Source organism: Pseudoliparis swirei, chromosome 3, assembly GCF_029220125.1.
Source record: "Pseudoliparis swirei isolate HS2019 ecotype Mariana Trench chromosome 3, NWPU_hadal_v1, whole genome shotgun sequence".
Lineage (NCBI taxonomy): Eukaryota > Metazoa > Chordata > Actinopteri > Perciformes > Liparidae > Pseudoliparis > Pseudoliparis swirei.
Window position 1 is genome coordinate 5101854 of NC_079390.1, and position 72089 is coordinate 5173942.

Here is a 72089-nt window from a genome sequence, read left to right on the forward strand (position 1 = left end):
GAAAAGGTCAAAATCTTTCTGAATCGCATGACATTTGGTGGGATGATTGGTTATTATCCGGGGACCATTTGATTAGATTTTGGGATCGATCGGGTCAAAGGTCAAGGCCATGAAAAGGTCAAAATCTTCTTTTTACCATAGCGCGGTCAATTTATATCCAATTGGCATGCAACTAATGCCAACATGTTCATAATTCAATGCCCAATCTTGTGATAAGCGACGGTATGCGCTCTACCGAGTGCCCGTTCTAGTTTGTTATTCTATTGTCCAAAGAAGTGATATGTGTGTGACCGGTATAAAACCTGATGTTGTACATGTAGCCTCCAGGCTATACAGCTGTCCTCCACTGCATAACCAAACACCTTATTTTGACTTGATTGAATGAAGACTTGCGCCTATAGCCAGAGTAGTGGTCATCTATTTCGAAATATATTGAATCGAGTAATTATTTTTCTTTCTCTATATTTCCCAGCCCAAAATAGGTATCTTCTTTATTTGATAGATTAGTTGTTTACACTGAATGTAGCCGTAATCTAATTCTGGTCATCTCTGCATATAGTTTGGTTGCATTCAGTCGGGATTAAGGAGCAGCTGGATTGGCAGCGGCTCTCTCTCCACCGGTCCTGATGAGAGGAGAATAATCTTCAGGTTACAGGACAGATGCCAGATTACATCTCAATGCAGACAAGCGAAGGGTCACTGGACGCCTTCAAAACTCAAATAACCACAACAGGACATGGACATGTATTTTAAATAAAAGAAGTCACCTGATGTGCTTTAACATCCAACTTTAGTGAACACATTTAATCATCTTTAGAGACATGCTTAAATACTATATTGTATTCGTCTCTTTTGTTATTGGAGTAGCATAACACACACACACACACACATTTCTGTGGCTATACAACATCAATTCCCTGGTGGATTTCTGAAGTCTGTTGTGTGATATTGTGACATTTAAAAAGAAAGAGGCAAAGATTCCAGGTGCACCTCGCAATCGTACTCTCTCCTCAAATAAATTCTGCATTAAGTCAGAACTGACATTTTGTTTATTACAATGTTTGTGAACTCTCAAAAGGTGGCAGCCAATGTTGGGTGCAAAAAAAAAAAAAAGAATGGCCGACTTCAACTTGACAAACAGCCCGTATAGACAAACTTAATTAACTCAGAAAATGACCATCAAGTCTCTCCAGAAGGAGCCACTGGGCCAACAGCCCTAAAGGACCATTTGCCTGGTATGAATACTGAGTGTCTCTCTGTAGAGCGGCGGGTAAATAGCCTGCATGTAATATCGGCTAGAGCTGCAGAAAGAGGAATATTGTCCATTGAATTCAATAATTATTGTAATTGCAGGGGCATTATTAGTCCATTATTGTTAGCAGAATTACATTTTTTAAGAAATCTTTTACTGTATATAATGCAGCAGCTTTACTAAATCAAACCTCTACTTCCTGCCTCTACTTTCCAAATATTCCGTTATCCATCACAACTGATTTGATGCATTGCAATACCTGGAATCCAACCAAATACAATTTAAGATGTATTGAATCTGCCAAATCTGGCATCCCTCATTTCTTCAACTGAATGTGATCTTCCAATAACCTCTGAGGCCGATTATATATATATATATAAAAGATAAATTGAGTTAACTTTGCAACAGTGTGGCAGAAGAGGGGAAAGCTTTCCCTTTGACTTCACTCGCGTGTAAAATGAAAAAATAATTAGCACCGTCACACAACTAAATTTAGAAAATTTATTTTTAAACAAAGATGATAATACTCCACAATTGTATGTACGAACACAGTTTTTTTAAAGTACAAAGGGGAGGAGTCAAGGGGGTTCTCACAGGATTTGCCTCCAAGGCCAGGTGATTGTGTCTCACGGTCTGAGCGTCCATCTTCACCCAGAAAGCTAAACGTCTAAGAAACCAGCATCATAATAAAAACACAACAATAACAACATCCAGAGTGTATTATTTCCCTCCGATGACGTCACACACACTGGATCAAAGTATCTCTGAAGATTCCCGCCCTCACAGTTGGGTATTAAGTGCATGTTCAATACATCCATTATGGTGTGCATGAGGTGTTGAGCTCTGCAACAGGGTGCTGCTGTGATGACAGGGAAACAGCGCCGCCTGGCGGACAAAGGGAAGCAACGCAGGAGGGAGAAAGAGGAATTATAGTAAGGGTTGACGTCAAACGTCATGGATGTAAAGTCTCAGCTTGTTTGTGGTTGTGATGCTTCTTCACATGACAAAGGAGCTGGAGAGAGAGAGAAGATGATGTCGGAAGTTGTTGCCGCCATGTTAGAGTTACCAACATGGCTCTATTGAATACCTTTAAAACAACAAAGGAGAGTCGAGTAAAACGGGATCGTTGGAGGGATTTAGCCATTTCCAGGTTTAAAGGCATGTTCATGAATATGGGGCATTGTGAGAGAACGGATGCGGTATATTAAATGACGTTGATGAAATCCATTAGGTACCAAAATTTAAAAAATGGCGTTTTATTTGGAGGAACAACATTAGAGATGGGATCTTGACGTGAAGGGCACAAGCGATGGATCCCTGGAGTCTGTTCCTGGCACCAAACACACAAAAGGTGGTTTTGTAACACTGGGCAGCCGAGTGTGGCATAAACATTACAAATGACAGTAAAAAGGCGATCGTTAAATAAAGAATTGGTGGACTATACTTTGTGAAAGAATATCCGAGAAAACTAAAAGTGAGCGTCAAAATATTTCATCGGAGAGGTAACGGCACTCCCTTGTACTGACGATACACCAATGTGCAGCTGATATTTAAGTTAACAATAAAAAGCACAATAAATCTTGTTATACCGTCTCACCGTCGTCGCACACAGCCAGACGCCCCTGAAGAGAAGCTCGGTAACGGACGGCCCTTGAGTGTTAAAATACAAACACAGTTTCTGAGTCAGAAAAATAGAACACCCACAATCCTGTGTTGAAAAATAGACATTTAAGCCACAAGGTTCAGTGACGACGTCTCTTCAGTTCAACGTGTGCACAGGGGCCATCTATAGCGTCCGTGTTCTTGTGTACTTTGTGCACTTACAGTATACACACACACACACACAATTACTTGTGTACTTGCGTGCACATGCAGTGTTGTTGTGTTCATATGTTCACATACAATTCCACAGGTGTGTGTGTTGCCCGGGGTGCGTGTCATAAACGGTGAGGACCATGTATTCTTTCGGCTTCCCGTCGAAGCATTTCAGGATGAGAATATTGTTACTTCCCCGTACTTTAGGATGGTCAGTACCACGGAGGTGCAGGTGAGGTGGGAAGAGGAGGCTGAGGCTGAATACCTTCTCTACACGAATACCTCTACATTCTACATCTTTAAAGCGTGTAACTAATCGTTCCAACTGTCTCGCCCGCCTCCTTTATGTAAAAAGTGGAAGCAGCCGCCCTTCGTCATCCCCCTTTTTCTGCGATTTCCAATCAGAAGACGTCGCTGTTCCCAAAGTCGTCCCGCCGCACCCAGATGACGTCACGGTCGTTATTCGCGGCGCCCTCCGCGGCGCATTGCGTCGAGGGGGCGAGCTTTAGAGCCGGGGCGGCACGGCGAGACAAAGAGGCGAAGGAGTCCACCAAGCCCGAGTCGTCGTCGCCGTCATGGCGCTTCATCCGGTCGACCTCCTCCGGCGTGACGCTCAGCATGATCTCGCTTCCGGACTCCGCTCGTCCGTTCGGGTCGCGGCTCCTCGCCTCAGCGGCCCGAAGGTCGAGTCCCTCCGTCCTCCCCTCGGCGTCGGCCGGTTCTGCCGAAGCGGCTCGGACCGACTTGCAGTACTCGTCGTCGTCGCTCAAAATGTCCGTCTCCTTCACCTGGCCCGCGTCGAGGCCCTCGCCCTGGTCTTCGTAGCAGCCCAGGTCAAACTGCTCCTCCACCCAGCGGTCCGTGTCCTCTCCTTGAGGTTTGTTGGCTTGAGGGAGAGCATGCTGGGAGAGCGGCGGGTAGGACGACGGGTGGGCGGCGTCGGCGTTGTTGTTGTTGTTGCCGTGGAAGACCAGGTCGGTGTCGATGGTGAAGCGCTTCCTCGCCAGTTTCCTGCGGGGCAGTGTTCGCGACGGAGCCGACGCTAAACCAGCAGGAAGAAACACATCGTCTGGTTAGTGCCACGGACAAACGGCGTCGGCCCCGTGAACTAGAAGCTGTGCCCGAGCGTCGTCACCTGCTCGGTTCATGGCGGGCCGCGCCCCTTTGAGGGCGCAGAGACGTTTGCCCCCGAACGGGACGTACTGCTTGTTGGGGGGCAGAGACTCCGTGTTCAGGAGCTGGCGCCGCTGCTTCTCCCGAAGAATGGAGTGGACCGCTTTCAGGAAGTCCTTCTTACTTTCTGGAGAGCTGCAGGTCAGACAAATGAGGCGTTAGTTCACATGGTTTGAATACGCAGCACATGACGCGACATTTTGCTGACGCTTTTATCCAAAGTGTTTTACAATAAGTGCATCAACCACGAATACAAAGTCAGGACAACAAGAATCAAGAAAGTAACATTTCTTCAAGAAAGCCGACAAGAAAACTTCTTAAATTTACTTCAAATTACTTTATACCATAAGTAATGCTATAAGTAATACAAGTAATAACATAACTAATATCATAGTAATACCATAAGTAATACCATAAGTAATATCATAAGTAATACCATAAGTAATACCATAAGTAATATCATAAGTAATACCCAAGTAATACCATAACTAATATCATAAGTAATACCATAAGTCATATCATAGTAATATCATAGTAATACCATAAGTAATATAGTAATACCATAAGTAATACCATAAGTAATACCATAAGTAATACCATAAGTAAGTGTAATTGAAGTGCTAATCTGTTTTTATTCAAGGTATAGTCTGAAAAGATGTTTCAAGTTTCCGGCGCAGGATGTGGAGACTTCCTGCTGCACGTGTACAGTCTTTATTAATATAATAATACCTGCAGCACAACTGGAAGTTCCTCTCTGGTCTTCCTTCAGATTCCGATCGTGTGTGAACGATCTCACACACCGATGTTCCCTCGGAGTCTGAGAGGAGAAGAGGGAGCAGTCGGTTATTTTACATCATCAATTTAGCAGATGAAAACACACTTATTTAAGATTTAATGCAGACATATTTTGCTTAAAAAGGTTCTCATTTATTTCGTGGGAGAGAGAACCAGCAACACTAAGTGGACTCCAGAGCTTCTGAAGCCACCGTCAGAAAATGTAACCCGAAACAACCTCTGTGGTTTGGACGACAACTCCCTCGCATGCAAATTATATTTGACTGCGGCCTCAGCATAGAAATGTGACCAAATGTCTCCCTTGTGAGATGTGTAATACATTCATATATTTATTAGACGCACCGTCTGTAGCACATGCAAAACAGACTTATTATGGATGAATGACAAGATCACTTACGAGATCTATGCTTCCCCGGCAAGGCAAATGAATGTCTCCATATGGCGCCACAAAGAGTAAACATTTTAATAATCATCCAAGACATATTGTTAACTAAAGACCAGATCACTAAAATGTTTGGATGATGGGATTTGATCGTACAAGTCATGAAATCTTATTATGCTGAAGCTTTTTAAGTCACAAGAAAAACATCCATCAGTGGAGTTAACTCTTTATCTATGTGAATATATTTTCTTTTGTTCAAGTCTACTTGGTCGGGGAAAAAAAAAATACAAATCATTCCACAATGTGCTAATAGTAGGCTACTTGGAGAAATGGCGATGCAAGATTAGAAAATGACATTTTTCTGCACGTTACCGTTTTTAAATAGACCTACTTGCGAGAGCACGGACTTGGAGAGAGTCCGTTGCGATCATGTGACGGAAACGGAAAGGATCCTTGTCATCGTTCATAGATGCTCGGTGAGATACGCTCTAAGAAAAGAGAGACTGGTTGACATCCTATACATAACCACTGCAATACACCAAGACGACAGCAGAGGGCGCCAGAGCGAAATCACAGACGCAACCATCCAGTACTTGATTGTAGTCTACAAGGGGAATAGTAGAAGTGTGCACATCGAGTATATTCAGTCTATTCAATTAACAATAAATACCCTCATTCTATTGCCCCGTGATTAAAGACATTACATTTAATTTCTTTGTATCCTTAATGTGCCCAAAACAAACAAACAAAGCAATTTAAAAAGAGAACCACTTAAGAGAAAGCCCTGAGCCCCAAATCCACTCAATAAATCCAACAACAAAGTGTTTTTCTGACTGGATTCATCAACAGAAAATAGGAAATAAATACTACTTACGATTTTCTTCCTGTGCTTGGAGCTGTCTTTGTACACAAACACAACTGCTGTTTTGAACACTAAATGAGGGCAAAGGAAAGATGGGAACCATAAGGAGGCGCAACACGGATATCGAAATAGACTTTTCTTTCCTCGATGCAGCGGATGCTTTTAGCGCCATCTTTCGAGGAAAAACAGCCTCAAAATACTGGCATGCGATACTAGCAGCTGAAAATATGAATATGGACCAAAGTCCCGACATTGCATGCACAAAGCAACTTCTGCAACTCACTATCGGCGTGCCAGGAAAATCCCTTATATAATGTACATGAAATATTCAAGAGTGTCCGTGCTGACACTTTTAAGGAACAGGACATTTGTGGGTGTGCGGGGGAATTTTATGTAATCCCACTATCAAAAGATAACATGCTGCATTTCACGTGATAAGTCAAACTAGATACATGTTATATGTTCTATGGCCGACTGGGGTTCCCTTTTAACAAGTCTATTTCCTCACCTTGTGAAATAGCACCCAGCCTCACGCATGGCAGTATTATGTGGGATACAGTAAAGTATTAAGATACAGTCTGCCGTGTTTCTGCAGGGCAGAGAACAATAGACAGCTGCATATCTATTGTATATGGAAATGTTTGTTTTCTCATCACGAAGTGTTTCAGTATTTAATACACAGTGATGAGCGCTTTGCAGATCATGCAATAAAGTCTACTTTTATGAAGCTTATCGTATGTCTTTGATACATTGTTATGATATATGAGGATTTATTACAAGGCTGTTGAATTTAAATTGCATTGATAAAGTGAGACGGATCGAAGAAGAGCCGGTAAATGCATGAACAATTAAAAGGTTTATATTCCTGTTAAAGAGACACACATTTTAAAATTTAAAATATATTTCAAAAAATATTTAAATCCACCCAAAACGTTTTTTTTTTTAAAAGAAAGAGTAGTTGGGCATAATGACTCCTACAATATAATTTAAAAAAATCCACATTAAGTCTTACCAAAGGCAGCCATATCCGGGTCCTTTTTGCCCTTGACCAAAAAGCCTGGCGGGTTGATCCACACCACAGTGGCGTGGAGCAACAGATCTCCCATCGAGAGGTCCGCCACCTGGAGTAAACCGATCAGAAAAGATTACTTTAAAATGATTGGGTAATCTATTAGTAACACGATTGATCCAGCCGTGAATAAAACGGTACCTCTTTTTTATCCGCAGTCTGGTCATTGATGAGCTGATCGAAAACCGCTCCGTACTCCTCGTGGAGCTTTTGCATCTCATTGATGTGGCTCGCAACTTTATTCATGGCCTTCATTGCAACTGAAATAGGACAAACGGCAAATTCAGTCATCTGCAAATCACAATTGCCATGATTTAAGGTGTCTTTATGAATGACTTCAGTTCCATGGGTCTGGAGCTGACAAACGATTCAGCTTTACAACAGTTTAAGTGTTAAAAAGTGAACGGGAGTAATATGCGTTACCGTCCAGGTGGTAGTGTTCATCGCTGTCCGGGTCGGTGAGAGAGTGGAGCTCCCTGAGCAGCAGTGGGTACTTCAGGACCCTCTGGATGGGTTTGATCAAGTAAGACTCCAAAGTGGAGGAATGCTGCTGTCTGGGGTTCCTCTCGGCCAGGAAAGCCTTGAAATCTGGGTCGGTTTTCGCTGAGTGAGCAGAAATATGAGCGCTTGTTCATTTTGTTCAGAGGGCAAGGGAACACAAACAGATACAAGCTGCCGCCTCGAAAAGACCCCGAGTCATAAAGAGGTGGCCACTAAAGTGTCCGTCAGGGCAGCAACCAAAGCAGTAAATGCAGAACTCAACTGTCCTTTCAAATGCTTCCAGGGTTCTCACACATGTTGACCAATGGATTTCCAGGACTTTTCCATGACTTTTCACCAAATTTCCATGACCAAACTGAAATCTCGGTAAAAACATGAACAATTTAGAAAATGTTGTGTATCGAGAGCGTACGCCGGCTTACTTTTTGAGCGTCTTTCTTTAAAAAAACATATTAATTATTTCAAACTCGGCGTAAATGAACTTGTGATAACAAATTTCCATGACTTTTCCAAAACTTTTATGATTGAAAGTTTTTTTCCATGACTTTTCCAGGCCTGGAAATGACCATTTTCCAGGTTTTCCATGACACACACACACTTGGACTCGAGTGTATGCCTCACTGTAGCCGACACGAGTTGCAGCCTGCCCTCTGCACTGCAGGGACATGTGAATAAAACAGCGTGCTTCCTGTACTACAAAAGCCCCTCGGCCATCACGTGACACCGACGGTAGATGGCGGGAAACTCCTGGGCAACTTTAAGAGGCCCGTGAGGCCGAGTCAACGCGCGCATCTCGTTACCTTTAGCCAGCACCTTGGGGACCTTGGTGTGGCTGGCGCAGAAGGCGCTGTAGAGCTTGAAGCGATCGGCGTAATACAGGAACGAACCTCCCAAGGAGAACAGCACCTTCTGTGGAAACACACGAGCATTGCATAACACCTCGAGAGAAATGTCTTTGCTCATAAAGTCCAGGCTGCGCTCGAGGAAATGAGAAGTACTTTCTTTCTTTTTTTGAAGTAAATGTTTGGCTGAAGTTAAAAGTGTTTGGTTTGGCCCCCAGCAGTTAGAGGACATGTCCGCCGTGGCAAACATGTCTACAGAACTGCATAAACACCACATCAGTAATTATCCAAGTAAAAGCCAGGTTTAAATCAACAGTAAAAGCACGACACATTATTAGATCACAAATACCATGAACAGATTGAAGGAATGGACCGTGCCCTCACCTTAAACTGCTCCACCCTTTCCAGTCTGTCCAGGTCGGGCACCAGTCGGATCCCATCTTCCAGTGTCCGGAGAAACTCCACCTGGAACTCCACCATCTCCCCGAGGTTACCGAACAAGACGTCCAGCTGCAACACACCAAAGCATTGTTGGGATTTCGCTTTTCGGCCTCAAGAACATTGTCAGCGTTTCGGAGTTATGTTAATCTGCAACGATTCATATGACGTTTTTTTTGTTATTCTTGGATTATATAGATCAGTAGAAGGTACCTCATCCTGTGACAGGAAGCGCTCCTTCTGCAAAGGTGTCAAGTAGCACTCGATGAGGCAGCTCAGGTCCTGAAACAGACGGGGGGGGGGGTAGGAACAAGATCAGCCTGGGATCCGATGTTGATGGAAGAATAAGGACGAGCTCGTGAGGGGCGTCTATTGAAGTCTGTTTAATTTCTTTCTTGAGGATTTTAAATAGAAGAAATCAGCTCTCGTAGGTATGAACAGAACCCTCTATGACACGAATAGCATGTTCACAATCTGCATGCTCATTATAATGATGATGCCTCAAACAAAAAAATGTTGAATATAGTTTTTCCACATCAATATGGTGATTATGTCCATTAACATCAAACCGATACAAATATGACTTCACTGGGTATCCGTCTGTGTTTTAAAGATAGTCTCATCTCTACTCACTTTGACGTAGGTCCTCTCCGTCTCCACGAGTTCATTGATGACCTTGCGTAGCTTGTCCGCGTGGGAGAGCTGTCTCTGGGCGGCGACGCCGGCTGCGGGCGTGAGAGCCGACACGGGGCTTGGGGGGAGGGATGACGAGGACGACGATGACGAGGATGACATGGGGCACTCCGGGGGATTCATGTCATGGAGACCGCGGCAGAAAGCAGCGACCGGCTCTGAGCTCTGTGCAGAAAGAGAAACAGAATTGTCAGAGAAGGCTGCCATTCGACGATTTTTTTCTTTTCTTCTGAGAGCTCCTGGAAGCGGAAAGGGAATCATTTCACGGGTGCAGAGCAAACTAAAATGAATACGCGCCACCAACAAAACATACAATATCCAAGCTTTGCAAAACCTGCCATAACACCGCCCGCGGTTTCAAAAACGTCAAGCCTGTGCAGACCTGTGCAAACTGGTATTGTAGAGGTTCCCAATGTTAGAAAAAACAAGAAAAAGAAAAAACATAAGCTCTCTCCCCCCCCCCCCCCCCTCTGCTTCTACACACCAATAGCAGTTGACGTCGCTGCTCCTCTTAACAACTACAGATTCATACATTTCTTTTTCAGTATACAATCCTTTGAAAATTGAGGGTCAAAAAAAGCTTTGTTGGATCATCTTCCATACCAATGTGCTGCAGCAGTTTGAGGAGAACAAACCCACACAGGGACACACGTAGTTAGGATCAAGAGGCTGCGTCTCCTTTCATGAGTTTCAAGGCTGCGAAGGTGACGCAACAGTGCGCAGGCGAAGAGTGACATTATGAAAAGTGAGGCTGCAAATCTGAAATGCACTGCGAGCAATACGTCGAACAATTCATTACATTTTTTACATCACATGTCATTTAGCTGACGCTATTATCCAGAGCGACCTACAATCATGTTGCATTCTTCTCCCTGTAGATGTAGCTGCAGGGAGCAACTCAGGGTTAAGTGTCTTGCTCAAGGAGACATCGACTAGGGCGGGGATCGAACCTCCAACCCCCTGATTGAAAGACGGACCTGCTACCCACTGACCCACAGTCGCCCAATTCAAAAACAATTTATCTTTCCAGTGTCTGTGAATAAAACCCATTTTCCTAGTATCTTCTTATTAAAACCTTGGCGATCCTGTGGTTTCATGGTTTGTCCAGGCCGGTCTCACCACTCAGTCAGGACTCGTGCATTAAAATGACAACTAAGAAAAAGAATCTTCTTGAAATGTGGGGCAATGAATGACTCTGAACACTAAATGTACAAGCTTCATACTCGATGTCTCATTTTATGTGACTCATGCCTAAAACCACTACACGCCTAATTCTTGCCTTAATCAAACCCCTCCCTCCCCCAGAGGTGTGACTGTCGGTCATCAAACACATCTTGAAAGAGATTGACAGCTTAGATCTGATAAAACAGGATAATTATGAAGAACCCTCGTTCTTGTGAGATATTTAAGACTCATACAGACGAGCACAATCAAACCGTCACAAAAAGACGTGAGCCATTGCAGTGGAACTCTGATGAATCCTGCAAACCACATCGTTATCAGCCGTCGCCGAGCTCAGTGGTTCCAATTCAAAGTGTTCTTCATAAAAGTACTGGGACAAACGCATGTCACACAAACGTCCCACATCTGTGTGGAGTCGGCGGAGGCGTTTACTAATCGTAATCCGTGACTCTGCGCCGCTCGTGTTCCTCCTGACCGGCTTACAGACAGCCGGTCAGCTGGAAGACACGGCTTGTCCGTGCCGATGACACGGCTCGTCTCCGGTTGAGCTGCAGCGGTGACAAACACAATTTTCCATTCTGGTATTCAAACCAGTTTCTCAGCACTGCTGTGTCCACACACACACACACACTTTAAAAAACATGCTGATACTGAAATTCCTCCCATCGAGTTGACTAGAATGATACCAACAGCCACACAAGAAACCAAAAGTATGTAATACGGGTAAAATATTAGCCAATATCATAAAGTCGGTCCAAATTATTCATGCTGCAAGAACAGTGTTGCAGACAATTGAAAAACTCATGCGTAAAACACAATGAATTATACATGTTGAGGCTAATATTTATCCAGTCACAACAACAACAAAAAAGACTATTAGACTCATTTAAAATTAACTTTAAGATACACAATGCCAACTTTTTAAAATTGCATTATATGAACAACTGAAAATACATAAGTATAGTTAGATCAGTGGCACAGTGATGCTTTACTCGTTCCATTGAACTATGAAGCGATGAGAGGATTAGGTCTGAACCCTGAAGTTCACGTCATCACAATGTGTGTGGAGTCAAAAATATTCCATGTGTTAAAAGGGTATCTGATGGGAATTGAACCTCTGACCTTGGCACAATCACAAAACCACTGACCTCTGCAGGATCACATCCACAACACGAGGGATCAAACACACACACACACACACCAGCTGTAACATATCATAGATGGAATTGGCCGAGCGTCTGGCGCTCCTGCTCCTCCTAAAAGCCGACATGCTGGCAGGTCAAACAAAGGTCAAGGAGGAGTCAGGTGTCCGCTTTCTGTTCTGCTTTCCCAGTCCAGGTAGCTCCATTCCCCCTTTAACGCCTCTCAGAGCTAGGAGGAATAATTTGTACAGTATCTTCTGAAAACCTGCAATTCAGCTCACATTGCTGGTTCAAGCCATTTCCTTTTCAGCTGAACAATTAGGTCAAAACACATTGAATAGAAGATATTGGAATAAACATCCCCCCTCATGCCACTCCACCCGACAGAGTCCACCCCATCAGCCTCCCGGTCACGTTTCCCGGTCATCTACCCGTTTCCTGCTCCCTGGTCTTCCCGTCTCTGTCCTCATTGCCATGTCCCTTCTGTCCAGGTGTTCCAGAGCAGCATCAACAGAGAATACAAAATCACATCCTCACGAGAGATGGAAGAAAAGAGGGGAGGAGGAGAGGAGGGGGTGAGGAAGCAGTGGGTGGTGCGAGCCATACACAGGTATAAGACAACAGCCGTCCCTCTCTTTTATCGCAACTCGGAGACATTTATATATATATAAAAAATAAATATATATATTTATTTATATATAAATAAATATTATTTATATATATATAATATTATATACACACGCATCACCACTTTTAAGAAACCACAGCAGCTATATTAAACAAATAACGCAAATTGCTTTGTATGAGCTCCATCTCATGTGTAAAAATGTAATGAAAACATACCCAGCTAAATAAGAAATTCCCTGATGTACAAAACATATCTTCCTGGTAGTCAAAGCAGCCCAAAGTTTATTCAGCGGATGATATTTTAATCCAGATCCGACTGGAACTTCAAGTTCTCGTGCCACGATTGCTTCAATCTAAAACCTGAAAGTCACTTCTCAGCTCCATTGTGAATCAAGCCTCGGCTCACCGTACCACACCTGCTGCTGAGAAACGAGAGTTACACAACCCATGACGGAGCGAGACCGTTTGTTACAGAGCCGAGAGCCGTAATAAGGAAAACATTTTAAATGATGGGAAGGTCTATGAAGCCGGAAAACCAGTTTTCACAAGTTTGCGATCAGCCTTAGTAAATAGTTGCCGTCAAAACGTAAATAAATACACGCAACCTTTTGACAAGTGCAGGTTTAAAAAAAAAAAGATGTATACCATGATGTACATCGGTTAAAATGGACACGGATCAAATCAGCATATGTGTGTTTGGAGTTCTACACACGCAATACACAACACGTTGACCTCAGACATGTGAGAGAGACAACGTCCTCCCAGAATATATGAACACAACAATTAAGAGGCACGCAGCAATTAAAACAAATGAACCCCGGGGGGCAGCTTTACCTCGTCTCTCGGCAGTCCAACGCATCGTTTCCCACAGATGGAAAAAAAAGAAGTATTTTCACCCTTTTACAAAATGTACTAGATCCCGGACTCGCCCTTCATCCCAGAGAGAGAGAGGCAGAAGAACAGCGTGAGGGAGGAGCGTGGAGGCAAGCACAAACCTGTTCTCACTGTCGTCCACTGAAACCACAAACAGCGAGAACCAGGATAAACAGAGATTACACATGTCCACAAAACCTGGTTTACACAAACACATGACACACACACACACACTTGGGGTATTGAATCATGACGTGTAGTATTAAACACATGTATAAGTAAATATACATTTGGTTGGCATGTACTTGTACTCAAGAGCAGGCATGCACTCGTCAATGTCAGAGAACATAGAAAGTGGGGAGGGGGAAAATGCAAATCCATAAATCCCTAAGAGGAATGATGGGCTGTATGTCATGACAGAGAGAGAGAGAGAGGGACTGTAATCATTTAATCTGAGTTATGACACAAGTCTTCACGAAAGCATGAACATGGAGACTTGAGGCCGTCCTTGAAGCTTCCTCTCACAACTAGAAGAGTGAGGAAAGGTTCAAGTTCAAGGCATTTTCCTTGAAACCGTATTCACCATTGGGCTTCAATAACGGAACATAAGAAGATGCAGTTTTGAATCCAATCTAAATTGGAGATCATATTGCACACACAATTCTACAGATGGCTGAATACTGAAATAATCCAATCAATATTGTTAATCATACTCGATTCATTTTGAACAAGATCTGTTCTCGGTATGCTTATTGTTAGAAGCCTTAGTGTTGTCTTGGTAGTCTTCATGAATCAGCACAGAGCTCCCTCTAGTGGACGTCTCGGAGATGACACCAACAACTTGATTAGAGGGCAGTAGGACGAAGCAGATTGAGGCACGATTTAAAATTGATATATGATTTTAAAGCTAAAGATGGAGAAAAATGTATGTATTATTAGTAGTCAGTTCCTCCATTAAACAAATGCAATGTCTGCAAGGAGCTAATTAATCGGAATTATTCCATCAGGGGTTAATCAAAAAATCAAAACTGTCCCCGCCACCCTTCATACAATGAATTATGCATTTTCAATTTCAAATACCCCCCCCGAGACAAACTGATAGAGGTTTGTAAATTATAACCAGCACTTGTCAGTGAGGATGACTACACCTTGGAGAAAACACTATAATCACCGTCATCTCTATCATCGCAAGCAATCACCATTTTATTCTCTGGTTGGTTTTCCCACATTGAGGAAATGGTTCTGTGCTTCGTCTAAAATAATGAACCTCCCTGTTTCCTCCGGCTAGCCAGACACTCATTTATCTCCACTAAATGATGTGAAACACTGGAGAATGAAGTAATTAGAGTGTGGGAATAATTAAAATTTTTCCCATTTTGCCTCCTTTCCCTCAATCTTGCCACCGCGTGTCTGCAGGCGGTGGGTGAAATGAAGCGAGAGGCAATCTTCAGCACGTTGGAAGCGTTCCAAAAAGCAGAGTGTGGAAATAAAAACCAGGGCAAAAAAGGGGCAACCCAAATATAAAAAAAAAAAGATTAACAACATGGTTTTTTTTCCAGTTCCCAGGGAGTCTGTGGCAAGGTTGTTTTTAAGAGTTAGCATCCAAGTACGTCAGGGCCTACAGTCTGGAGCTGTGCAGTTTGAGAGCCAGCAGCAGCCTTGTACTGGAGCAGCACGGTGTAAGTGAGGAGGAGGAGGAGGAGGAGGGTCAACAAGAACAGGAAGTCACAAGGACACTAGGAGAAGAGAACATTCAAAGCAAAAGATAATGAGACGCGATACTCAGAAGGTACAAAACACTGAGCTGTCATGTCTGATAAAAGGACACGGTCACGTTGGTGTCCTCAATTATAGGGATAAAAAATAAAAAAAATGACAAAAAGCTCAAGTAGCCAAGAAGGGTGGAGAGAGAGAAAGGAGGATCAAATGAATGACAGCAGAAACACATTCGGAGAGATACAAGCCAGCACATGCGAGGACACTGAGAAGGTGAATATCGTAGATTCCCAGAGCTCAGTTAATACTATTGCGCTGCTTTGATGGACCGTTGTTCCCCTCCCAATGTGGAACAGCGTCTGATAATCAACCAAAAAGCACACGACTCAGCATTAAACACAAAGGGACAACATATTATAGACATGGGAACACTGTATCCAAGTCTAAAGCCTTATTGAGTCTCCAAAAGAGACATTGTTTCACACAAGGGATCTACTCGTGTCATCGTGAGCGGACCCATTGGCTGATGAACTCCAGGTTGTGCTCATTGTGCGCCGACTAATGACTTGAATGTTTTTTGCACACGTTCGCATAACCAAATGCGTCCTTGTTTAAATGGTAATAAGATGCTCCATGAGTTTCATTTCCTAAATTACGCGCTGCATTTCGTGTCTTTGACTCGTCAGAATAGATTTCTTCGTGCATGAAACACTGAGAATAGCAAAATCCTTTAAATGTTCATTAGAAGCTGTGCGGAGTTTCAGAAACGTTGTAAAGTTGAGAGTCACTGGATGTTTTCCTCGCATTGAGAGCACCGGATGAGACTCAAAGCCTCTCGTCCTTGTCCCGCCATGCCTGGCGACCTTATCCGACGGCATTTCTCTCATCTTTGCAAACTTGGCTTTAAACGAATAATGGCACATTGGAGTCACAGAACCACCACCGTCCACCGGCCCTGACCTCACCCATTAGGCCGCCCTCAAGACTGAAGCTCACTGACACAGAACCAAAGACAGAACACAGCGCTGGGTCTCTTCCCTCGCCTCTTTTGTCCACGTCTGGGCGAACGTCAAAAAGTAAAAGAAAATGTTTGTTACTGGTTTAATGGAAGTGACAACCGTATCCAAGGGAGACCGTCTGGCACACGCTTGTCCCAGCAATCACTGAGCCGACCCTGATCAGACCCGACATGATCTTAATTAGACAGTGATGCCACACACACACACACACACACACACACACACACACACACACACACACACACACACACACACACACACACACGCACACGCACACGCACACGCACCTTCAAAGCCGTTACGAGTGTGTGAACTGTGGCCGTGCGTGAGTGTTTCAGACATCTTACACACACTTGCGTTTCTTGTGTCAGATCTTTCAGTTGAAAAACAGTCTTTGTGTAAAAGGTCACAATATCACATAAAAAAAGCCTCTGAACATCTTCCAGTATTCTCGCTTCATGATACACACAAACAAAACCCATCTGACACAGATGAAGAAATATTTGTTGTGTAATCACGAGCACATGCACGCTCAGCATTTGTTCAAGCGCACATCCAGAATGTGTTGGATTGTCGGTCAGTGTGATCTTGTTGTGATGACCAGAAAACGGAAAGAAATTAACCAGACTGCTGCTGAGGTCAGCACGCTGAAAGATGGCAGCACAATGCAGCTGCTAGGTCGGCCACTTCAAACACCAGCATTGATGCACAGGTCACACACACACACACACACACACACACTCACACTGACACTCACACAAAACTGTTGCTCTTTGTCTTCAACACATGATTCTGACACGTTGTGTTTGACACCGTGTCAAACTACTCCGTTAATCCTCTGCTCCCGTTGGCGGCTGTAGCTCAGTGGGGTGAGGGGGTCGTCCTGCAACCCCAAGGTTGCCGGTTCGATCCCCGCTCTCCCCATTAGTTGCAAGTCGAAGTGTCCTTGAGCAAGGCACTGAACCCCCAGTTGCATCACTGCAGCCAACTGCTCCTTAATAACTAAGGATGGGTTAAATGCAGAGAACACAATTTGTTGCAATGACACTAGATTGAATCCAATCCAATGTGTGCGTCTGTTTGTCGTGGTGTGTGTAGACGTATCAAAGTTGTGTCTTTGCATTCCATAATTCTACCTTTTGTCCAGTCGCCGTGCACGTTTGCTCTTCCTGGTGACCTCTCGGGCTCTGCAGGGTCAGGCGAGACCCGTCCTCTGGGCTCTCCACCGTCAACCCCGACACCTCGTCCAGGATGTCCTCTGCAGATGAAAAGGGAAGTCGTACATATATGCTACGTGTGCCCAAATATCAGACCCTTCTCCCTATTGTTATAGCCTCTTTTGTACAATTAACCTGTAATTCATTTAATTGGCTACACTTCCTTTCATGGAGAAATCTGAGTTTTGGGGTATCCTTATAGATATGATATGATATTCCTTTATTCATCCCACAGTGGGGAAATTTCAAAAATCATATATAATATATCAAAAGATATATGCACACCGCACTTTTTTTTGGTTTCCCTAAGTTACAATGATATTGATGGCGGTAAAAAGATCCCCATAACTCTTATTACCTTCGCATTGAAAATGCGGAAGGTTATGTTTTGATCGCCGTGTATTTATTTCTTTATTTGTATGCGTGTTACTCGCATAACTCAAAAAGTATGAAACCGAATCGCATGAAATTTGGTGGGATGATTGGTTATTATCCGGGGACCATTTGATTCGATTTTGGGATCGATCGGGTCACAGGTCAAGGTCATGAAAAGGTCAACATCTTCTTTTTACCATAGCGCGGTCAATTTCTATCCAATTGGCATGCAACTAATGTCAATTGGATAGAAATAATTCAATGCCCAATATTGTGATATGCAAAGGTATGCGCTCTACCGAGTGTCCGTTCTAGTTGTTCCATGTCATGATATGACCATATCGTCTATTATTACATCCGTGAGAACTGAAAAATGTTCTTGGAGTTGAATGCCTGTGAAGCATGAGGTCATCGATAACCTCCATCTGGCTGCTGAAGTGTTTTCTCTCTCCGTCTGACCCTCTGCGTGTGGCGTATCCGACACAGTGACAGCTCCACACTGCTGAAGGTTTCATATTAATATTCATAGTGCTCCGAGTCCCCCTTATAAACAACGCCAGTTTGTCAGCCTGTGCGCTGGAAGCCCTCCGATTCATAAAAGGAATACAAATGGTGCCCTTCCACGGATGAAAAGAGCAAGGCAGAGGGAAGCTGGCGGCTGCCTGCAGGTTGGTTATCAGACAGCATAATTAGTAGACCGTCCTATTTACCCTCTGCTTAAAAAAACAAAGAAAAAAAACCCACCATCTGCTTACTTTACAACACAAAGTCAGGGGTTTAGAGAGTTAGAATGGTAAAAGAGCCGGAATTGGAAGGAAAAAAAAGGAAAGTAAATTGAGCACTGCAAGTTAAAATTCCATTATCTGAAAGAGGGGTTTTTTTGTCTTTTTTTAAACATGCTGTCAAGCAACAGATATAATAAGCATTCATTTAACCCTCCTGTTACCTTTCGGGTCAATTTGACCCCATTCAATGTTTAATGTCGGTGTTCTTTGTGGTCAATTTGACCCCAGGCTGTTTTTCACTGTGTCAAACATATAAGAAATATCAACTTTTTATATATTTAAAGGGCTATTTAGGTAGTCAACAAACAAACATAAAGTACCTCACACTTAAACTTGGGAAACAATATTAATTCTAATAATTTTCTGGAGGTTTTAATTGCTGGGGTCAAATTGACCCCGAGGGTAAAATATGTTAGTAAATGTAAAGGTAACAGGAGGGTTAAAGAACCCTGATCCGAGTTGAACTCAAAGCAGAAACACCCGTTCTAGAGCAAGATGAACAAGTCAGCGCCTGTGTCAAAGCTGCATGTCAAGTTTACTCTTTGGACCCATTCCACTTTTACCCGATTTGAAGGCCCTCAATAAATGCAAGTTATCATAAAAAAGAAGCCCCCATGTTGGTCACTAGAGGACACTGTTGATGCCGTGTACATCTAATAAAAATAAAAAAACACAAATAATGAAAGGAACTCAACCCACGCCTCCACCACCGTGACTCTCACCTTGGCTCTGGGAGAAGATGTCCGTGGCCGGGTCCTGATCCCCGTCGGAGCGTCGCGGTGGAAGCGGGCACAGCACCCGAGGGTCCAGCTGCGGCAGGGTGCTGACGCTCAAGTTCAGCGCTTGCTTTACAAACGCGGCCCTCATGTCGTCCATTTGGAGGGCGGAGGCCGGTTTACCGTTCAGCAGCAGAATCTCGTCGCCCGCTTTCAAACCTGGCGGAGAACGAAAGAACACAGACTAAGCGAGAGAATCGAAAGTCACACAAAACCCAACGATGTCATCCTTCAGCGTGGCTTACATTGGGAGGCGTTACACAACATCAACAGCAGGATGACAGGCTGCCAGGAATAAAGGAAACACTCAGCGAGTGGATTGCAAATGATCCACACGAGCAAAACTTCAGGGCCATAACTCCTCAACGGCAGCTCTGTGGCTAATCAGACATGGTGGGGACTCTGAATGTCTTCCCATACATAAAAAAAATGCATCCCTCTCGTATTCGCCTCAGGCAAAATCTGACCTATCGACACCGGATGGCTTTAAGAAGGAGGATGCACTGCCTGTCTATTTCTGTCCTGCCCATCATATAAATCATCTATGGGGGCACTATAGGTGAAAAAAGACTCTATGCGTCTCAGTTTGAGGCTTTCTCTCTCCTGCCACGCCCCTCAACCACCTGTGCCCGGCGCTGCTAATTGAGAATTAGCACTCAATCAGCCGACCAGTTAGCAGACCCCCCTCCCCCAATAAAGCTGATTGGTTGTGACAGCTGTTTAGTGGATCTGACAGCAATCTCCCCTGCCCTCACTTAAGTAAGACAAAGGTTGTTGTTTTTTGCTACTGTCGACACAGTCACACATGTTCGCTTGCTATCTTTTCTTAAGTCTCCTTTTTTGTATCGTCTACTGTTAAAGAAACAGCAGGCATTCTGGTGAAATATGGCTTTCGTGATGCAGGCGCACGCACGCACAAACGCACACACACAATTACATATATAGACGCACAAAGCACACATTTAGCCCTAAGTTATGACCTAGTTGTCTGGGATGTGAAATGTCAGCTGGAGCAGAGTCTGTATTGGACAGAGAGAGAGAGAGAGAGATAACCCCTCTGGCCAAAAACTGCTGAGTGTGTACATGTACTTGGCTGTGTGTGTGTGTGTTGCATGGATGTGCGTCTGTAGGAGGAGGGGAAGAGAGAGAGCGAGAGAGAGAGAATAGTCCATCAAGAGAGAGGGGGAAGAAAAAGGAAAAGGGGGAGAAGGGTGAGAGAGAGGGAAGACCCTGGAGATGGCCTGGTTTCTGCGTATGCCCTGCAGAAATTGAAGCGTGATTTTGTTCACTCCCCATTCATTCTCCTCACTCTTCATACAATGCACGCACACACACAGGCTAATTTCCAGCATACACATGGATCTACTAATGTTGCGCCTCACATACTTTATTCTGTGATTCAGCACAAATATAGTGTAATCTTACAGAAAAAGATTGTGTTGTCTGGATGCCACAAGCTTTCTTTCTCTCGCTCTGCTCGTCTTCAGAGGTGGAGAGTCAGTCCAGCTGGATCCTCTGGCTGCTAAGCTAGCAGCTTTTCAGATTGGTAATACACTGGAGGACACAATCTCCCACTTGAGTAACCTTGGCCTGACCCTGGGGCACAATAGTGGGGTGTGTGATTCTCTATACATTAGTGTTGTATCTGCAGAGCGGCCGTGTGTTTCTCAAACCTCTTCAGTCTCTCTGGCTCTGTCAAAAAAATGGGGATTTTCAGATGGGGGTTGAACTCGAGATGCGGTTGTTCACACGGCAGACAAAGGAATGCTGATTTTCATATTTGCTCTCAGGAAGGAGGAGAAAGCCACAGATACATCGCTCCTATGCAATCTGGGCTTTTCTTATTTCATCAATCAAGATTTTGGCACATCGAGCCTTTTTCAGGATGAAAGTCAGTACAGACTGACAAATCCAGTGGATGGGAAAGGTGATTCAACTCTTTCTAGGTTGATGCACACGGATGTTTATCTTTCATTCAATGTTTAATGTCGGTGTTCTTTAGGGTCAATTTGACCCCAGGCTGTTTTTCACTGTCAAACATATAAGAAATATCAACTTTTTTATATATTTAAAGGGCTATTTAGGTAGTTAACAAACAAACATAAAGTACCTCACACTTAAACTTGGAAAACAATATTAATTCTAATAATTTTCTGGAGGTTTTAATTGCTGGGGTCAAATTGACCCCGAGGGTAAAATATGTCAGTAAATATAAAGGTAACAGGAGGGTTAAACATTAAATGGGGTCAAATTAACCCTAAGGTAACAGGAGGGTTAAATAAAAGAAAATCTCATTAGAATAATGCCTGTGCAGCTTCCCCTCTTTCCTTCAAGCTCTGTTTCTTCATCTCTTCTCTGTTCTGTCCTCAGCACCAGGGATCTGTCGCTCTGTTGGCTCAGTCGCTGACGTGATGCTTTCACACAAAGGTGCACTGAGAAGCTCTCATGTGGAACAAAGTGTTCTCAGCTCAGGTGTTTGGGTGTCGAGTGGACAATGTCAATTCAAGAGAGATACACTACCGTTCAAAAGTTTGGGGTCACTTAGAAATGTCTTTATTTTTCAAAGAAAAGCACTGTTTTTTCAATAAAGATAACATTAATCAAAAATACACACTATACATTGTTAATGTGGTAAATGACTATTCTAGGTGGAAACGTCTGTTTTCTAATGAAATATCTCCAGAGGTGTATAGAGGCCCATTTCCATCAACTATCACTCCAGTGTTCTAATGGTACATTGTGTTTGCTAATCGCCTTAGAAGACTAATGTCTGATTAGAAAACCCTTGTGCAATTATGTTAGCACAGCTGAAAACAGTTATGCTGGTGATATAAGCTATACAACTGGCCTTCCTTTGAGCTTGAAGTTTGAAGAACAAAATTAATACTTCAAATATTAATCATTATTTCTAACCTTGTCAATGTCTTGACTATATTTTCTATTCAATTTTCAATTCATTTAATAAATTAAAGTGAGTTTTCATGGAAGACACGAAATTGTCTGGATGACCCCAAACTTTTGAACGGTAGTGTATATCTACGGCCAGTGCATGAAGTAGCATTTATTTGCCATTGTTCGGTCCATATGTCTCATACATTAGAAGATATTATATTCATACTTCAAAAGTTTCCTGAAAATTTCCGTATGCTACTTTTTTTTACTCAAGTCACAGATCCAATGAAGGACTTTTACTTCTAAAAGAGGTTTGTCACAGTGTGATATTAATTCATAATATTAGAAATATAGTCAGGAACATTTCATTGTTCATTCAAGGTTATTTAATGAAATGAAGCTGTTTATTAACTACAGTGTATTGACCATTTTAAATGACTATATAGAATGAAACTCGTTAGATGACAAATTAGTTAAAAACGAGCTTTGACACGTGTATTTGAGGACAAATACTGAGCTCATAGAAGCAGCACATCTCACTTTTCTCCGTAAACATTATTATTGCACGACTTAATTGTCATGTGTGCAGTGCCTACACTGAATCAATTAAAGGTTATTTCATGAGGAAGCAACATTAATAATGATTAGTCCTATTTAATAATAGATTACAAATTAGTTTGAAATAAAATTTGAAGATTGGAAGGTGCTGATTGGCTGAGCTGAAATCCATGTTACCATAATGCCAACGGGCACACTGGTAGAAAACGTCTGTAATTTCTTAAAAATAAAGCAATTTGACAAATGAAAGTACATTATATATGTTATTACTATTGTTAATAATTATTGTAATACAGACGCGTGTTGTGAGCAGAAATATATGCAGCCTGTTAGAGAATAAAGTAAAGGTCGGTTGGGTTGAGTTGAGTCTGCTTGAAAAAAGTAAAGCACACTATGATAACCCTGCAAAATATTTTTTAATTCATTGTTTATTTTTAATTTTATGTCGAATAGTTTAAAGTGTGAATAATAAATACACTTTAAGGATTTTACATCGGATAGCTTAGTGGCGTCACAAGTTCAAATAAATCAAATCATCACAAGTCTCAACAATATAGCCAGCATCAATCACCCAAATAGTTTAAGAAGCCTTCATTTAAATAAATAAATTAATATTATGATAATATCTTGATCATTTGCATGAACAAGAATAGACCAATGTGATGAGCCAGTACCTCCTAAACTGACATTGTTCATTATACAACGTGAACAATGGCAAATTAATCATACTTCATGCACCGCCTACCCAGCTTTCACAAACCTTTACATAATCCCTGTTGCACTGCACTCCGATCAAACTAAGGTAAGAGTCCTGGATTTGTTTGGTTTGTTTTGTCTTAAACTCTCAGTGCACTAAACGTTTCCTAAAAATACAAACTTCACATTTGTTTATTTAATTAAAAAGGAAGATGTACCTTTAGCCGAGGCCAGTCCCTCCGCTTTCACTTCGGTAATGTGGAGCTGCTGCATCCCCTCCTCGTCTATAACTGCCACAGAAAACCCTGTAGACATGGAGAATAAGATACAGGGGGAGATTCAGTCGTTCATTCTTTTGCCTTCTTTGAAGAAATGTCAATTTGACGGTGTAAACTGCTGACCCGTCACTATTAAGATTAGATCCAGTAGGCAAAACACACTCAGACTGGGCCGCCCCCTTTAGTCACTAACAGAGCCTGAGTCAATGAAGTCTATTTGGAAATTAATTAGATACAGAATTTGACAGTATAACAGAAACGGGTTCAAAAAGGGGTATTGTCTGAGACAAGCGTACCAAATCCAATGGTGCAGGACTCTTCTTTGTTGAACCGGATCACCTTGGTAGCTTTGGTGCAAACCTCAATTTCTTTGTAGACCTGCAAAACACAAGAAAATTATATTTCATTGGCCAAAATAAATAAATTGATGGATAGCAGTGTTGTTGGATGGAGAAGGTGAAGGTCATGTTATCGCTCTTAATAAAGACTGGCTGGATTCATGTTTTATTCAAGCTCCTTAACAGAGCAATCTCATGTGAAGGTTGTGGGGTCAAAATTCAAGTCAAGTCTGAGAAGTGAGTGGGTGCTCAGACAAGGGCTTGAACTCACAGCGGGGCGAGAGCACAGACACAGCTGTGTGTGTGAAGCAACAGACGGGGACAGAAGTCCGCTTCACTGTGGGGAAATAATCATGTAATATCATAGACTCGGGATGAAAGAGGGTGGAATGAGTCACTGATCAAAGCGGGGAGACAAAAGACCTCTTGAGGAAGAAGAGCGAGTTGTACAATGACTTTACTTTGAGACCGATATTGGCGTGTCACCCACAAAGCACCGTCGCAAAGAGAATTCATTTCGGGGTTTCGCAGCGACTGAATAATGTAGAGGTGAGTTATTTTTCAATGGGAGTGATTGTTTGTTTGAATAACAGTGCACGGAATACAATTTGGAATAATTTATAGCCAATGCGACGGCGCTTCTTTTGCATCCTGGGAATTTTGTACGCGCCGCAAATCAAATGTCAACCGAGTCATAAAACATGCAAAAGCTTGCACCCAGATCGGCCCGGAGTGAAGTAAAAATGAATTAGTAATTAGTAAAAAAAAAAAATAAAAATCCAAACAGCACATCATTGTGTCTCAGCTCAGACTGTAAAGTAAAATAAAAACTTGAATCTAACATACGGTGAAATAAAAGGATATTTTCCCTCCATGACGTCACGAGTTATCATCACAGTGCTGCAGCGTGTGTGCGTGCGTGTGTGTGTGTGTGTGTGTGTGTGTGTGTGTGTGTGTGTGTGTGTGTGTGTGTGTGTGTGTGTGTGTGTGTGTGTGTGTGTGTGTGTGTGTGTGTGTGTGTTTCCTCACCAGATCGGAGATGTCCTCTTCAACTTTGGGAACATAAAAGAGCATTTGGTTGTCCATCCATATCTTCAGACGCAGATAGTGGCCGGAGGGGTCTACTTTATGGGCCTGGAGGTAACGACACAGAAGGGCAATGAAGAAAAAAAGACACCAAAGTATTAATTCTTCTTCCCAAAATTGGAGAAATCATTTCTCAAAATTCTGTTTTCTTTAGCCTAGCCTGTCTTGACATGTAACACATGAATAATATGTTTAACTCATCAAACCTAGCAAAACTACATTCCCGTAACCATTTCCACATAGCTCACAACATCCCGACACAGACATACATGTATCCAATCATGTCAAGAATCCACATATTTCTGCCTGCGTGGAACACACAGGGGCCATGAATTAGATGCTCCAGATCCTTGTGACATGTTTATAGCACACACACACACACACACACACACGTCAATCAGCTTTACCCGTGTGTTTCAACAGACCCGTACGTGGGACGTATCATTACGCTTCATTTTTCCGTGGCTGAGACCAATAAGGCAGGAGAGGTGAGGAAGAGCAAGGAGAACCGAAGCTCCGTGAAACTGTCAGTGGAAGTGCACTAGTGACATCTAAAGTGTTCACTTGTCTGCTTTCCTAGAGGCACCAGAGTCTCACGTATCAGCTGTAATTCAGCAGTGTGTGTGTGTGTGGGTGAGGGTGTGTGTCTCAGATTTGTTTTCACAATTCAATTCAAGAGGGCGAGAAGTTTTTTTTTTTAACTCGACTCCCACGTTGCAGCTGTCAACACACTTTAAAATGGTCAAATGTAATTATGCAACCGCGACTTATGTAACAGAGCTCATCCACAGAGCCGTGTGCAATTTTACGAGCCTCTTTTCTCAAGTTTGTGTTTGACAAACCTGTTAAAATGGATTATTTGCATTCCGAACAGCTGTTAACCGTCAACGCATTTCTGTGTGTCTTTATGTGTGTGCAACGAAGCAATGTGCAATGTGTAATTATCACTCTCGTATGCCTTGAATTGAAGAGTGTGTCCTTTCTGCAGCGCTCTCAGCGATGTGGCCCACCTTGCAGACGTTGCTCAGGACTTCCAGCGTCGTCTCGCCGGGCTGGATGATGGCCAACACAGGCCGATTGTTGGGCAGACACACCCAGGAGGGAGTCAGGTAATCAGGAACCCAAATGTCGCCGTCTACGTTTTGCTGAGGAACATTTTTCACAGAGCCCTCTCTGTCCTTCTGAAAATACAAAAAAACACACACACACAGAGTTTATTGCATCTTGGAGTAGCCTTTGTGCACCCGATAATGAATGCAATGTTACTGTGTAAACCTTTTAGTTCTAATTGAGTAAAGAATGAGAAAAAAAACACACATTCTATTATTCACAATTACAATTGTTAAGAATCCTGAAGTAATCCTCCTCATTCCTCATGATTCCAAACACAGATTTGCTTCGATCGATTTGAGTAACGAGGTGGGCACTGGCGGTGGCCTGAAAGCAGCAGGAGATCCAATATCACAACGTAATTCATTTGCGTTGATGAGAGCGTCTCCACACAACTGTCTCACAGCGCGGGTATGCGTCACATGTGTGTGCGCATTCTGTTCAAAGCAGAGTCTGTGACCTTTAAGCCCATCGACCTGACCTCTGACAATCTGGCAGCCCCTCTCGGCCCCGTGTGTCTCATCTATTCGACCTCACGCTGTCTGTCACTGATACCTTATCTCCTGCTCTCAAGTAACAGATTCCACAAACTCGTTTATTCTCCCATTCCTCTATTGCAACCCCCCCTCTCACAAATCATTGCCTCTCCTTCTGGTGCCCCCTTCCCCTCTATCTGCACATCGCTCCATCATCTCCCTCCTGCCCATCTTTCATTCACGCCATACAATCTGCTGACTGTCAACATCACTGGGCCCCGTGGTCCCTGTTTGAATGAACTATCTGCGTGTGTGTGTGTGTGTGTGTGTGTGTGTGTGAATCTGTGTTGGCTTGAGTGAAAGGGAGATAGAGAAAAGAAACCGAGGGAGCGTGCTGGATGCAAAAAAGCATATCTTTGCATGCACAAAACACGCTCAAGTTCATAAGCACAAACAGAATACAGACGCACACACGGTTATGAAGAAAAAAAAAAAGAAACACACATTTTCTCAGACAAACAACAGACCGGGGGCCCAAACCAGTACCTCCCCCCAACTCCCTGATCTCCCCAGCCCTGCCCGACACCATCTGGCTCCCCTCCTGCTCCGTGTAGGATGCCACTGCTGGAGGGCGTACAGGTCCTAAACTATCTTTCTCTCTCACTCCCCAGTTCTGCCATCAGTGGGATTCCCTAAAATAAAGAGAGAACTAAAAGTGGGACAAGCCCATCAGATGTGAACAACGGTCTTCAAACTGGAGATTCTCATTTCTACTGATGCAGCCATTCCAGCGCTCTCCTTCAACCAACTGAAGCATGTTACCTCCTGTGCATTTCTTCACTGTCATCCCATACCCTGCCAGCTGAAGCTGGGAGTGGGTGGAAGGAAATCGATCTCCCATGGAGCCACTGGGGGCCTCAGCAATCACAGAGGGTGAGTGTGAGAGAGTGTTCCTCCACCTACTGAGTTCACACAGAGGGCCCTCACCATCCCCCCCATCTCTGCTGCCTTCTACCAGTTCTCATCAAATATGGAGCTGGCATGCTTGTCCTTGCATAGCCCATGGGTAATTGGACATCTTTTCTCCTTACAGTTCATCTAAAGGTACTCCCTGAAACCTACAATCCGATGGTAGCCTTGGAAACATCTATTTTTCTCTCTCTGAAGATTTGATTATTTGCAACTGTCTGTAAATTGTGGTCAATATGACAGACAGAAAGTAGGCACAGATGGCGTGACGGGGGCCGGGTCTTTTGAGGGCAAATGTCTGCATAATTTGTGAAATCATCAGAAAGATAATCATCAGAACATAGCGGATCAAATTTGTCTCAGAGGGATTAGCAGAGAGAAAGCCCCCGTCAGTCGTAGCCTATGACGTTGATGGAGTTTGAATGGCCTGGAGCAGATGACAAGAAGAAGCGGGAATCTGTCAACACAGATCTATAAATGATGTTTTGACAAGAAAAAATTATGGTCGAGGAGAAGATAATGGGTATTGTTGGCAGAGTGGTTAGTAGCAACAAAAAAGTTGTAATAAACAAAAGTTAGTACCGCAAAGTCTGGTGAAACAGATAGTTTGATGAGTGCAGGAGGAGAAACAGCTTTAGAAGATGAAAAGGGTTGTTGATATACCGAATAAAACTCAAGAATCATCTGGTAACATTGAGGAAAGATGAAATCCTGCAGCTTTTAAGGATTTATTGTCTGCAAATGTCTCCTAATGCTCTTCAGCTCGGAGAGAAGTCTGAAAACATTAAAGCAGGAGCATGGAAGTGACCTCAAAGAAATGCTCATTGGAGCAGAAGGATGCATCAGAAGGAGGCATCAGAAGGATGCTTGGGTTTTAAACCTACCAAATGAAGAGCAAGAGCACCAAAAGGATCTCAGTGAAGTGGACGGAGGTGGAAAGTCCAGTGATATTGCTGACCTCGGGGTCTGAAGAAGCCCCGTTATCCATTTCACAAGTACAAAGGTTCATCAGATGCCCTCGTGAGTTGTATGTTAGCTTATGTGAGAGGCCAACAATGACAAGGGTTCAGCCTACAGCTACATTTGATCTGGTTCTCTGTAGTGAATGCCAAACTATAGAAGGCAGGAGGGGCTTAGTGTTTAGCCTGAGGAGGAGTATTACTGTATGGACATGAACAGTCACTAGAATCGGGCCAACATTCACTCACGTCTTAGTGTTATTCATGAGTTTTTTGTTTATCTAGGTCAACATTTAAAAAGGACAGACATACATCTAACATGTCAAAGAGGACTCCATTCTGCTATAGGGTCCGTAACATGAAGTTACATTAGAGTCACATTGGTACGTCAGTCTCGTAAAGATGGCTGAGCGCTTACAGATTTCTCACTGGCGGAGTCTTCAAACATGAGCTCCAGTGGCTTTCTCACCGGCTCCATCCCATCAACGAAGACCTGCAACCACACAAAGAACAGGACATTACAACTGCATCCAAATGCATGAAAAACAACTACGAGAAGACACTGCTTAGAAACATGCATCCATGCTGCAAACCTGCATTATGTTTTTGTTGAATTACATTGCATTGCATATTAAAACTAGAACGGGCACTCGGTAGAGCGCATACCTTCGCATATCACAAGATTGGGCATTGAATTATGAACATGTTGGCATTAGTTGCATGCCAATTGGATAAAAATTGACCGCGCTATGGTAAAAAATAAGATGTTGACCTTTTCATGACCTTGACCTTGACCTTTGACCCGATCGATCCCAAAATCAAATCAAATGGTCTCCGGATAATAACCAATCATCCCACCAAACTTCATGCAATTCAGTTTAATACTTTTTGACTTATGCGAATAACACGCATACAAATACGCGGCGATCAAAACATAACCTTCCGCATTTTCAATGCGAAGGTAACCAACAGGCACATACAAGGTTGTCACCCAAATCTAAAAATGTAGTTAAATAAATCAATACATGACCTCTTTCTGGCTATGCCTCCACGCTAAATACTACAAACTAAAGTCAATCACACGCTTATACAGTATGGATGTGTCACTGTGCTAACCTGGTTGATTGAAGGATGTCCCTTGGTCTTCCTCTTCGAGGTGGTGTCCAGCCCCCAGAGGGATGAGAAGCGGCTACGACGTTTACTGAAGGTGCGCGGCGTGGCCTGGTTCCGCCTCCTGATGCCGCTCTCTGTGCGGGCTGACACCTGTGACAGAGATCACCAGAGAAAAACATAAATCCAATGCCAACGACAGACGATCCTTCATTAGAGAATCCATCCAAATTGTTATTTCTACGACTTGATGATGGATAATATGGCCCATAGTGAACACGCTCGACCACTTATATCCCAGTGAGCCACTGCACAGTCAAGGAGAAACCCACTTTAGGCATTTCTGGGTTAATTTACACATGAATTGCTGCGCTATGAGCAGATCTGACTCGCTGTGTGGTACACGAGTGCATACTTTGACGCACATTTATGTCATTTATGCAAATGCTGTACTAGTGTGGACGTGTACTTATCGGTCTCTTCACCAGTCGCTGCTCATGAGACACACACACGTCAGCTGCAATAGGTCAAACTGTCTTTAAGACTCTTCTTATATAAGCTCTGTGCAAGATGTCTTTTTTACTGCCTATTCTATTACAATGTCCCTGTTGGCTACGGATACTAAAAACCCTGATGAGTACAAAATAATTACAAAAACATTAGAGATGTTCCTTTTGTTCAAGAGAAAAAAACGGCGTTGTGAGAGTCTGCGAGAGAGAGGCCATATATCTTTTGCTAAAGTCAATAGTAGTTTGTAGTTAATTATTTAATTAACAAGTTCCATCTTTATTCTGTTAATGTATTTAATTTGAATTTAGTTAATTTAAATAGCAACGTATATAGCGCCCATTTCTAGCAGTATTTGACTAATGCAATGAAGACATTTTGAATGTGGGAGAAAAAATAATTCGATAATTAACTTAAGAGGGAAAGAAGATGGGGGAAAAAAATAGTGACGGCGTGAGACATAGAGGAGTAAAGGATGAAGAAAATATGGCAGATATGAAGAAGGAGAGACAAATAGAGACGGAGACAAAGGAAGTAAGGGTGTGGGCACTAAAAGGAGGGAGGGGGGGTAACCAAGCAGTGTTAAGACAGTTTGTGGGAAAGTGCCTCAGGGATGGCAGCTTACTAACAGAGTTTTTATTGATCCACGAGTCCCAAAAAAAACCACATCGTGAAACCTCAGATGTTGTAAAATGTGTGTGCGTATATGTTTGGTGTATCCGATAGCCGGCTCGTATGAAAGTGGCCTATAGAGGTATCATTTGCACCTCTTTATCTCCTCTCTGCTCTTTGTTTCCTGGATGATATTTGACATGAGCACACGGCCGCGTAACACACAACAACTTGTCCGATTATTCCATCTATTGTGCATTTTTATCCTGTACATTCTTGGAGCGCTTGCTCGAGGTGACAAGGCGACAATGTTATTAGCTCTGAACAAATGACTTTTCCTTTAGGCCAGGGGTCAGGAAACTTTTTGACTGGGAGAGCCATAAAAGCCAAATATTTCTAAATATATTTCATTGAGAGCAATATAGTATTTTTTTACGTATAATAAATTAAATATGTCTTGCTTTTAATGCGACTTCTGGTGCTGCATGATGCTACGGGGGGGGGGGGGGGACGATCAATAACAGACGTTTAGTTTAATAGAAGAACAAAGACGTCTTTAAGAAAGGGACCTTAAATTACTACTGCTGTAATCTGGCGCGATAGAGATATATATTTTTTTTAACTCAAACTCAAAAGAGCCATATGCCGTCACCGGAAGAGCCATAGGTTCCCGACCCCTGCTTTAGGCTAAAAGCAGTCAACATCACAGACACATATATAAATGCGAGCATGCACCTACAGTAGTTTCCTGTGTACATGGAGCAATTCTCTATAGTGAGGACAGTTGTAGTTTAGATGCAGGGAACAATTGAAGGTTACAAATTAGAATTTAGATGTTCACCTTCAATTCCTTTGAGTCACAGCTGAGAACAGCATTGGATCAAACTGATTTCCCACAAAGTAAATACAAAGGAAGTCAGGGTCAAATCTACAATTAACAGAATACAGCTGTGAGGCAGATGCTCAATAGTTACCAATTGTGTAACAGTTGCAGTGAGCTTTTGCTGTGGATTATTTCTGGTGAAATCTCTTTAATTAAGGCTTCAAAACTTCTTCGGAGATAACCCCAAGAAACAACTAATGCCAATATGAATGAAAGGAAAATCTGCTGCTTATTAACTTATATTAACTTCTAAATTTGCATGTAGCCCAAAGCTGTGCTTCTGTCCAGTAAGCCAGACTCCGGCTGTGAGCCAGCACACTTTGTGTTCTGGCTTTTTATAAAGTGAACACATACATTTGAACATTTTGGGGCTGCAGAATTTGGGTCGTGTTTTGAAACAGACTTTCGGTACGACGATTTATTATGAGAGTCGGCTACACAAGATTTGTAAGACTTTACAAAAAAGTGAAACACAGCAGCTATTGTGCAAAGCTAAAAAAGAGCTGTTCGCCATTCAGCCCTTTCCATTCTGCTTGTGCCTAATTCACCGTAGGTACGTTTGAATGCGTTTTAACCACAGGGTACATGCAGTATCTTTAGTCTGCAGATTTGTCAGGCAAGTAGAAATTCTTTCAGTGGGCGTATGTGACAAGACGCTCACGCTTAACAGCCAGATAAACACGTTCACTCTACAAGCTGGGCTCATCTTGAAGGTCAACGGGATGACCTTTCGCACGCAATGCTTATTGGAACATGCAGAGGCATGTGGGCCGGCATTTGAGTTTTGGGATAAAGGAGCTCTGATTAGGTCAAATTACAGCAAGTGAGGGAGACGGTTCAAATAAATAGTCTTACATGAGTGCTGAAAAAACTAAACGTGTGTTCGTAGCTGCGAGTGGGTGCATGGACATTTGTCGTACCAGGGCGTGGAAGGAAGAGACAGAGAAGATGCCCAGTCGTCCCATGGCCAGCTTGGTGGGACGCGACGCAAAGCCCAGCAGGCGTTTGGGATTGGGGGGTTCGCCGCCCTGCAGACTGGCCAGGTAGCACCGGCAGCGAAACAGATCCATGTGAAAGCGCTCCAAGTTCTGCTCCCACAGGAAGATCTGACGGAGGGAGAGAGATGAGTCAGAAAGTGGACGGGATGGTTTTGGGATTATGCAAGAGGAGCAAACTTTGCCTCAGATTTAGCTCCAGATCCGGATCTATCCACGGAGCTGCGGATGAACCTTTTAAATAATACTAAATAAAATATGCGTAACATATCACCCTTTGTTTAGATGGTTATTTGGTCATTTCGGAAGAAGTGAGGTGTAGGAGTGCTGAGGCCCCTGTGGAGAGGCATTACTCATCAACACAACCCCCACCAGTCGCCGACCTGCTGTGCTATGTGAAATGCTTCACGAGGTGGGCCGTGGGAGGTGGAACACAGGAACACAGGAAAGAACACACACACACACACACACACACACTTGCTACGAAACACAATCTAGGCTTAATTTGCACTGGTTTTCTGACCTTCACCTATTTGTCCGGGGACTTAATAAAACTGCTCTTCCTTCGAGTCTTTAATTAAATTGAGATCCAAGGCCTGTCTGTTTATGTAAACTAATTTTGTCAGATTCAGATACTGATCTTGAAAAACCGCACACAATGATGGGATCAGCCACTCGAGTTAAGGCTGTTTTCAATTCTTTGATCCCACAATTGAGTTAATGTGCCTGTATAGTAGGCAATCAAAACCCTACCGCTTACTCAGAAATGGGACGTGTCCCGCACGGTGGAGATTAACCACTTCCTGATGCTTTTTTATGTAATATTGTTTCCTTGTATTGACTGTCAACCATATGCCACACACATACAAAGACACAGAGGCTCACCCCCACTGGGAGCCCTGGTGATTGAGGGTACATTCTTAATCTCTCTTGCGATGTTCACATGCGATGCTGCTTTAACATTTATCGACAACTCCAGACTTGCATTTTTGTCCACTGAAAGTGAAAACAATGTGATCCTGAAAAGAGCTTTGAAATTCCAGGTGTGACTCATTTCAAAACGGCGATTAAATATGGAAGTATGAGCATGACATTTCAGGCTCACCTGCCGGCTAATAGCATCCATGGCATGTGTTCCAACATGTGTTATGCATATTCTGCATTCTGCCACTGCACTCGAATGTGTTTATAAATGAGCACCGGTCGGAACGCTTTAACACATCTGTCGTTGCGAGTACTCCTTCAGAACATTTTGTCTGGATGACGGCATGCAGTAAAGATGATTTAGTGCTGTTATTCAGTGTGTGAGAGTTTTCAGTTTGAAGTTACAAAGATGTGCATCTGTAAAGCGTCTTAGGTGTTTTCACTCAACTCCACCAGAGGTTTTAAGGCACTCAGTTGGGTGCTCAACACATGAGGTCACCAGCCTGGTTCACATCAGCATCACATGGACATAAAGTGTGAAAATAGATTTTTTTTCACACTGATAATGATTCCTCCGTTTATGACCATGTTATGACTTTATGAAAACAGACTTGAATCTAAGTGGAGTCCTTTGACAGTTCCCGACTCCCCTTTCGCCTCCTCCTGTCCCCGCTCCGTACCTGCTCCAGAATGGTCTTCCTCTTCTTCGCGTCGGTGACGGTCGACAGCTGCATGTCTCCCATCTTCTTCATCTTCTCGTCCATGTCGATCTTCTGCTCCAGTTTACGGACCTCCGTTCGCAGCAGCCTCACCGTGTCCTCCCTGTGGTGCTGCCTGGCCAGAGCGGCGGCGCACGCAGAGTGGATCGCCGTGATCCAGTTCTCCAGTTCCGTCTGGCCTGACGTCTTGACGGGAAAGGAATTGAGGGAGGAATAATAGGTGACATCTCTATAGGAACTTTAACAAAAGAAAAAATGAAGAAGTTGACAGCTAAAAGAGTCCCATGATTAGCCTCTGGCATAGGGCGGTGGCAATAATCTCATCACCATCTCATTAGTTATCTTCCCATTCATTGATTGAACATCACTGTGGACAATGTGTCTATTTAAATGCAATGCATATAAATAGACACATTTTTATATTGCACCATGGTGACTGGTGGATCACTGTCACAGTATGACAGTGTGGCCTTTAAACATGTCAGACATAAAACAAACACACTTATCCCCCACACATGGCTAAATGTCAGGTACTTGTGTGTGTCTCACTCTCACACACACACACACACACACACACACACACTCTTCTTACTCCCATCCATTTCTGCCTCTCTGTGATTTGTCCCCTAATGTAGACCCATGGAATAATTAAATAACTGAAGAAAGTGTGGAGCGACATTAGGATTTTTAATTTGAAAAAAAAGTTGTTCCAACTGTATGTTCGAGTTGTTTGTTTTCCCAAGAAGGTGCGCTGTTTCGTGATAAATGGATCATTTAAATCCCGGTGTCTCTTTTACCTGGAAGAGGAAAGCGTCTCCCACTGAGTTGCTGAGGCAGAAGACAAAGTCTTTCTTGGGGTGTTCAGGGACGGCCTGGACGATGCTGTTCTCCACCCACAACGCATGCTTGGGAACGCTGTTGTGGTCGATCCCGGAACGACCGTCCGACTCGTACAGAAACAGAGTGCAGCCTTGAAGAACGAAGAAGAAGAAAAGACGGAGAGGAAAGTCATTTTCGAACGGATGTTTTTTTAATACTTTATTTATCATTTTAAGTTAATTGAACGTCATTTGGAAAACAAGGCTTTTGACCATTATGTTGCAGTTATTTAGTGTGTAAAATACCTCATAAACTAAATAAATAGATGTATCTTTTTTTATACTAACAATGCATTTAATCGAACATGAGTGGGGAACGAGGTGGGGAGGGATGACATGTGCAATGTATGACCCAAAAATGTACCCCAAAAAAATGTAATATCTCATTTGCATAGAAAAATATCATTTAAATAATAAAAATCTGTGGAGCTTGTATAACATGAGGTCGGGATGAATACCACGAGACAGTCTGATTCTAATATTGTTAGGGGGCTGGATATGTGGACAGGAGGCAGGCGGAGATGCAGCCACAGATGTTGTATCTGGTGCATTTCACGAGGACGAGATTGGATTCGACACGGATGCCGCCGTAAAATCAAATTGTGATGAGGCCGAGGGGAGGAAAATGTAAGGCAACACAAAGGAGAGAATAGAGGTGACAACCAAGGGCATGGACTGTGTAACGACGTGTGTGATTACAGCCCAACAGGAGAGAGAGGGAGAGAGATTAAACTGTCAGGATAAGATGTTTATCTGAATGTGACATTACGGCTGCAGAACTTCAAAACACGGGTAAAGACCCAAAGACATGTCAGTCACAACGGGAGGAGGGGTCCCTGCTCACCTTTCAAAGAGACCCAGTAGTGTTTCCACTTGCGCCTCGTTGCCGGTTCCACCTTCTTGTTCTTCTTGTGAATCAAGAAGTTCTTGACAGCCAGAGCTCCGGCTTTCCGGACGATGCCCTGCGCACAGCCAATCAGAGAGTCCGATGGATACGCGCTGCTGAGGGTGCAGCTGCTCCGCTCGTCACTCACAGCGGAGCCGGCCTCCTCCTGATGTGTCTGAGGAGAGATAAACGAGAGATGAATTTCAATAATAACAAACACGGTGTAAGAGCCACAAGTGTGTTTTTAGTACATTTAAGTTTCAGAATTTTTAATAATTTAATATTTAGAATTATGCTCACCGTGGAGGAACTATAAGTTAACTAGAACGGGCACTCGGTAGAGCGCATACCTTCGCATATCACAAGATTGAGCATTGAATTATGAACATTTTGGCATTAGTTGCATGCCAATTGGATACAAATTGACCGTGCTATGGTAAAAAGAAGATTTTGACCTTTTCATGACCTTGACCTTTGACCCGATCGATCCCAAAATCTAATCAAATGGTCCCCGGATAATAAACAATCATCCCACCAAATTTCATGCGATTCAAGAAGATGTTGACCTTTTCATGACCTTGACCTTTGACCCGATCGATCCCAAAATCGAATCAAATAGTCCCCGGATAATAACCAATCATCCCACCAAATTTCATGCGATTCGGTTTAAAACTTTTTTTGTTATGCGAGGAACACGCATACAAATAAAGGGAACTCACCGTGTCTGCGACTCTTTAGTGGCTTAAGAAAACAACAACGACGGAACGCCGCTACACACGGCTTTATTATGATCAGAACCGAGACACATGCGTATGAAGGTAACTCACCCAGGCTTGATTGTCCAGCTCCTTCCGGAAATTCTCATACACTCCTCCCCGGCCTGCCTCGCCGGCTCGTCCTTCCCCTCCTCCCGCGCTGCTGCTCCCGCTATCGCTCCCGTTGAAAAGGCTGCTCTCGGTGGCCGAGTACACGGAGAAGGAGGCGGACATGGCCTTGCAGCGCCGCGACACCAGCTCCCCGTCGATCTCCGCGGTGACGCCATCGATGCCACTGTCGCCGTACTCGCTCCCCTCGCCCAAAACACCCGAGATGTCCTAAGAGACAGAAACAAGGAAACTGGCTTGATTATTTACTTATTAATGTATACAGATACTAATACATTGCATAGCCAAAATGCACACACACACAAGCCAGCTTAGGCTCCACACTGGGTTTCTGGGTTTATGTGTGTGTGTGTGTGTGTGTGTGTGTGTGTGTGTGTGTGTGTGTGTGTGTGTGTGTGTGTGTGTGTGTGTGTGTGTGTGTGTGTGTGTGTGTGTGTGTAAGTGAATCCGAATGTGTCTGTGCACAAACTGTACTTATGGATTTTCTTTGCAAAAAGAAAGCGAGAGATTCTCTTTGCTTGCACACTTTTCTTTTACCAAACGGAGTCTTTGTTTTGCTGTGTTGTCCGTCTATTTATATCCGGTCTAACAACCCCCTAAGCCTGGCGAGATGAATTTATAATAAGCACTTAGCGGGCTCTGCTATCCAAGCGTGCTCGAGGGGGTTCAGAGAACGAGTTTAAAGAAAACCATAGTTCCCTATTGTAGTACTTCTTCGTTCTTAGTCGGCCATTTCTTACAATCAATGACACATGGAAACTACCCAAAGCACATGAACATTCTTTAGTCTGCATATGTAGTTTTGATTTGTCCACTAAATCTCTTAATAATTGGATTCTTGTTGACACGTACCAGTGACTTTGCTTCCTCTGTTATCCTCATGGCGAATCCGCTTTTTTTTAACATCGTACTAAAGCTTTTAAATTCTCATCAAAATACCTTTGTGTATGTTTATACGTGTTCTTAGGACCGTGTGTGTGGTTGGTTAACGGGGCATGAAAGATATTGTGCTTTAATACTGTAACTTCTGGTGGGGGAATGGAAACCAGGTCAGCGTTGAACAAGTAGCCCCACAGCAACTTTCTATCTGACTCCCTGTAATCCCTTCTCCCGCGACACAACTATACACAGCACACTTGGACGTATATCCATGCGCACACACACACCTGCACAGCACGAGCACACACAGGAAACGGTTCTATTTGTCAACAAAATGTTAACTGCTGTGCTGTCAAGCCTGTGAACACCCTGAACATCCTGGATACTCCTGGTAAACACAGTCCTCTATCATCCTACGTTTAGGGGTCTGCATTTAAGAAAGGAAAGACGGAAGAGAACTGACAGTACAGAAAGAAGACTGCGCCTGATTAATGTTGTGCCCTGCTGTGCATATTTATGATTTATTCATATATTCACAACATATAATCTAACCTGAGTGGTTTGTGCACGCCGTCCCTGGAAGGCAGGGTACGGTGCAGCGGGGATCCCGAGCCCCGACAAGCCCTCCGACAGGCAGTGGGAGCGCCGGCAGGGGAGCGTGAACGCTCCGTACCCGCCGCCGTCCTCCTCGGCTGGAGACGTCGGCCCCTCCTCCCGTCCTCCGCCTCCATCGCATTGGGCTTCTCTCCGGTTCTTCGCGTAGCGGCTCCTCTGCCCCCGGAGGCCAGGACTCTGCTGGCTGCACAGATGGTCCAGAGACGATGCCCTTGCAGCTGAGACTGGGACATAGGACATACACAGGTGGTTAGTGTGCGCGTGTGTGTGTGTGTGTGTGTGTGTGTGTGTGTGTGTGTGTGAGAGAGAGAGGTCAATGTATTCTGATTACTCAGTTACTTTCTGATTACTCTGCCACATTTGACATATGAATTAACCTTTTCCATTCGTGACCTTCAGTGAATCTGTATGATTTCTGTGAGTGAGCTTGAACCTATGTCTGTGTGTGTCTGTGTGTGTGTGTGTGTGCACGTGTGCAGCAAGCCCATCAGCAGTTAAGTTATCAGCTGCTGCCTAATGTCGCCCTGATCTCCAAGCTAACAACCCTGTGATCAACTGAACTCCTGCTCTGAGGAAGGGCAGCTGACACTCAGCCCGTTTCTTCAAATCACTTTGTGCCACTTGGTCTTTGTGCAATTGTTCCCACCTTCCCCCTCCTCATCATCGCCTGTAAAACAAATCAAATCACCCCTGCACACACAGATAAACGTATATACACTACCGTTCAAAAGTTTGGGGTCATCCAGACAATTTCGTGTCTTCCATGAAAACTCACTTTTATTTATCAAATGAATTGAAAATTGAATAGAAAATATAGTCAAGACATTGACAAGGTTAGAAATAATTATTAATATTTGAAGTATTAATTGTGTTCTTCAAACTTCAAGCTCAAAGGAAGGCCAGTTGTATAGCTTATATCACCAGCATAACTGTTTTCAGCTGTGCTAACATAATTGCACAAGGGTTTTCTAATCAGATATTAGTCTTCTAAGGCGATTAGCAAACACAATGTACCATTAGAACACTGGAGTGATAGTTGATGGAAATGGGCCTCTATACACCTATGGAGATATTTCATTAGAAACCAGACGTTTCCACCTAGAATAGTCATTTACCACATTAACAATGTATAGAGTGTATTTTTGATTAATGTTATCTTTATTGAAAAAACAGTGCTTTTCTTTGAAAAATAAAGACATTTCTAAGTGACCCCAAACTTTTGAACGGTAGTGTATAAACCGGATACGTCTTCTGTGTGTTGACCATCCTCACCTGCATTGCCTCTGGGCCGTGTGAACTGATCCTCCTCTTCCTCTTCTCCTCCGTCTATCATCTCCTCCGTGCTGGTCAGATGCTCCTGGCTCAGGTCTGACAGAGAGAACTCCAGGCTGTCTTCCCTCCACATGTCTGCCGACTTGGACCTCTTCTTTTTAAAGCTCCCTCCCTCCCGTGGACCCTCGGTCATTCGCTGGAGGTACCGCTCCTCCCCGACAACGTCTCCCTCCTCCTCCACCACCCCCGGGGAGTCCTCACCTCCAGCGTGGGCAACGGTGTCCGCCTCGGAGGTTTCGGGAGTCGGCGTGGCCAACGCGTCGCCGTCTTGTTGATAGGACTCCGGCCTCATCGTCATAGCGACGCGCTGCGTCCAGTGAGGGTTGACGCCGAACTCCCCGAACGCATCCGAGGCGTTAAAGGGCTCCAGTCCGTTCTCCGCCAAGGACTGCGGGATGCTCGGCGTGCTCGAGGAGCGCGTCGAGGCACCAGAGTTCCTGTGGTCCTGTTTCACTGAAGAGGAATGGCGGGAGCGCCGGACGACTGGCTGCTTGCTCGAGATGCGGAGCGACCGGGACGCGTGCTTGCGGGAGAGATGTCCCGTCACGTCGCCGTAGAAACCACTGTCCCCATTCTGACTTTCTACATTTCCCATGATTCAACTGTAGATTAAGGATGAAACACATTATTTAAGCTTGTACAGGATATACACATATGTATAAATATGTAGATATATAGTATATATATACACACACATACATATTGATGTGTGTATATATATATATATATACATTAATATGTATGTGTATATATATATATATATATAATATGTATATATATATATATTATATCTATAAATAATATAGATATGTGGAATTTTGTTTTTAAATCATTGATTAAGGATGAAACATTCTTTAAGCATTTACAGTATATACATATGTATGTATAAAAATGTAGATACATAGTATATATATACTATATAAATACTGTATATATATGTAAAAACAAAATTCCAAATATTTATATTATATATATATAAATATATATATATACATATGTAATATAATATAAATATGTGGAATTTAGTTTTTAAGTCATTGATTAAAGATGACACACATTCTGTAAGCTTGTACAGTATATACACATACAGTAATACAGTATATATACATATGTAGATATATATATATATGTATATATAAATATGTAGATATAAATGTATGTATGTATAAATATATATGTATTTATATATATTATGTATATACAGGACTGTCTCAGAAAATTAGAATATTGTGATAAAGTTCTTTATTTTCTGTAATGCAATTAAAAAAACAAAAATGTCATGCATTCTGGATTCATTACAAATCAACTGAAATATTGCAAGCCTTTTATTCTTTTAATATTGCTGATTATGGCTTACAGCTTAAGAAAACTCAAATATCCTATCTCTAAATATTAGAATATCATGAAAAAGTATACTAGTAGGGTATTAAACAAATCACTTGAATTGTCTAATTAACTCGAAACACCTGCAAGGGTTTCCTGAGCCTTGACAAACACTCAGCTGTTATAAATCTTTTTTTTACTTGGTCTGAGGAAATATTAAAATTTTATGAGATAGGATTTTAGAGTTTTCTTAAGCTGTAAGCCATAATCAGCAATATTAAAAGAATAAAAGGCTTGCAATATTTCAGTTGATTTGTAATGAATCCAGAATGCATGACATTTTTGTTTTTTTAATTGCATTACAGAAAATAAAGAACTTTATCACAATATTCTAATTTTCTGAGACAGTCCTGTATATATACGTATTTTTATATGTATATATATATACATATATATATATATGGATTTTGGTTTTTAAATCATTGAGAGACATGTACTCTGCATTTAAATCATTACCAGATTGTAGGCTTTGTCCTCTAATGGCATTGGCACATTTACTCTCTCACAGTTACCGCAGGAAACCAGGTCAGTCTCTGTGCTGGGTGAGTGAGTTACATCTGATGGCCCATTAACTAATGGTGATACGTTTGAGGTATCGAGAATCTCTCTGAGTTCAGCTGTCAGGCAGATGACATCAAGGATCAGGTATCAAAACAAATGAGGCGGAGGTTCCCTCGCTAGTGTTGTGCTACGTAAACTGACCTGAATGTTTGGTGATCTGCAGAACCCAGCACACTCAAATGGGACAACAATGTTAATTAAAAATTGATTTTGAGAATAGACACATGCTAACATTTCACTGGATCTTCCTGAGGGTTTTCTGTTGTTGTCCCATTTGATTTTTTTCAGTAACTATAAGGATGCCATAACTCCCTTTTCTGCTACTTTTTCAAGTTATACTTTAATTGTTTGAAACTTTGCAGTGCACTGCAGCGGGATGAATGTCTATTAGCTTGGTTGAGGACGTATCTCTTGATAGTCTGCAGCACTTCTCCCCTTCAGTGGCGTTATGATTCATTTGCCATATTCCCTAAACAGTAAAATATGTTTTTAAACTGCTGATCATAACGTTATCCCAGCATTGCCTCATGTTCTCTGTTATATAAGCACATGAAGCTGCTGAGTCAAATGCTGTCAGTTGGTCCTCTGTGAGTCACACATCAAATCCACACCATCAGGTTCTCAGTGTGGGCTCAAACTACAGACAACTTCTCTTCTAACAATTATGAACTCTGTTTTTAACAAATCATCAGTATATAAAACTCTCAGATGAGCATTTTATGTTATATTAGTCAAACTAAAGTGGCAAAGCAGAAGCATTCAAATAAACTGGATTTTCCAGTTCTATACTAAATCAAATGACCGTCTTCTGTGTTGTTGCAGTCGGAGACCACAGTGTGTAATCTGTGGTTACCTGTGGTTGAGCAGCCGCATCGTCAATTGCTCGTCATCGGCGCCGCGTCATCTCCTAGCGACCGCATGGTCCTCCACGCTTCCTCAAGCGGCGTTGTCAGATCGCCCTGAGACGAACAAGAAGGGAGACGAGTTTCAGCGGAGCTCTCCCGACTTCAAAGTGAGGAGGAAGACGAGGAGTGGGAAGATAGTTCTCACACTGCTGTTGAGCGTCTGCCAGGTACGGCACGGAAAGCGGGTGAAGCAACGGCGAGAGGAAAGCTGTGAAGAGAGACGGTGGGATGAAAGAGAAACAAAGGACAGAGAAACAAAGGCCAGTCAGCCTGGAGCTCACGTAATACAGAGGGGCCAAGAAACACACATTTAAATACACACATGTACAAACTCACAAATCATGAGAAACAACAAGCCGTAGCCTGGGGGGGAGGGGGGGGGGGGGAGACAATCCAAAACTACTGCAATTTCTTTGAACTGCACCCTGAAACTCATTTCAAACCTGAAACCAAACTGGCATGTACAGGCACGTGAACAACATCATTTTGGGATAACACCCCTTTTTTCCCTGCAGACAAAGAGATGTGCGCACACACACACACACACACACACACACACACACACACACGGTTGGTAAAATGACAGAACAAGAAAGCAGCTATGGTGAATGATTTTCAGCTTAAGTCTCAATTGAATGATCCTCTCCGACACGACCTAATTTTCTAGACTAGCAGCCCTGAGCTACTTGGAGTAGGCCATGGTTTCCAGAATGTGCCATGCACAGTGCGGATGTATGCAAGTGCTTTCATTGGGAGTAGTTTTACTCTCGTTTTACATTACAGAAAAGATTTGTAGAATGTCGTGTCTGTAGAACGAGGCCGATGTGATGGTCCTTCTCAGTCAGCTGGCCTTCAGAGGCCATGAGACGGGCCGCTCTGACGAGCTCAGAAGCAGGAACATAATGGAGGAGAAATCATTTCACTGTCATGTTAAAAAAAAAAAAAGAAGAGAGAAACCACAGCCTTTATTAATCGCAAAGAGCTGTCACTCAGCACAGGGCGTGATTAGATTATTAGATTAGTACCTTCACATCTGGGGAGTGATTTCAGAATGCAAACCAAGCATTCGTGCCTGGTGGTCGACAGCGCTGGTCGAGCTGAGTCCGCTAAGTACTTCCTGTTCATTTCACACAAATTGTGCCTACAGCTGCTGCATATAACGATTGATAATAATAAGATAACGTACCGCCGTGCTTATTCTCTCGGGCAGAAATACAATCAATCAAGCGTTACAGTTCTGGGAAAAGGACACAGAAATGAGAAGTGGAAATACGAGACGTGGAGGCCGTCGCAAACATACAGCGTGATTTGTTCCATACCGGCGTGTGTATTCATGTATTGAAACATAACCGCGGCACATTTCTCCCCAGCTGTGGGAAGCAGTTGCATAAGCTTGACCCTGATACTTCTCCTCCTCTTCCTTTCCCCCTCCACCCTTTATTTCTCATCCCTCTTCCATCCCATCCGGCCAGATGAGACTTATCCCAGCCCACATGCTGGCCATCTAGCCCCCCAAAACAAACAGGAAACAGACAAAGTAAAATGCACACACACACACACACACACAATGCACAAATGGTGCTGCATATTTATTTTGGAGTTAGTTCTGCTTTCCTTTTAAATCTGGCATCAGTGTGGTTCGTTGAGAATAAGTGCAAACACAGGACTTGATGCCTAAAATGTTCTACTGTTGCAACATAGTTCATCTCTGAGTCTATCTGTCTGAGTTCAGTGTGATAAATAAACACACACACACACACACACACAGGCAAAACAAACACAACACTTGGGAAATCAAAACGCAGCCGTTCCTCTGGCGGTGTACAGTCTAAAATGTTTAGTCTCTTCGTTTTTTCCTCTTCCCGTGCCCCGCAGCAAAGTACAGAAGAAGAGGGGGGGGAGGGGCAGCAAGGCGAGGAAGGGGCTCTCTGCCAAACCCACGTGGAGCTGAGAGGTGAGAAAAGGCTGGAGGCGAAAACGCACCGAGGGAGGGAGGGGGGGGGGGGGGCGATGTGGGTACACAGACACGGAATGGAAAAAGGGAAATAAACAGATATTGGGGTTCCCGTGCGATGAATAGAAGGTCGATATGGAAAACCGTGAAAACAGAGAAAGGAAAAAATGAGTACTGAGATCGAGAGAGAGAGAGAGAGAGAGGGGGGGAGGGAGAGATAGATGGAGACAAATTGGGGGGTCCTATTGTTGCCGGGGTGGTTAAGTGGATAAGTAGACATGTGCGCTGGCTGCCTCTCTTCGCGGCTTAATTGAGGGAGCCGAGACAAAAGGGGAAACATAATTATTCGCTCTCTTTCTTTGAGTCTCTCCGTTCTCGCTCTCATCATTCTCGCAGTATATTAACACATTGAGAAAACGCATGAATGCAATGGCCTGCGTAACAGCAGCCAGAGCATTACCAGGCAGACAGGCCCAATAACACACACACACACACACGCACACCACTGAGAGTGGACACAGAACACTGTTGATTTTAAATAAAATGACATACGGGTTCAATGTCCTACTGAAAACCCGACTTTTGAACACATCAGGTCCATTTGCGCCGTCTTAAACTCTGTATTTGATTTTTATTTGCTGAATCTTTCGCAACATCGACACACCACAATAGCACATCTGTTGTTTTTTCCGAGCACAGAGGAACATTTGTGTGGTTGAGTGTTACTGGGCATAGCCTCAGACAGACAGAGACCCGGCTGAGCATCTCACGGGGTCTAAATGTGCCACTTAACGACAACTCAGTACTGGAGCTGCTGCCATTATTGGAAAGATGCTCAACATCTATGTGCTCTCACATCCATCACACACACACACACACACACACACACACACACACACACACACACAGGTAGTTTTCTGCAGCATACAATAGAGTAAAATAGAACAAAGGTAGACATGCTTCCAGTCACACACACACACACACCTGCACAATCCCAAGAGACATTCGGAGCAGGTTTTTCACACACGCATGCTCTCACACTCTTTTGGAAAAATACCAAAGGCCTGTCAGAACAGCCACGGAGCAGGCACACCCTACCCCCCCCCCCCCCCCCCCTCGACAATCTTTTCATCTCTGCACCTGTCTCACAGCTCCACCCAAAGTGACACACGGCTCAGCTCTCCAGTTTCACGCCGCACATGACGTGGAGGTGCGCTGCCGTGCCGCGATTGAAGCCAAATGAAACCTGTCTTGTTGCTTTCATTGGCCTGTCATTATCTCTAGACCGCACGATAATGTGGCTGCTGTATTCAGACTTCAAATTATGAAATTGGCAAGCACATGAATTACATCCCCGAGAGATAACAGCCCATCGTGAAATGCGCTTGCTTTGACAAGAAACTTTCAATTGGACTTTTACCGATGTCAAACTTGTTGCAAAAGTGTGCAGTAAAGATGGCTGCTGGAATATGTACACCTATTGTAAACGGTGGTCTTTATCAAATATAATTTGCCTGGGGCAAGTACACTTTTTAAACATGTGAACAGGGTCCCGTCAATGCATAAAGCAAATCATCTCAAGTTTAAATAGAGCTTCAAATCACGTGAACTTTCCACTTTTTACTTTAGCGTGTGCAGTATGTTGTATTATGGAATTAACTGTTTAGACTTGGAGTTATTCTTCTGTAAAGGATGTGTAGTTATTCTTTGCTGTTAGCTCTTATGCAAGAGAAGCAAACGCTGATCACTTGTGACGAAATCAAATTCATTCTAGAGAGTCCCAAACTAGTTTATGACTGGATGATTATAGTTTCTGATTTTAAATGAGAAACTGTTGATGAGACTAGACAGTCTCTTGTGACCTCAACCTTTCCACATTCCTCAAATGGTTACCGTAGCCCCTACACCTCAGGGCACGGACTTTATGCCCCGCTGAGGTCAACACTCTCTCCGGGGGGGTGAGCAAAGGAATTTCCCTGACGGAGCAAACTTCATTCCAAGCAAGTCAAAATAGAATACCAGTGGGGGAACTGGGAGACATCTTTTTATCTGAGCCCCTCCATGCTTCCCCTATTTTTGCAGACACACCTGCACAGCCCTGCAGAGATACACACAAACACAGAATCAGAATCAGAAACAGAAACAGTTTTATTGCCAGGAATGTTTACACAAACGAGGATTTTTTTTGGCGGAAGGTGCAACATTTAGACATGACAAACAATCAGCGCGACAGCAACAGTGAACTTAAGTATAAGATAAGATAAATATAAAGATAAAGATAAAGATAAGGATAAAGTGCTCGGACAACAAATAATGTTAAAGTGTTTTGGTGTGTGTTTCAAGTGATGTGTGTTTAAGTTAAAGTGCATGTTAAAGTGACATGTGTGTGGAGGAGGCCTCCAGGAGGGAAGAAGAAGGAGGAGGGAGGAGGAGTAGGAGGAAGAAGAAGGAGGAGGAGGAGGAGGAGAAGGAAGAGGAAGGAGGAAGAAGAGGAGGTAGTCCTGGGGGTGACAGAGTCAGTCAGTGGGGGACCCGGGCTCCATTTGCATCAGCTGCAGCATGTATGTATGTAATACTGGCTTCCTTGTTGTTGATGTTGTTGTTGTTGATGATGATTTTTACACTGAGCAAACCTGTTTTGAAAGATAACAAACGCAACGTGTGAATCAGGACTGTGTGCCGGCTCAATGGTGCAAACCAATAAGAATCTGGGACGTGTTGCCTGTGTGTGTATGTGCACACCGCCAGGCGTGTGTGCATTGGTCCTATTTGAAGAGGAACCGTATCTCTCCAACAAGGTCCAGATAGCGGTCAGATAGGCTCTGAAAAATATGCTATTGTCGGTTAAGGAGCACACACTCCACTGCATTCCCACGGTCCCTCTGGGACGGGACCGTCTCCGACATCACTGGTAGAATTCCCTGGAAGAGGGAGATTAGCTCCTTATTCATCCATTTGGGATCTGACAAGACACGCGCCACATCCCCCTCCCTCAGCTTAAACACACACACACACAAACAGATTGCCTGCAGGCATTGAGTCTCGGCTGCTGCTTAAATCAAACATTCATTTTTCTTTTAAACTGGTGAGAGACAAATTCTAATTCCTTCCTGAAGAACGCTTTCATTTGGAGGCCACAGTAGAGGGCAAAGCATAAAAAATGACAGAACAAAGTGGAGAGGGAGAACAAATTAGACGACTGCTCTTCATTTACTATATTATCCCCTCTTTCCGTCATCACCTTACAGATAAGTGGAGGGGGGAAAAACTTAGGATTGCGATGATGGTGGTCGTAAAGCTAATTCACTGCCGATTCATCTTTAAAAATGAGAATAGAAACCATGCTAAACTCAATAAAAACATTTAAAAACAGAAAATAGATGCTGCAGAGTATATCATGTGCAAAAATGACACACATAATGGATTATAGATTGTGGGTAAATCACTGTGTGACATCTGAGGATCAAGTGGGAAAGATAAAGTCCAGTGGAACTCAGTCAGCCAATTCACTCGACTTTACTCCTCAAGTGTCACTAACTTCATTAAATACGCTCCACCGTCCTTTTTTTGGGAGCTTACACTCTTCGCTCCTCAACTCAGATTTCAGACTGGCTCTGCAGCACGGTGCAGTCAGGGATTACCATATTTTAAAGAAAATCCTCCTGCCACAAGTCCTGCATTGAGTGTGAGGCCCGGGAGAGTCAACGTGTGTGTGTGTGTGTGTGTGTGTGTGTGTGTGTGTGTGTGTGAGCTTTTGACGCTCCACTCTGGAGCGCTAACTCAGCGATGCTTGAGCCCCTGTATGAATTCAAAGATAGGAAACCCCATATATTTAAACCCCCCATTATGATCTTTCAAGATGTATATTTTATAGGGCTGTCAATCGATTAAAAAAATTTAACTAATTAATCGCACATTTTGAAATTCATTAATCGCGATTAATCGCGATTAAAAGTCGTTTTTCTTCTTTTTAAAGACAAAACTTCACACAGAGCTGTGATTTCAAAGAGGCTCCTACCTATAAAGTGCCAGCGAGGTATTTAATATTGTGGATGATAAATTGATTCTTCAGTGAAACATCCAGATTAGTAAAAAAAAGAAGTATATTGAGACCCCATTGGTCCTGTCATCTTTAACACTGAACAGCAGAACCAGTGGCCTTGGTAAACGAACTGACATTCAAATGTGTCACGTGACCCTCTGGAGGCTGGGGGCATTTTCTCCATTTTACAAAAAAATTTAAATTCACCTTTTAAAGGCGTTTGCATATGACACATACCCACGTGTTATACATCAAACATTCCAGAACAATCTCATCTCTATACAATGAGGCTCAATTGTCCTCGCGCCGTGTTCGCTGGCTTCTGACTGACAGGCTGCTATAGAGCCTCACCTGTGAGGTGGGAGGTCCTTTGTGATTTACTGAGTGTTCATTGGTTGTTTTTTTCGCAGAATGTTGACAGACAAACGGATTGACCAATCACGTTGAAGGTTTCGTGTGACGAGTTCTTTCCGCGCCGCGTCACCCGACACGTCGCCCCTCCCTTCCTCTGTGTATCAGAGGGGGAGACGGGAGGAAGGAGGAGCAGGAGGAAACCCGACTGATTCATCCACGAGTTTAAACTGATTTCTGCTCCTTATTTTCGCGGAGAAATAATTGTTTTAAAAGCGGAAACAGTGTCAAACCGTACTGCCGCGGTTTGAAATTCAGGGGAGTGAAAAAACTTCAACGAACACCGGAAGTAAACAAAGTTGCGTTAATTGCGTTAAAATATTTTAGTGCGTTAACGCGGCCAAATTAATCGCATAGATTAACGCTGACAGCCCTAATATTTTAATGTGAGGTCATTTACACCGGATGATCAGAGCACTCTGTTCTCCGGCTTGTTCCGAGATGAAGGAGGAGATCAAGGCACGTAAAGCCTAAATTAAATCCATCCTGGACTTCTGTTGCAGGTTACTATGACACTTGAAATCAGCAGGCGGCAGGTTGCATGACAAGTGTCTGACTATCCTTTGCTTTTTTTGTTTAAATCCTAATAAATGATCATCATCTTTCTGCTATTTCCTCAATCAACGCACACTGGTTCTTCCTAATGAAATAGTGATTGCACAGACAATCGCCATCAAAAGTCATCAGAACCAATCAACTGAATATTCATGTGGTGATTTGCCGCTCTGAATATGTGCGCGGCGGGACGAGAAGCGTGGTTTAATTATCCAGGAGGAGCGGGACGAAACATCCACTGTGCTCCCGATTCGGCTGGTAACCGTAGAAACCCTGCGGGGCAAGATGTGGCCTGGGGGGAGGAGCGGCGGGGAGTGGGGAAATAAGATGGGGAGATAAGATGGAGAAATAAGATGGGGAAATACGATGGGGAGATAAGATGGAGAAATAAGATGGAGAAATAAGATGGGGAAATAAGATGGAGAAATAAGATGGGGAAATAAGATGGAGAAATAAGATGGGGAAATAAGATGGAGAAATAAGATGGAGAAATAAGATGGGGAAATAAGATGGAGAAATAAGATGGGGAAATACGATGGGGAGATAAGATGGAGAAATAAGATGGAGAAATAAGATGGGGAAATAAGATGGAGAAATAAGATGGAGAAATAAGATGGGGAAATAAGATGGAGAACGTTGTTAGAATAGAATAAGAGTGATGTGTGGACGCGGCAGCGTATGTGAATTATTTAAAACGACACCTGAATGATACGCTACGACGGGCTTGATGGAAAAAGAACACAACAGTCAGAAAGGCAAATATCCCAACAAAAATACTACTAACTTATTAATCAATGATATACTTGTTTGACTCTTTATGGATCTGTTGTGTTTATTCAATAATCACTTTTATTCCTCCACACATTGGAATCCTGTGCTGTTTGTGCAACCATAGTTTTATTATATTTGATCATGATGTCTGCAAACTATCCTGTTTTTTTGTTCTAGCCGACTCACACTGAGACAAATTCCTCTTAGTTTGGTTGACATGGCAATGAATTAATGAAGTGGGATAAGACACGTGTTAAGCCTGATATAATTGAGGAGCGCTATGGCCTGCTGCACCATCTTGAAAGGGCGATTCCTTGCCATTAATCCCCCGTTTCCCCTTAACTGAGCCATTGGGGGAAGTTGTGTTTTTCGTTTCCACATTAAGAGTTAAATACTTTAAGATTGTGAAAAGTGCATTGTTGAAAACCAATTCAAAGTGTTCTTTACTTCCTTTGAAGGAGAACCACGATTACATTTATTTGAGGCGAAAATGTAAACATTTTGGGACCGTATATTGTCAGACACTGACAGACACTCGCAGACAAACACAGACAGGTGTGAATAGAACCAAATTGGGGGGTAATACTCTGATTTCCGCTCTGTGTAGGTTGAAAGGACAGTGAAATAACAGGGTGGGCGAGTGAGCGAGAGACAGAGAGAGATAAGAGGCAAAGGTAGACTAATCGAGGTGGGAGGTTGAGACGGGGGGATAGGATGAGAGAAGCTCGAGGGTCTGAAGAAAAAAAATGATGGTGTTGAAGGGGCGATGAGAGGCTGTTAGAGCTGGTGGAATGGGGGTTGTTGGGCCACCGGTAGAAAGATGAATGATGTGTGCTGAGGTGGAAGGAGACATGAGAGGTAAAGAGGTGGAGTGGTGCCGATAGGTCCGGAGGGGCTGATGGAGATAGATGTTGTGTCAGTTCAAAGTCGGGCACATGTGAACAGGCCCTATTTGTTGTCAGTAACTACATGGCTGGGGTGAAGACTATCTGGAGTGGGTTATTGAAGAGGTTATTCTAAATGTTAGTGCGCGTTTACGTGCGGATGTGTGGCCAGATCGTCTGTAAGAAAGATAGAGATAGCGTGACTGTGGTTCTGCGACAATGCGATGTGCAGGAATTAGCTTCCTCGGGTTTTAATCAAACTGTGAGAGTGATGCAAAGACAATGTTATCACTTCATTCATTAAGATTTCTGCTGAGGCGTCGCAAATCCTTTGTAATGCTACGTTACCAAGACGCAAGACCGAGGCTCTGCGCTCACCGCGCAGGGACAGGTAGGGGGGGAGGAAAAAGGTGGAGAGCTAAACTGTGTGTGTGGGGAGGGGGGGGGGATGATAAAGAATAGGAAAAGGAATGAAAAGAAAATAATATGGGTGGCGAAACCGTGACAGTGTAAACCCGACAGAGGTGAGAACGCAGGTAGTGTAAAGAAGAAGAGAGAAGCTCGTGGAAGAGGAGTGAGCAACACGGAGATGTACTGCAGAGAGAGGAGGGGGGGGGGGGGGGGGAAGTTATCTTAGTGGATCCCTGCACCTGGATCAACAGCAGCGCTCGCAAACAAAGCATCCCCTTAAAGAGACGAGAGACAATGCCCTGCAGTGAGGGATAGGGGCAAGAAATGTTCAGCGAGGATGTGACGGGCTGAGTCGGTATGTTGTGTCTGAGCCTCAGGCCGACAGAGACCGCCACAATAATAAAGTATGGTTACACTGCTGGGGGGGGTAAAAGTATCCGATATCCGCACATCACATATCTCTACACTGGGAGTAAATGACACGGAAGCATGCAGAATGTACACATTTGCTGACTGTACATATTACCCGATCGTGTCTTTTCGTGCTGTCTACCGAGCCAGAAGCAAGCCTCCCTCTGGCTGCCCGCTTCTTCATGTTGTGCACTGCGTACACACACACTTATTGATATGGGAGGTTCAGAGAATAGGAGTGGGCCCACAACTCTGATGTAGAGCAGCCCCACAGTCACTGGTGTTGAGTGAAAGATCAGAAGACAAGATGTGGAGGCAAGTTGCATCCCGTCAGATGACCCTATGACCTTCAGGTTGTGATCAACATAAAGTAAGTCCCCTCAGATTTCAGCCAATGTTTAAATGATTAGAGCAAAAAACTAAACTCTCGCAGAGACAAGGATGTCAACAGCATGTCAGCGACGCGGCGTCTCGTGAGTGGAAGGGGTTGGATCGAGGTCAACGGGTCCATTTCCTGGGAGTTGAGCTCTTGTGTGGACTCGAGCTGGGGGGGTGATTGTTTGGGCTGCGGTGAATAGAGCCTCCGCTCTCGGTGCATTAGTGACCTGTAGAAGCTCCGCACGACTCACTGACATCTGAGTGCAGGCCTGAGGGAAGTGGACAAAGGCAATCTGACCACACACGCACAATCACGTGTCTAAAAAAACAACAATGCACCGAGGGACGATAACGAAAACACCCGATCTAATAGAAACCCTACGCAACGCTCACCGCAGGGTTTTTAATCTGAAAAGAAACGCAATTCAAAGAGCAACAACAAAAATCCATGCAGCTCTGCCCGTAAGCCTTGATCCTTGCTTTTATCAACTCCCCCTCACACACACACACACATCCAGACATATTCACATGCATATTTGCAAACACACACACACACTTAATAATGCACACACAGGCTTTTGAGACGGCCTTGTACAATCCCACCGCATCACTTCCAGGTCAACAGGCAGGATTGTGCAGTGTGACTGTGTGATGAGCTGCTGGTCAGCGCTCTCTTTATGTCGCTAGTGTCATGTGGGGGTTGAAAGAAAGCAGGAGGAGAGGAGAGACAATGGCCAAGTGGCTAGTTTCCTCCGCTTTAATTCACGTGGGTGTAAAACTTGGACGGAAACACACAAACACCGACACATAAAGGGGGGTGTAAAGATTTCAAAGCCGGTTTAAAAAAAAAAAAATCCCGGGAAGGCCAAATCTCCTCAGTGCAAACAAAGCATAAAGACTATCTTTGGAGACACTCTTTGGACTGCCACAGTAATTCCTCCTTTAAATCCATACTCAGCACTTCACACACACATGTAGTTCCAGCCTCTCACTTGAGTCTCTCACACCAGCTTCCTGTTCGGGTGACATCGTCTCTATGTATGCTTCTTTGGCACGGCACATATCAATTGTACACATCCTTTGTTTCCTTATTGCTTAGTTATAACAACATTATACATATTCATCTTGCTTTTTTCTCCTTCCGTTTTTTTTCTTCTGAATTGAGGGCACCCTCGAAAAACATTAAGATCTAACCTTCTGCATAACAAGTAAGACGTATGCATGCACATCCGCACAGACGGACGCATTTACACATCGTCAGTTGGCAGCCGATGTGTGTGGGCCGGAACGCAACACCGATCAGAGATAATGGGCAGACGTGACAGGGACGGCCACGCCGTCACACCGAGAGAGGAAGGAAGGAGGGATGAGATAGCAAGAGAGACAAAGAAGAAGAAGAAGAAAAGAAGAAGAAAAGAGCAAGAAAGAGAGAGAGAGAGCAAAGGCAGGAAGGAAGGAAGAAACTCCCAATTCATCAGCGGACACGCGACAGACAAAAGATGGGAAACGAGCGAACACGCCAGTTCACGTCCGCCCGCAGACGCCCCTCCCCCGTCTGAACCCCTCCGCAAATTACAGGCTTCCCCCTGCTGCTTCGCCCACTTCCTTTTGCATCACCCCCCCCCCCCTTCAGGGGGTTGATGTCGAGGAGTCAAGCACAAAACCAAAGTTCTTCACCCGATGTTTCTCCCTCCCCCGCTAACACGGCTCGTCGTCCCGCTCAACCAGACGAGTGACATTACTAATGGGCGCACAAAGGCAAACACGCCAGTGTGACATCATGTTCACAGTGTTCAGCCTCTCTTGTCTTGCACAGTTGCTCACATGTTTAAAAGGTCACATATGCAGGAACAGGGAATACAGACACACACATGCACATGTGTGGACAATCCCTTAGTTTTTCTGATTATTTGACTGATATTTAACCGACAGCATGGTTTATGACACCCCAATACTTTTTTTTCTTTTTTACAGCTTTCTTGTTTTTAAATCAGATTTATCTCGTCACGGCCATATTCTACCGCGACGCTGCCAGGGGATTCCCCCTGATATTGAATGCAGCCGTGACAGAAGCGCTTAATTAGACACAGTCGGGGAAACCGCAGATAAGGAACAACGTGTCAGCGTCCCTCCACCCTCGCCTGTCAGCTTCGTCTTTGGTTTTCCCAAAACAGACGTCAACAATATCTGTCTGGTAGTGGGATGCGAGTGACAGCAGCGGGGGAGACGGGAGACGGGCACACAGAAGACACACACACACACACACACACACACACACACACAAACAGAGAACGCACAGGCACACAGTCCAACACAAACATTTAAAGGGTACCTGTAGTCAAAAACAACAACGTGCTACATCCATTAGGCGCATCAAATAAATCATATTTTCCCTGCCGCTATTGTCAACAAGTCACGCATAGCCCGAGGCTTTACATTTCTTTGTCAACATTCCGAGTCCGTGAACGCTTCAGGGCGCAGACATCTTGCCAGTTATTTACTCATGTCAGAGGTCACTATGACGTTGAGTCGTTGAAAGGAATTCAGCCAATCCGGAGCCACTTCTACACGCGTTGCTTCTTGGGATAGATCGGTGGCCTCAAGAATTACACAATCTATATCAGGGGTGCTCAATACGTCGATCGCGGCGACCTGTCAGTCGATCGCGGCGTAGTATTGGTAGATCGCATGACATTAAAAAAAATTGGCCCGCCCCCCTGTCACTTTCTCTATAGCGCCACATTACAGCAGCAGCATGTCATTTCTGTCTCTACGTGTTGCGTTGACAGTCCTCTGCCCGCCGTCTCGTGCGCCGCGGAGCTCCCGACACCGGTTTGCGCGCATCGGGACGGACGGAGCAAAGAAAAAGTCACTAGCACCCCGAACATGTCGGCCGATCATTGCATCAATGAAAGACATCTCCAGCGCTGGCTTATGCGCGATGTAGCTATCAAGCTCACGCTTTTGTGTGAAGCAGATGAGGTCTAATGACACGATATCATCGGACATAAGTTCGTGCTCTTTACAACAAATGCACTCTATGTCTGTTTTTTGTGGCACATTTCCCACAACTGCACCAAACGTCCGCCGACTTGCGTGCACGGTCCGCACGGTGAAGCATCTGGACCGGCGGTCCTTCGGCATCAACTTCATCAGAAACATCGCTATCGCTGTCACAATTAACTAAATGGGGATAGTCTGCTTTTAATGGTTCATACAAGTATCCAGTTGCTGAATCTGACAATCTTTCATCGTCTATATTTCGCCCGTTTTCTATATTATTATCAAGTTCTCAGCATTTGTTTGCGAGCGCTCGACGTTGTTTACATTGGTTTCTGAACACATCCGCTGTGGCTGGCTGTCGATCTATCAACGATGTGATGTCACACCACCGGCGCCATATTCAAGCACCAGTGCAATGAAGCTTGTCGGAGTTGAGGGACTTTGAACAGCCTAAACTACGTATTGTTATTGAATACTGGACCGTCAGTGCATGAATAACCTTTAGAAACACATTATCTTTTGATCTGGCTACACATTCGAGATCACAACAGGTACCCTTTAAACAGCCTGATTGCACGTGGGGAGATGGGTACCAGGGGGCCGCATAAACCCTGTATGTGCTGAACAGCAGAAATAAGAAGACTGTGGACACCCCAAAACAAAACCAAAAAAATAATTAAGCGGGCTTAATTTGACGCCAGTCAATGATCAGTCAGTGATGTATATGTTGTGAGTGTTGTATTGGTTGATGTAGATATAAATGTGTACGGATGGGTGTAGGTAAACTGTGTAGAGACTGTGTAGATGTATAAATGAAAGGAAACAGAGCCATACAAGGAGAGGGGTGGGATGGGGAAAAGTTTGTGTAATGGTTTTTTTTTTTTTTTTTTTTTTCCTCTCCTTGTTTTCATCTTATGTTAAAAAAAAAAAAACATCATCCTTGTGTGGTGTTTTCTACATGGTTATACATTTGTGTATTTTCTTTTTGTAAAATAATATTTTCAGCATAACAAACTGTAAATGCTGGCTATTTCACAACAAATATCCTGTAAAAAAAATGTTAATAAAAATAAAATTTAAAAATACATTTAAAAAAAGAAGAAATAAGAAGACGTTAGAGGAACAGAAGCATTTTATAACAACAGTTACAAGACGAGAGAGTGGGAGAGAGTGATCATCCCTTTCATGTTAATTGCATCATCCCTTCATCCTGCCCGCCACATGCTCATCAAACTGCTTGCTATGGACTGTATCTATCATCATGAGGGCGTCCGTCTGCTCCGCCACAAGGTCAGAGGAGTCATATCCACTGCGGAGGATGAGGATGCGAGAGGAGGGTCTGCAACATGCTCGAGCTCCATGTTGTTGGTGATGGCGACGGTGATTATTATTTATTGTCTGATGCGTGCAGCGCTGTACGAGCTTTACACGTGCAGATCAAAGGGTGAGTGTGACTTAAAGGACGGGTTGGTAACCTTCTTTTTATAGTTTTGTTGAAATTCTCATCGCATCCTGATCACCGCTCTGACAAAAGACAAATCCAGATGGTGATGGGCCCGTCCGATCAATAATGACTGACAGGCTGTCTACCTGCTCGTGTTGTGACCCTTCACTCAGTGCTTGTCACCGGAGTCTTCCACCACAGCTGGGACTCCTTTCGATAACAATGTTCGTTATTTGTTCATATCAACATAATATGGTCCTTATACGAGGTAAATAATCAAACTTTAAGACTTGGTATCTGATTAAGGGTGAATCTAAGAGGCAGTTTACGTGAGGCTGGCTCACTTCGCGGAGCCCCATCCCCCCTTTTACACTCACATACTATATTAGCTTACTGTACACAGACGGCGCACATGGCACACATATTTGCCCTGAACACACACTTGCACACGCGGTGAATGGACACACACATTCAAATGAACCTGGATGAGGGATGTGTGACGGTGTATAAGATAATGTCTCCACCCCCCCACCCCCCATTCACATCCCCGGGCTTTCGCAAGGTCTTTGTCAATTTAGAGAAAAGAGTGTGTGCACGTGCACACACACACACACACACACACACTAGTTTTTATCTGCCACTATAAATCCTTTCACGGATCACTTCCTCAAAATAACTGACAATATTCAACTTCCTCGTGGCAGCAACTGAAGCAGTGAATTGTAGCAAGAAAGATAATACGAAGACCAGATAACAAGAAAGAGGAGGCAGAGAGAGCGAAAGAGGCGCCTGGCTTAGAATATGTATCCTTCTCAATAGTAAAACAAACACTAACAGCAAAGTCTGAAGCAAAATCTGACTGAAAATATGCTTAATAAGATGAAATAAGTTACTGACTTAGAAACCACTATGTAGTGTAGCAGGGTGAATGAACAGGAAACGGCAAAGCTTTAGCAAATCACAGGTATTTTGGCTTCTTGTTATGTTGAATCGGCTCGGATACCACCTGGACGTGGCATGCCACAGCAATATTAGCCACTAAACTGTAAACACTATGATCAAAAGGTCCTGATATCAGATTCAGAAGTAAATAACAAACGAACGCGCAAAACTCACATCATCTCATTCATACTATTTCATTTGATCTGTTCTAAAGTCTCTTAATGGACCAATTGTCAATGTTTCTTCCCCAAAGAAGCATGGAGGGGATGGAGGAGGAAGGACAGCGGAGACGCTGTGCCCTTTGACCCGTCAGAACACATAAGATGAGAAATAACATGCCGACAGACCCACACACACACACATGGGTGTCAATACGTCTCAAGTCGTCATGATGAGGTAAAAGTCCACATTTGCACACTCTCCTCTTTTGTTTTTGTTTATCTCTCTCTCTCGTTATCTGTGTTGTTGACTACTGTCCCTCTCTGCCGAGACCTCACTACCTTTTTCTGCCATTTCATAGTATTTGAGTAGCTCTTCGGTCTCCCCTTGTGTCTGACTGGTGTTTCCTCTCCTGTCCTCTTTTCATATTTCCATTCAACACACACTCACACATACAAAGTAGGCTAATGTCTTCATCAGATCTCTCTCGTCACTTTGCATTGTGGACCTTTGATGCATAAGCAGAATCCTTTAGGGCTGACCTGTGTTACAAGCTGTTGATAAGTCACAATCACTGTGAGTCATTTCCTCTCACCTGTACTTCTTCCGTAAAGGCGCACTGTCAAACGTGCCCATGTGTGACTGTGCATTGCCCTTTGAGCTGAGCAGTGTGTTCAATGGCGGGGAAATGTCAGGTGGTACCAGTCCTGAGGGCTGTTGAGCTATTTTGTTATCACTAAATTACCTCGGCTAGGAAACCAGGCACTACCCCAGTGAGAACATTAATGATTGATACAGTCCTTTTTGTCAAAACACACACACACACACTGGCCCATGCAGATTGGCGGTTTGTGTGAAAACGTGTGAAATGATCTTTTCTTGCAGTTCTCTTGTACTGTAGATGAGTGTTTGTGAAAATGTGTGTGAGAGAGAGAGAGAGTGGGAGAGTCCCATCAAGAGAAATAAAGTGTTAAATCCCCCACATGGTGTGAGAAAGCACACAGAATATGTTAGTACACATACATACATGGACCATGCAGTCAGATTCACACGTGTGAACTCCTTACTAGAACTTCAGCTCACGCAAACATCAACACTAACCAAGCGTAACAAATCATCGAAACACGCAGCCATAAAGCCAGCGACCTCAAACACCCAAACAACTCTATCTCTGTCACTCATAAAGCCCCCGAAAAACATCCTGAGAGCCTGAAATGAATCTCTTTACCTTTTCTTGAGCCCCCGGTGTTTCCTGTGTGAGTAACAGTTAATCCCCCGTGGTGGTTAAAACCCCGTCGGCGCGTTATCCTCTCCAAGAGCAAACAGGGGAATCCTTGCAGCCGCGAGATGTCTCCTAGACTCCAGCGCAGCGTTTTCGACTCGACACACACACACACACACACACACACACACACAGCATCTACTCACACATGCTGCCTCTTGCACGCTTAGACCAGAGTGAAGGCAGAGGAGAGGGTGTGTGTGTGTGTGTGCGCTGGCTGAGTCTGAGCCCGCCCTCTTCTCTCTGGTTCTCTTCTCTCCCACATGCATTCACCCTGCCCTCCTCCTCCTTCTTCTTCCCTCTCTCGTCTCCTCTCTCGCTTCCTCTCTCTCTCTAATTTCACCTCCCCCGGTTTGCCAATTGACTGCCAGCATGTATGCTGGGTCTGTGCCTCGGAGCTTTTAGATGTCCCAGTCCTCTTTTTAATTGCTGGCTCTCTGGCCTCAAGTTCTACACACACAAAAAAAACAAAGACAAACAGCTACAGTTGACAAGTACAGGCCAGCGTAAACAAATGAGGATGCAGACATAAACACATCCGCCTACAAGTCAAATATATGGACGGTAAATTCATACATTCTCATACAAACCGACACTGTGAAAAGTAAGTAAGAAATGTCATCGAGGCGAAAACACAGGATGCCTCTGGACTGAGGCGCTGGAGCTACAGACCTTGCAACTTAATGAAAAAAAGCATCCAAACACTTCAATCTGTGCACAATTGTTTTTGCTCTAAAGAAAGTCTCCAATCGAAAGATGACTTTGTAAAAAGATATATATATATTTTCGCACAGATCTGAGTGTGTGGACGTTTCTCTTTTCTTTTAAAAAAATTTTCTTAAAATGAGTAATTTCTAAAAAGAACATTTTTTTAAAGAGAGATGAGGTTAGAGCAGAAAGGTGCAACAAGAAGAATCCATCTCAGTCTCAGCTAAAGCGTGTGTTCTGCTGCCGCTTCACTCTTTTTTCCTTTACTATCGTACAACCAACTTTTTTGTAACAGAGGCTTTGAATAAAAAAAGAATGAACCGTCAAGTAGTTTTGCTATCTCACCCCATGTTTTGAGTATCAATAAATGACCACCAGTAGGGTGGAAACTGTGTTTAGTTCGATATTTCTTACTTGGATTCACAACTATAAGAAGAGATTCCAACAGCGACTCAGTTTTACAGCAAAGTAAAATACCACGATATCTATAGAAACTACTCAAATCCCTCACGCTGCACCTTCCCCTAGACCAGTCCATTTTTTTAAAAGTATCCTGTTAATATTTGAGTTACGGAGGTCAATGATTCAGTGGCAAGTTTCACCAAAGAAAATCCTACATCAGTGTATATCTGTAAATCTACAAATATGAACAAATAATTAGATGAAATATACTTTAATAATAAACAACTTTCTTTTTCTTTAGAATAGCTTTTCAATTTTTAGGATCATCAAATAGTTCACCGACATATTTTTGCTTGAGGAGAGAGGGTTTTATTAGAAAAACAGGGCCGCTTACGTAATATGCTGATGATCCCCACGATCTGCGTCTGCTGCACTGTGCAGCTCTCAAAATAACTGCTGCTTGGGAGTATTTAACATTTATAGGGACAAACATGTCGGGACAAAGGCCCGGGAAGGTAACGGAGCTCCTCAACAAAAGGACCTGACAGAGCCTCCTCGGGGGGGAGAGGGGACACAAAGGTGCACCAACAACACACACACACACACACACACACACTCACAGCTTCTTCTTTTTTTCCGCGGGGAAATGATGACATTTCAGTAGCCAACTCAGACAATCCGACTGCCTCACCATTTTTGGTGTAAACGTGTGTACGTACGTGTTTGCTGTCTGTCTGACGGTCTCCTATCACCTGTCTACACTCAAAGAAATGACTCATTGGATGAACTCAATTAAATTGTTGGCAGGTTTTCCATCCAATAATTATATGCAACTCCAACTCAAATTTAGCACATCAGTGCAATCAAATGTAATTAAGTTAGTCCAACTCATTTGTATCAAATACATCTAAAATAAAATAACAATATTCATTCAATTAAATTAATTTGTGTTTGTCCAACTCAAAATATAAACTAACAAAATATGCAAACTCCACACAGAAGGAACGCCCCGACTGGGAATTGAACCCACAGACCTTTGGCTTTGAGGCGACAGTGCTAGCCACTACACCACCGTACAGCCCTGAAAGTGTGTTCACCTCATGTAAACAACTGATTTTCAGCTGGCGCATGCGCAAAGGGTAGTCCTCAATGAAACACATTTATTTTGAGTTGATATGCACACCATCTAACCGAAATAAATCTAATAAATGAAAGTATTCATACATTTTGTGTTACACCCATTACATATAAATATCTATTTTTGTAATTGATTTATTTAAATGTATCAAACAATATTTAAATGTGTCACCTCTAAGAAGGGCTTGAATCGTTTTTTTGAGTGTACTCGTTTTCTTCCCAGTCTTTCCACTTCCTTTCTGTCTCTCTTTGTTTGTTTCTCTCTGTGTGTTATCTAACAAATTAGCTGGAGAAGGTCGTGCCCCGCTAGGATCTGGCTGAAACAGGAAATAACCAACCCAAGAGGATGAACAACGACTTCAGGCGACCGCTTCCCACACTCCTACCCAAACACGCCGTCATCGGGCCCGGGATGCAATTTATTCACGGAGCGGGGAGGAATTGGTTCGTAGTGTAAGGACAACCCAGAGCACTGGCTGTGATGGCGTGTCGGCACAAGCCGAGCACAGAGGAGGTTCATGGTAACGACAGCAGGTGGAGGATGTTATCCGAGGAGAGACGGGGGCTGGAGAAACACCGGGGTTTCTTTTTGATTGCTCGGTTTCCGCCGTCTGCACTCTGGCACGCTGCTTTTGAAACGTGAACACGCTCCTTCTTAGTTCTCAGCGGTGCCGTTTGGACGGCGATGAGCGGGTGAACATCGACGCCCGTTCAGCACTGCAGTCGCATTTTCTGTCGAACAAACAAGACTATCCCGTAGCAGCGGCGTAAGGGTACGGCCCGTCGTGTTCTCCCGTCTTCCTGCACACCTGAGCTGGCCTTTCAGCACAATGGACTCCAGCTCTCAATCCTTATCAGACGGTGGGGGGGGGGGCACTGTCGGTTAAGGGCTGAAGGGATGAGCGACAGATTGGTTTCCGATGTCAGGCCTCCTGCCATATCTGTTGCGAAACATATCATATTGAAATTCATGAACATACTGTATTGAAGAAAGGGACACACACAAAAAAAGATAGGCGCATATCCACGGCCGGGATGCGCGTTTCCCCCACCCAGATTTTGCCAGATTTGATAAAATCATTATCACCAGCCATGCGAGCGGAGCTGATGAATAATGTATGTAATGCTCGTCCACAATAGTATATATCCCTTCTGGCCTGCTACCTTGCTGCTAGTCACAGCAGCTACCGGTTGCTTAGGGCCATATCAGCTAATCCCTGTCTGGCGCTATTGCATTTCACATTAGCATGGGATGAAACGATATAAACTGAATTGAATTGAATATGTGCACATCAAAACATGTGTCTGACGCACACAATCAGACACATCGGCTCACCCAAGTCAGGGAAATGAATTGGACGAGAATATAAAACAGACAACGGCGCTCATTAATAGTGACGCCAGACGTGTTTGACAGTCTCTCTCAAACGGGAGAACGAGCTGGCATCAGGTGCGAGACTGCGAACCCTTCGCGATCGACACAAAGAAAGAAGGACGTGCATCGACTGTGAGGCTGTGATGGACAGCTCGGGGTTGGACGCGATAGGTGAGACGTCAATTATTTCAATCATCGCGGACCCCACCTCGCCCTCACCTACATAGTCACACAGACACAATCAGACACGCAATCACAGGGTTGGAGTTCTCCAGCCCATGCTTGGTCTTTATTTCAGTTTTTTTAAGAAGCAGCTTTGTCTTTACCAACAATAGATGTTCACTTTGATTTTTTAATTCATGTAAAAAACAGATACAAAACTAGAACGGGCACTCGGTAGAGCGCATACCTTAGCCGCAGCTACATTTTGGCATTAGTTGCATGCCAATTGGATAAAAATTGACCGTGCTATGGTAAAAATAAGATTTTGACCTTTTCATGACCTTGACCTTGACCTTTGACCCGATCTATCCCAAAATCTAATCAAATGGTCCCCGGATAATAACCAATCATCCCACCAAATTTCATGCGATTCGGTTTAATACTTTTTGAGTTATGCGAATAACACGCACGCACACACACATACAAATAAATACACAGCGATCAAAACATAACCTTCCGCATTTTCAATGCGAAGGTAAAGAAAAGAAAATGACTATACAGTGTTGGGCGTGAAGCACATACACATGTGTATGTTAGAGGAAGCTGTGATTTTGGGGCGGCTTTAGCTCAGTGGGGTAAGAGGGCCGTCCTGCAATCGCAGGGTTGTGGGTTCGATCCCCGCTCTCCCCATTAGTTGCAAGTCGAAGTGTCCTTGAGCAAGGCACTGAACCCCCAGTTGCTTCCCGGGCGCTTCACCGCAGCCCACTGCTCCTTAATAACTAAGGATGGGTTAAATGCAGAGAACTAATTTCCCCTTGGGGATTAATAAAAGTGTATATTCTTATTCTTATTCATCTGTTATCTGCCGAGAGTGTAGTGCCTCCTAATAGCCACTAGGAGAAGATGGACAACAGCGAGCAAGTCAACAGTCCAGTTAATGTTTTCTTTGCTAATGAGCCAGTGGGTTCTTGTCCTTGGACTGCAAGGTCATACAGCACCCATGTGTGCAGCAGCAACCCGAAGCTATGAGTCTAATTATTATTCATGTGGAGGGTTCGCTCATTACCTGTGGTTACCACACAGGAATCTTATCGTTTACTTTGGTGAGTCCTGCATTGCTACTTAGAAAGATGATCTTCAGCCCCTGGCATTTGGTCCGAGAGGATACACTTCCTCAGAGTTGGTCATTTCCATCATAACCGTGTCTGATTCTGATCTTTACTGTCCGATCACCACACATAGTATGCATCGTCACAGAAAAGTGAAATCACTGGAGACATCTGAGAGTATTGGAGTCTTGTCACTTTACCAGGAAGTCTTATCTACTGTTACCAGTTTAAAAAGTCTGAGACATTTACCTTCACATTAATAAGTGGTTTGATAATCATCAATGATTCAACCTATAATCAGTTCATTAAAATATGTTACATTTGTTGTGTATACATTTGGTAAGTTTGCCAAGTTTGTTCCAGAAAAACACATTGATGTATTTTTTAATCAGCATCTCCAGTTATAGACACCATCGGGCTGAGCTGCTAAGAAAGAGTGTTAACACTGTTGAACATCAGACCAGTGGTCTACAACACAGTTAGATTAAAAAAAAACTCTATTATGTATACTAAGTGTGAAGCTACAGCCAGCCAGCCACCACAATCTCTAAAGCGCACTGATTAACACATTGATTGTATCTTGTTTTTTGTTTTTTTTATCCACACAAAAAGATGACAAACTGAAATGATGCTCACAGATACTTCAGTCCATACTTATAAAGCACTCACCGAAACACACAAGTAGGCAAACGCATTAGCAGCAATATTAAGCCAATAATCAGAGCACACATTGAAGTTGCCGCTCACGCGCAGCACAAACACGAGAAAGTACCCCTGGAGAAACCACAGCAAACTCATAATGCCGAGATAAACAGAAAGAGGAACAGGCCAAGAAGAGGCACCACTTTATTTCAGCTGGGTTTAAGATGAAGTCCAACGTATTAGACCAGAATAGGCAATAATAAACACAGCACATGTATTTCTAAAGGCAGAAAATAACACTTAAAGCAATGTGCAAGAGTCAGCAGAGATGTTACCTATCTGTAGGGGCTTTGTGCTAAACCAACTCGCCGACGGGTTTGACTAATTACTGCAGAGACTCAGTGTATCAACAAGGAAATCTCTTAAAATCTCTGTAGTTATTGGGAAAAAGATAATTATATGTGGCAGAAATGATGGGAAAATATGTCTTTGAAATTGTCAGGGCTAAATAATCTTGCATCAACGCCGATAATGACAACGACCAAGTCAGACATGTCAGTAATAAACACACACATCATAGAGAATAGAGGGTATGGACCGAGAGAGACTCAATCAATTGTCACTCTGCATGTTTGGCAAGCACAGCAACCATCACAGAAAATCTGATATAATCCGCAAGACAAAGGGTGGCAACCAATTAAAAAGTACTGTGTCATACTCAGCGATCATAATCCCCATCAATGTAAACAGGGAGCAGCATTAATTATCAGGGTGCTGCATTTAAAGATGACTGTGTGGTATTCAAGCACATGGGAGGGGTGGGAAGAGTGTATGTTTCATTTACAAGGAATGAGAGTGAATGTGTGTGTTTGAGGGTCGGGCGGCGTAGGATGCGAGGGAGGCGTCTCCGAGGCAGATAAAGCGTCGCTTCACGGGACACACACGCCACACACACACACCACACACCACACACCACACACCATCCCCCTGACCGTGCTGCAAATGCATTCAAACTACACAGCTCATTTCCTTACTCACACAGCCCAGGAGACACACACACACACACACACAACATTCTGCTCTTTCATTATTAAAGCATGCTAATACCCCTACAAGGTTTCAGCCACACACTTCAAACGTTCTCACTCGCTCATCAGAGACTCTTGGAGGAGGATAAAAATGGATTCTGACATGGCGTCCAGCAGAAACCGCCGGCCTGAAGCTTTGATGTCACGCACAGGAAGACAAACACAAAGACACCAAGTCGTGGCCCTGCGGCAATAATGTAAACGTGGATTATTAGGATACACAAATACAGATAACGAGCCACAGAGTGGCAGTTCCACTCTAATTTCCATATTTACTTCAAATGAAAATATAAAATTCACTTTAAGTACATTTCTTTCATTTTAGCATCTAAAGGTTACTAATTTCCTACATTTCAGCTCAATAAACGTCTGTTTGGAGAGATTACAAATGTTCTTTTATTTCCCATCATACCTCACACAAATGAACACACACACACACAATCACACACGCACATCCTCACGCACTTCCTGCTCATTTAATAAATCTTTATCAATGGGCTGTTTCCAGGTCAAGCAGCAGAGACAGAATTAGACCTTTTCTCGTCCGTGAGTTGCCCTTGTCGCATTACATCATTCTGACCCCGTCCAGTAGCTCCCACAAACCACAGACACACACAATAGAAGGTTATATTCAAGGCATGAATAATACGAATCAATGAAAGGAAATAATGGAGTGGTGTTGATGCTTCTTCTTTTTTTGAGATATACATATTTCAAAACATGTGGAACTAGAATGGGCACTCGGTAGAGCGCATACCTTCGCATATCACAAGATTGAGCATTGAATTATGAACATGTTGGCATTAGTTGCATGCCAATTGGATATAAATTGACCGCGGTATGGTAAAAAGACGATTTTGGCCTTTTCTTGACCTTGACCTTTGACCCAATTGATTCCAAAATCTAATCAAATGGTCCCCGGATAATAACCAATCATCCCACCAAATGTCATGCGATTCAAGAAGATGTTGACCTTTTCATGACATTGACCTTGACCTTTGACCCGATCGATCCCAAAATCTAATCAAATGGTCCCCGGATAATAACCAATCATCCCACCAAATTTCATGCAATTCGGTTTAATAATTTTTGTGTTATGCGAGTAACACGCATACAAATAAATAAATAAATAAATACACGGCGATCAAAACATAACCTGCCGCAATTTCAATGTGAAGGTAATAATGTTGTAATAATATTAATCTTATTTCCCACTGTGTGACATTTACTGGAATAAACAATGAGTTACATGTAAAATAAATACTCGTGAAATTATTTATTTTTTCTTTAGTTTTTTGTTACCACCTACTTTAAAAACCAGAAGGTTTCTTCCGATAACAATATGCAACAGCATTTCGAACATCGTCAGCTGGAGTCGTAACATCGAAGAATTTGAACACAAACGCTGCTGAATATTCAGTTTCAGCCACTTCAGCTAAAAGTTGACAGCGACAGCGACAAAAAGGGAGGGCGGGAGGAGAAAACGGGAGATGAGGTTAAGAGGTTGAGTGTGGGAAAGGGAGGGGAGGAGAGGGAAGAAAGGATTAAAGCATCAGAAGGTGTAGTGTTCCTCTAAAAGATGACGGGCTTTGGCTGCTCCCACAGGACTGACTGGAGGAGTAATCCCCCCCAAGTGGAAGAGTTTAACAGTTACCACCCACTGAGAGAGAAAGACACACACACACACACATTAATGCATTTTCAACTAGAATGGGCACTCGGTAGAGCGCATACCTTCGCATATCACAAGATTGGGCATTGAATTATGAACATTTTGGCATTAGTTGCATGCCAATTGGACACAAATGTATCGTGCTATGGTAAAAAAAAGATGTTGACCTTTCCATGACCTTGACCTTGACCTTTGACCTGATTGATCCAAAAATCTAATCAAATGGTCCCTGGATAATAACCAATCATCCCACCAAATGTCATGCCATTCAAGAAGATTTGACCTGTTCATGACCTTTGACCTTGACCTTTGACCCGATTGATCCCAAAATCTAATCAACTGGTCCCCGGATAATAACCAATCATCCCACCAAATTTCATGCGATTCGGTTCAATACTTTTTGAGTTCTGCGAATAACACGCATACAAATAAATAAATACATAAATAAATAAATACACGGCGATCAAAACATAACCTTCCGCATTTTCAATGCAAAGGTAAACATCTACAAATATTACAAATTGAAATGTCAATTATCTCAAAAGACACATGTGCATGCCTGCACGTCGCATATTGCACAATTTAAATCTTTTGTTCGTGAACTATGCAAAGATATGTGAAAACACCAAACCCAAAAAGCATATGCTGATAAGGTTGTGGTGGACATTTTTACATTTCAGTGGAGTCCTTGAACATTAATGTCTGTGGAGTGCACTGAAGTACAAACACAAATACACACAGCATGGGGAAATCCTTCAGTCTGCACAAGTGGAAGACAGTGTGCAGCGGGGTGTCAGGCGGAGCACCTGACACCCCGCTGCACACTGCGTGTCTAACTGTGTCTGAGAATATCAGCAAAACCAAGCTATACAAATAACAATCAAACTGTTTTTGGACAAATCCTTTTGCGGGACGCCAACGTATGTCAGGCTTGGACTTGTGTGACCCGGCGAACACACCAGTGCTTTGATGGGTTGATGCTGCGGTCGCCAGCACGCTGAAATAATTAGAAACACAAACAGCCAGAAGGAGGCAGACAACAGGAGGCAGAGGAGGATTACGGCTGTTAGACGCTGCCAAGCCGGTGAAGGGTTTTAGTTCAGTGAACCCCGAAAAGCCTCAAGACAACAGACACTTCATCGGGCCATTTGAAATAAACCGAAAGGAAGTCCATGTCTTGCTCTATTTACTTTACCCAAACCAAACATGATACTCAAACGTCTTCATGTAAGGTTATTTCTCTTAAAATAAATAACATAATATTAACCTTTTATACAACCATTGTGTAAATCTTCAAACAAAAAGGTGTATGATATTACGATTAGTCAATTTGTTAATTGCTTTGATGATTACATGTTCAGTATAATGTATTAATGTATTGGTCCATTATGTGCTGCCATCATTATTATTGACCGACATGGTTTTCATGAGATAAATAATATAAGTATTTTTTGCATTTGTCAAATTACCTTTTTCTATAATTACTATGGTATTTCAGCAGCCTGTCCGGTATTTAATTAGTGAACTGATTTTCAGTTAGAGTTTGAAAGGGAGAGCAACTGGTTATCTCAATTATACACTCCCATAAATAGAGGAAACACACACACACACACAGGTATCCATGGCATTGGGTCATATGAGAAGAATAGACGTGACCTTTAGGTGGGTGAGGTGAAGCAGTAGAAAGCTGCTCCTCACCTCATTAAACACAAACCGTGTGTTCCTCTCCAGCCAGTGGAACTGGCTTCCTGAATGAGGGATATTTACACCGTAACCAATTAACTTCCAAATAATACATCTTTTAAGTGGGGAATTCTTACTCTTTTTAGGAATTTGGGGCTTCCTAAATGCTCAATTTGTCACATTTTAGCCCTAACAATATGCATGCTAAATACACTCCAGCAACAAAGGTGCGCCAAGTAAAGTTCAGATCTCCTCCAGGTGTGTCCGTAACGCCCAACGCTCTATTGTGTGATTCAATGAACACATCCCATAATTGGCCAACCCTGACGCACTAATTCAAACTCAAACACAAGCAGTGACGTCTGCAGGCAAACGGCTCGAAGTCGACATGTGTGACATTTCATATGTGACATCTTAATCTCAATAAACTGTCGTTGCTGATGGGAGAATAATCTCTCTCCCTTCAGCCTTCTCTCTCAATTGCAGGTGTCGGCGTCTCACCTGCAACACCGATCTCATTAAAACAGGTCAATTTATGTGCAGAACCAACAAGACCGAGGACACCACAGGTACTTAATATGATAACTTTAAACACCAGTAAGTGAAGAATTTGACCCATACATATATGACCAACTGGGAATATTGGTCACCAACACATGTGGGAGATCAAATAATAAACATTATGTGTTCAGTCAACATCATCATACATTATGGTCCTGCTGGGAGGAGGGAGTGAGGCACTTGATCTGCCCTCTCCTCACTCAGACTCCGCCTACCTACTCCTCCTATTCTGGCTCCTCCTCCTCCATCCAGCTCCTTGATTGGTTTATACTCGCGCAAATTGAGAAGAAGAACATATGAAATAGCTTGTTGTTGTTGTTTACAAACTCTTTTGCTCATCCACCACCAGCAGTGCATACACTCAAAAAAACGATTCAAGGCCTTCTTAGAGGTGACACATTTAAATATTGTTTGAAACATTTAAATAAATCAATTACAAAACGAAGATATTTATATTGAATGGGTGTAACACAAAATGTAGGAATACTTTCATTTCTTAGATTTATTTAGGTTACACTCACAAAAACGATTCAAGCCCTTCTTCGAGGTGACACATTTAAATATTGTTTGATACATTTAAATAAATCAATTACAAAAATAGATATTTATATTTAATGGGTGTAACACAAAATGTATGAATACTTTCATTTATTAGATTTATTGAGGTTAGATGGTGTGCATATCAACTCAAAATAAATGTGTTTCATTGAGGTCTACCCTTTGCGCATGCGGCAGCTGAAAATCAGTTGTTTACAAGGTGAAGACACTTTCAGGGCTGTACGGAGGTGTAGTGGCTAGCACTGTCGCCTCAAAGCCAGAGGGCCGTGGGTTCAATTCCCAGTCGGGGTGTGGGTTTTGCATATTTTTTAGTTAGTTAGTTTATATTTTGAGTTGGACAAACACAAATTAATTTAATTTAATGAATATCGTTATTTTATTTTAGATGTATTTGATACAAATGAGTTGGACTAACTTAATTACATTTTATTGCACTGATGTGCTAAATTTGAGTTGGAGTTGCATATAATTATTGGATGGAAAACCTGCCAACAATTTAATTGAGTTCATCCAATGAGTCATTTCTTTGAATGTAGGTGAGGTCACCTTTCTGGTTCAGAAAATAGACAAGGGGAGGAAATCTCAATCCAGTGATTGGTTGGTTAATCAATAAGTAGATTGGCAGTTTTCTTCCACTTTTCTGATTGTTTTTGTCGAAATCCTTTAGGTTTTGAACGGCTGGTTTGGACAAAACCAAAATGTTTTGAGACAATGTGAGAACCATTTCTGACGATTTTCTGAAATGTATAGCCCAACCAATGAATTGATAAAATAGCCGTCAGATGCAGCCTTCGTCAACCTCACATAGTTCAGATTACTTTCCAAAATCTTTTCACAAGTGGATGAATAATAATCAAGCAAAATGTTGGGTGAAGTGTATAATTTTAGACCGAGTAAATTCATCATAAGAATGCAAAATATGCGCATATTAGCCAAGTAATTTCCTCCTTCATCTCAGAGAGTGTGGGGGTCAGAGCACAGAGTCTCCTTATTATCTGAACTGTACGGAGAGGAGAATGAAAGGAGAGGAAAAGAGAAAAGGGGGGGGGGGGATCTGAAAAGTTAACTAAAGAGTGACAGAGAGGACAGTCTGCGACGGGAGGTTTACACAAGTATGGCCAAGGACAATGTCTGTTCTCTGAGAGATCGATTAAACTCAAACCGTCCCCCAAGTCTCCCCTCCCTCCCTGACAAGAGAGGGTGTGTAGCGGTCTTCATTCTGCTGAGAACCGCAGAACGCTTCACATCTGAGCAACACATCTCACACATACATATCAGAGTCCGAAATTGGAAACTCACTCACACACACACACACACACACACATATGAAAGGAAATAATCACAAAAGTATGAAAGCTGCATGGTGTGCCCACGCT

General features: G+C 43.3%; 1 protein-coding gene across 3 annotated transcripts; it reads right to left on the reverse strand.

The window, feature by feature from the left end:
- Window positions 1–1739: 1739 nt before the first annotated feature.
- Window positions 1740–59725, reverse strand: LOC130191723 (rho guanine nucleotide exchange factor TIAM1-like). Of its 3 annotated transcripts, XM_056411388.1 has the most exons (30): window positions 59563–59725; window positions 43115–43177; window positions 42918–43023; window positions 40322–40722; window positions 38726–39012; window positions 37238–37504; window positions 36369–36585; window positions 35444–35616; window positions 34608–34832; window positions 32929–33114; window positions 30013–30159; window positions 29315–29389; window positions 26393–26563; window positions 25326–25430; window positions 24255–24336; window positions 23899–23985; window positions 19481–19693; window positions 17518–17639; window positions 9763–9987; window positions 9343–9411; window positions 9076–9201; window positions 8650–8758; window positions 7772–7951; window positions 7490–7608; window positions 7292–7400; window positions 6292–6350; window positions 5809–5905; window positions 4970–5057; window positions 4203–4375; window positions 1740–4109 (listed from the first exon to the last, which is right to left on the reverse strand). In XM_056411388.1, the coding sequence occupies exons 4-30, from the start codon at window positions 40713–40715 to the stop codon at window positions 3469–3471; spliced, it is 4746 nt and encodes a 1581-aa protein (XP_056267363.1). In that variant the 5' UTR covers window positions 40716–40722; window positions 42918–43023; window positions 43115–43177; window positions 59563–59725; the 3' UTR covers window positions 1740–3468. The 3 variants fall into 3 exon arrangements, with proteins under 3 accessions (XP_056267363.1, XP_056267364.1, XP_056267365.1); XM_056411389.1 differs by lacking the exon at window positions 43115–43177; XM_056411390.1 differs by lacking the exons at window positions 40322–40722; window positions 42918–43023; window positions 43115–43177; window positions 59563–59725 and adding an exon at window positions 40061–40290.
- Window positions 59726–72089: the final 12364 nt, after the last annotated feature.

Bases quoted from the DNA above. Each gene is read 5' to 3' on its own strand.
- LOC130191723 (XM_056411389.1), bottom strand. From the start codon at position 40,715: ATGGGAAATGTAGAAAGTCAGAATGGGGACAGTGGTTTCTACGGCGAC. The intron at 6,351-7,291 runs GTAAGACTTAAT...GCCCTCATTTAG, and splicing joins CCCGGATATGGCTGCCTTTG to TGTTCAAAACAGCAGTTGTG. The intron at 4,110-4,202 runs GTGACGACGCTC...CTGCTGGTTTAG, and splicing joins GCCCGCCATGAACCGAGCAG to CGTCGGCTCCGTCGCGAACA.